Genomic DNA, 71,802 nt, shown 5'->3' with positions numbered 1-71,802 from the left:
TGCAGGCCACGCCCCCACCAGTGCATGAATCCATGCACCGGGCCTCTAGTTAGGAAATAATACTTCTATAGTAAGTGTTAGCAATTATTTGAAGGGATAGTGCATTGAAAAGTCTCTTTGTGATTACTAGGGTTTAAGTTAGCCCTATAATCAATGAAGAAATCTTATTTGTGATGGAATGAATTATTGCTTCCAATACTTCACTCCCCTGAAATAGAGTTATACATCACACTCTCATAATGGCCTGAGGGTGGGCCATGCCCTGCACCTAGGGCTTAGCCATAACATTTGCTGTAGCCAAACGGATGTTAGAAGAGGCTGAATATCTTTGAATGGATTGACTTTTTTCCCCTGAATTCCAATGACCTGCCATTAGGAGAACATGCCCCAGGTAGCTGTTGTCGCCTTCAGCCGTGGCGCCAGAAGAAGACCCAGGAAGACAATCCAACCAAACTCACGGCCTGGAGTCAAACCTAGCTGACCAGCAGACTATCTCAGAGTCATCCAGCTGAGCCCAGCCTAGACTTGCTAAATCATAGTTGATCTTTGGACTCAAAAGCTTGAGAATAAATGTGTCTTATAAGCATTGTTGGAGTGGTTTATTTTTTGTTTTTGTTAATATATTTTTATTGATTTCAGAGAGGAAGGGAGAGGGAGAGATAGAAACATCAACGATGAGAGAGAATCATTGATCGGCTGCCTCCTGCATGCCCCCTACTGGGGATTGAGTCCGCAACCCGGGTATGTGCCCTTGACCAGAATCGAACCTGGGACCCTTCAGTCCACAGGCCGATGCTCTATCCACTGAGCCAAACCAGCCAGGGCTGGAGTGGTTTGTTATACAGCACTATTGTGACAAAAGTTAACTAAGACTTTTATTTCTATTAATTACAAAGACAATTATTTCTATTAATAATAAAACCAGTAAATTTTAATCCTGAATTCCAGGAAACTTTGGTTAATATTTAAATTTCCTTAACAATCATCTGCATCAGTCAATGTCAACTTCACAGGCAAAAACATGGTTCATTCAAAAGGGTTAGACTGAATGGAGTTCAAATAAGGGACTGTTTACAGAGGTAGGGTCAAGGAAATCAACAGGGATCATTAAGTCCTCAGCAGCTGTTACCACCTTTAGGCTGAGGGCAAGGGGTAGGCATATGCTGTCTTCAGTTACTTTCTAGATTAACCCACACATTTTGTACTAAGTTCTCTGTGGTAGGGATATGCCATATATATATATATATATATATATAATTTTTTTTGTGTGTGTGTGTGTGTGTGGCTCCCAGCATTATGCTCTCTCTGTACCAAGTAGGTATTTTGCAAGTAATTATTTATAGCAGTGAAGACTTTGGGAAAGTACATTGAATTTAAAAATTTTTTATCGATTTAATTTTTTTTTTAGAGAGAGATTTGTTGTCCCACTTATTTATGCATTCCTTGGTTGCTTTGCCCTGACCTGGGATCGAACCCAGCAACCTTGCATATCAGGACAATACTCTAACTAACTGAGCTACCCTGCCAGGGGGGATGAGGAATATCTGAATTCAGCAAGAGCTGTAACCTTAGGTGGAGGAACCCCGGCCACTGCCTAGCCACAGAGAGAGTGAGCTGGAGGAATAAATATTCTGATCTCTTTCTTCCTCCACTCTAATTTCTTTCTAATTCCTCCTATTGATGGAACCCAACGGGAAGCAGGAAGACCAGGGACACGAATCATACTGACTATAGATGTCTTCCTGGAGCACAGGATGAGGCAGAGATGGGTGGGGGGTAGGGCTGGAGAAACAGAATAACCAGCACACAGTCTCATTCAAAACTGCATTGGTCAGCATATGATAATGGTTAAGAAACAATCCCCAAATCTTAGTGGCTTATTTCTTGCTCATGTAAAGACCATTATGGATGTTCTTGGTTGGGTGCTTGGTGACTCTCCTTCAAAGGGCGATTCAGGGACTTGGGCTCTTTCCATCTTGTACAGTCTCTGTCATCAGCATGTGACCTCTGAGGTTACCACTAAATAGAAAAAAAGCTCATGGGAAAGGCAAGGCAGATACTTAACCTCCTTGACCCAGAGGGGACACCTAACTTCTACTCCCTTCCACCAATTACAGGTGGTCACCTAACCACCTAACCACAGCGGGGGCCTGGGGTATGTAGTCCCAGGATGGGCAGCCAGTGCTTGGCAACAACCCTAGCAACAAGCTCCAGGGGACTTCCCACTGTGCAAGGGGAGCCAGCCTTTTTGTGTCAGATAGCCTCTTTTCCCTAACAAGCTTAGTTCATTAAATTCCTTATAGGGGTCCTCAAACTACGGCCCGCGGGCCACATGCGGCCCGCCAAGGACATTTATTTGGCCCGCCGGGTGCCGCTGCCTGTCCTGCTTAGCAGCCGACTCGTCCCGGGCCCACAGTGCACATAGGAATTTGTTCATAGTTTTTTTTTAAAACTATAGTCCGGCCCTCCAACGGTCTGAGGGACAGTGAACTGGCCCCGTTTAAAAAGTTTGAGGACCCCCGCAACATTTCTAGTTGCATTCTCAATGGTAATAGATTCATATTTATTTTTTCCTCTTTTTAAAGTACTTCACTTGTCTGATCTGACAAACAAAACTTCCCTAAGTACTTTAATCTCCCAGGAAAACCTAATCAATTAAATTGATAAAACATAGTCAATCTCAAGTACTCTTAAATCATCCCATCACTATTTATAAACTTAACATAGTTTTATACATTACTCTGAAAAATCACAAGGCTGGAGTCAATTCCCCAAATGCTTTCTAACACACAAATTATTCCTGAATGTGACAAAATGTACTCATGCAATGGGTTTTATTTATTTTACCACCTCTACATTTAACTCTGAACTCTCCAGGAGTTAAAATAAACTTCATTGCTAAAAAACACACACAACCATTTCACTCTACTCAACAATAACTAGGGGTGCCAATTCAGGTTAAGCTGTTTATCAGCTGGATTTTTTTTTTTTTTTAAACTGGAGGCAAAACTTGACTCTCCCAGATTTAAATAAACGATTGGCCAGCGAGGACTTGCAAATCTATATCGTATAATTGGGGAATTCTCATAGACTTATCCCTTTGAGTTACATGCTACACCATTATCTAATTCTTTCATTAAATGTGAATATACTGAAGTCTTCACTCTCACCAAGATTGCATCTAATTTCCTCACTTGGATGGGTTTTGCCCTAACCAGTGCCTGCAGCTCCCTCACCATGTCTAGGTCTGTGTTGTGGGACCACACGGTCCTTATGCCATCTTGCCCGTGAATTTCAGTCCCATTGCCTGGGTTTGGAAAACCTGTTCAATACCCACCGATTCATAAATCCTCAGCTCTCCACATACCACTGACTCCCAAGTTCTACTCATGTTCTCAAGACAAGTTATGAAAATCTTTGGTTTCTTAGAGCTGAGATTCAAATGGCTCCAGTCTGCCCAGTGGCATAGGCTCAGACAGAAAGCAAGGGCAGAGATATTTTAGGTATAGTTTTTTTTTTTACCACCTGGACCTGGCACTCTCTCTTTTTTTTTTTTAAATATATTTTATTGATTTTTCACAGAGAGGAAGGGAGAGGGATAGAGAGCTAGAAACATCGATGAGAGAGAAACATCAATCAGCTACCTCCTGCACACCTCCCACTGGGGATGTGCCCGCAACCAAGGTACATGCCCTTGACCGGAATCGAACCTGGGACCCTTCAGTCCGCAGGCCGATGCTCCATCCACTGAGCCAAACCGGTTTCGGCTTGGCACTCTCTTTCCAGAGCAAATACAGGGAACATGGTGCGAGGTGAACAAGTCCAAATTACCACCAAGAGCTGCAGAGGGGGCTTTGTTTGTGCTTGGAACCGTTCACCCGTTGCCCAGGGCACTCCCCCCACTCCTGGCTCCTAACTTGTCTAGAGCTGCTGTGCCCAGGAACAGAATGACTTCACACTCCAGGGGACACCTGGTGGCATTGTTAGCCGATAATCTGACTCCTCTGAGAACACCACCCATTTGCGTTGGTCTTGTAGTCAATTCAGAGGCTCCGTGGAGACCCAGATAGCCAGGTGATTTGTGTGTAGAGCTTGTTTGAAGTTCTTTGTGAGCACTTTACAAAGGTGCTTTATTCAACCAGGTGGCACTGCGTAAGGCTTGGGGTACCTGATACCACAGAGTCTGGCTGGGTACCTGTTGGCAGTGTGGTAAGGTCCCAGGCCTGGGCGTAGCAGAAGGACCACACAGAGGGGGTGAGCTGGAGTGGAGCTTTGCCATGGTGTGTGGGGTGCAGCATAGGAAAAGCTCTGGGAGCTTCTGATATGTTAGCCAACCAGGAGCCAGCTGTCCCCTTATTCGGGTTATATATACCTGGCCTTAGCTTATACTCTGGCAGTCGGGCACTTAGAAGAAAGCTGCTGGAACCCCAACCGAGCTGTCCACAAACCAAGCAGTAGGAAGGAGACATACTAAATATCTGTTAGGCATTGAGATATTCTGCAATTAACAGAGACTCTCAAAAGTGTGGTTTGCCTTGGGTGTTTCTTGTGGGATATTCATTATTATCCTGGATTATGAATATGCCCTATTAGGTTACCTTTAATAGTGCCTTTTTAAAATATATATATATACTTTTATTGATTTCAGAGAGGAAGGGAAAGGGAGAGATGGAAACATCAGTGATGAGAGAGAATCATTGATCAGCTGCCTCCTGCACACTCCACACTGGAGATCGAGTCCGCAACCTGGGCATGTGCCCTGACCGGGAATTGAACTGTGACCTCATGGTTCATGAGTCAACGCTCAACCTCTGAGCCATGCCAGCTGGGCTATAGTTGCCTCTTTTGAAGTCATACAAGATCTACTTGTTCTGAATCAGTTTTTACAGTAGTTTGTCAGCTGGAAGTTTTTGAATTGCAAACTCAGTCTGTGACATCTATAGAGAAAGGGTGAGGCTCAACAAAGGGCTCAAATTCAAGCCCTGCCTCGGGTGTGGCTCCGTGGTTGAGTATCCACCCAAGAACCAGGGCCAAGGCACATGCCTGGTTTGCGGGCTCGATCCCCCCATAGGGGCAGCCGATCGACAATTCTCTCATCATTGATGTTTCTGCCTCTCTCCCTCTCCCTTCCTCTCTCTGAAATCTGAAATAAAAACACATTTGTTTTAAAAAGTGTGGCTTCACCCTAGCTGGTTTTGCTCAGTGAATAGAGTGTCGCCTGCAGACTGAACGGTCCTGGGTTCGATTCTGGTTAAGGGCACATGCCTGGGTTGTGGGCTCGATCCCCAGTAGGGGGCGTGCAGAAGGCAGCCCATCCATGATTCTCTCTCATCATTGATGTTTTTATCTCTCTCTCCCTTCCTCTTTGAAATAAAGGAAGTGTGGCTTGAACAAAAGAGAAGTTTTATGTATCTTACGTAACAAGAAATCCAGAGGAAGGTAACCAAGAGTTGGGAAGGTGGCTTTACAACGCCCGGGACCCAGGTTCCTCCAGCTCCCCACTCCACTCTTCCCAGGGTGAGGCTTCATCCGCATGCTTACACAATGGCTGCTAAGGTCGGAGCACCCAATCCCACATTCCTGGAGGAGGGAAGAAGGACCAAATACAAAAAGCTGAATGTCCCAGTAGAGTCAGCCCCTCATTAATAAGCCTGTGACTTCCACTGACATCTCATTGGTCAGAATTGTATCACATGAACACCCTAGCTTGAAGATGGGCTGTAACTGTGGTGGGGTGGGTTGTTTGTTTTTAGCTGAACTGAATGGCAGCCTGAATAAAACTGAGATCGTGCCATGAAGAAAGCGAGAATGAATATTGGAAGGCACCCCACAGTCCCTGTCACACCCAGAAAAGACTTGGCCACTAGGTCTTCGGGACACATATGATACCTAAGGGGAGAAGTCGGCATTAATTCCCTTTGTGGGAGATGTCTCCTTTGAGCCCCAGGCAGTGGCTTGAATTTGAGCCTTTTGTTGAGCCTCACCCTTTCTCTATAGATGTCACAGACTGAGTTTGCAATGCAAAAACTTCCCGCTGACAAACTACTGTAAAAACTGATTCAGAACAAGTAGATCTTGTATGACTTCAAAAGAGGCAACTATAAAAGGTAACATAATAGAGCATATTCATAATCCAGGATAATAATGAGCAAAGAGGAAACCCAGAGAGAGATTATCCCAAAGATAAACTCATAAATAAAAATTGAAGTGTAGGACACCCAACACCATGAGAAATAGTTAGCAAATGCAACAAATTGTGAACTAGGAATAATAGGACAATTTGAAATAGCCTTTCAAATGAGTGTGTTTGCATTTTTCAAAGGTAATAAAGAAAACATCGAATCCTTAAAGCCAGAACATTATGGAAAAAAACAACAGGTGTATTTGAAAAAGATTCAAATAGAAGGTTTATAAATAGAAAAAAGCATTAAAATAAAAACAAATTGGACAGATAAAAATAATTTAGACTTGTCCTAGCCAGTTTGGCTCAGTGGATAGAGAGTTGGCCCGTGGACTGAAGGGTCCCTGGTTGGATTCCGGTCAAGGGCATGTACCTCCGGTGCAAGCTCCATCCCCAGCTCTGATCAGGACCCATGTGGGAGGCAGCCAATCGATGTCTCTCTCACATTAATGTTTCTCTCTCTGTCTCTGCCCCTTCCTTCCACTCTCTCTAAAAATCAATGGAAATATATCCTCAGGTGAGGATTAACAAATTAATCAATCAATCAATTAATTAATTAAGACTTAGCTAAAAAGAGATTCTCTAAACTGGAAGATAGATCTGAAGAAATCCTCCAGAATGCTATAGAGAGAGTTAAAGAACTTGGGTGGCGGGGGTGGTGGGGGGGAATGAAACATAGATTAAGAGACATGAAAGTTAAGTGACAACCACTTCTGTGTACATGGGCTCAAAAGATCCACCTATGAAGTGACAGCGGTCCATTGTCCAATCTGAGAGTTATTTTCAAATCCAGCCGCAGTATTTTTCCAACCATGCCCATGAGTGCTTCCTGGCACCACAGTGACTTGTCCAAAAGGACTGAAAAGGTTTGGCAACCTTGGCTGCTATCAAGTCTCCTGTATACCTTTTTTAAAAAATATATTTTATTGATTTTTTACAGAGAGGAAGGGAGAGGGATAGAGAGTTAGAAACATCGATGAGAGAGAAACATCAATCAGCTGCCTCCTGCACACCCCCTACTGGGTATGTGCCTGCAACCAAGGTACATGCCCTTGACTGGAATTGAACCCGGGACCCTTGAGTCCGCAGGCGACGCTCTATCCACTGAGCCAAACTGGCTAGGGCTCTCCCTTATACTTTGACAAATGCATATACCCTTCAGCACTCCTTAGGGAAGAAGGGACCTTGGCTTCTGCCCTAGTCCTATTGTTCTCGAAGTGGGTAATGTCTGGGTAGAGAGGTAGTGTGAAGGCATGGAGCCTACACCAGTCTGAACAGCACAGACCTCAGCAGGTGCTCCAAGTCCTCTTGGTCTTCCTGTTTTTGTCTACAGTAAATGCCTAAGCTGGCTGGGCATCTTCAGCTGCTATAGCTCAGATCTTTCAATTCTGTGACCTTCTCATGGCCTAATTGTGAGAATTTCCCTCATGGGCAAACCATCAATCTCCTCTTTGGGGATTTCCTGGTGTAAATGCCAAGCTTATGATGTCCTACAGCCTGGGCATTCAGTTTGTTTCTTTTTACAAAAATATATATTTTTATTCATTTTAGAGGAAGGGAGAGGGAGAGATAGGAACATCAATGATGAGAATCATGGATCAGCTGCCTCCTGCACGCCCCCTACTGAGGATGGAACCTGCAATCCAGGCATGTGCCCTCACCGGGAATCGAACCCTGACTTCCTGGTTCATAGGTCGACACTCAACCACTGAACCACGCTGGCTGGGCTCAGTTTGTTTTTTTCTTCTCTTTAGCTTGAATCACGTTTACCTCGACCTGTGGTCAGGCTTCTGTCTGGGAAGTTGTTTGCCCCATATAAGCCACTCAATCTATGGACTCTGTTAGAGCAGCCCAAGTGGACTAAGATAGCAGGCTTCTGCCCCAAACCACCTTTAATGTCCCTCTTTCCCACTCGTTGTAAGAGACCATCTTAGTCCATTTCTGCCTAACTGATTGCCCTTGACTAGGAGTGTTTTATGTCTGGTTACCCTAATGGGCCAGAGGGTGACCAGTTTTGCTTTCCCAGTGGTACAAAAGGGTAAACAACTATGTTATGTTTTTCTTAGCTTTATGGGGTCCTCTCACCTTTCCTCTAACCCTACCACCACCCCAAACCACTAGAGATCTCAGGGCGATAGTCAAGTACCATTTGTGCTCCTTGTCACCAAATGCTTCAGCAACCACAGGGTTGCTACCATCCAAGCATCCTAATCCACAGTGGGCCTGCAGGGTCTCACCTGTCTTTTTCCAAAGGGCACTGTGATCTTATCAATCTCTAAGGGGAATTAAAAACCCAAGGTAGCCAAATTGTCGGGAGCAGGTGGGCTAAAGCCCCGTAGTATGCCTCTGTAATGGCGTGGCGTCCCCCCAGTAGATATGCCCACCCTGACCTTAGAATGTCACTGTCATTGGAACAAGGGTCTTTTGCAGATGTGTGTCTAAGGATCTCAAGATGAGATCATCCTGAATGAAGCCCTAAATCCAATGACTGTCTATAGGAGACAGAAAAATAGAGACCGGGCCACAGAGAGGAGCATGGATTGCCGTCAACCTCCAGAAGCCATGGGAAGGATGTCCCTGAGAGCCGCAGAGAAGAACCGACCGGCTGAGGCCTTGATTTCAGCCATGTGGCCTCCAGAACTGTTGTTTTAAGCCACCAGCTTTGGGGCAGTTTGTTACAGCAGCCCTAAGAAGTTAATTTTTTTACAGCAAGACGAACAGGCCAACATTGCCAAGAATTAGAAGTTTTGAATGAGGCATCTTTTTCACTTTGTAAAAAAACAAAAACGTAAAAACCAACAGCGGTTATTCCTTGACTGTCAGAGAAATCCATTGTTCTGAGGCACTTACCTTGGCAAGCAGGCCCTGAGTCACGTTGAGGCTTTCGGGTTGTGGTCACCCTGCTGGCAGGCAGCCAAGGCCACTAAGAATGAGATCTTTAACTTGCCGAACAAGACATCATTCTAGCGAAAATTTTGGACACCAGAGGAATTTTCTAATACTTCACACACATTCACAATTCGAACACGTGATGCATTTCAATACCAGTTACAACTTTTGCAACAGTTGATACAATGAATGGGCTGGACCCTTCATTTGCAGTTACTTTATCTTTCTTTTTTTTTTTCCTCCTCTCTCTTCACATCAAGTTTCTTGCCCAAACTCTATTAGGGGCTTTTTTTTTTACAGAAACATAGACAAGAACTTTTAACACAGACACTGTAGGAGTAATGCAGTAGCTGAAAGCTGAGGGAGCAACTTGCCTCAGTAAACTCAGCTTTGCACTGATTTTAGGTTTTAAGTGGCTCTTAACTCAGCCTCAAAATCACTTTTAACACCTGAAGGCACCAATCCTACCTCTAGTCTAGCCACTTGACCTCCAAATGTTTACCAACAGGTACATTAGCTATCAGATCCCAGGAAGTCCTATTCCCTCACCTGGCCTTGATCTGTACAGTCCGTGGATAAAACGCCTCTCCTCTCACCCACCACTTAGGGGAGCGCTGTGCCACCAAGTCCTGGGACATGCATATATCCCCTAACCTGACCCATGCAGCCTCCAGTCTTAGGGGCACTGTAACTTTATGGGTCCCAAGGTTGGACACCAAATTTGTCAATCTCATGCATACGTGACACGGCAAGGCCAAGGCCTAACTGATTTGACCAGCTGAAATGAATTTCCATCGTTTCAAAAAAAAGTTTTTTAAAAATTGATTTCAGAGATGGAAACATCAATCAGTTATCTTTGTGGGCACCCCGACCAGGGATTGAACCCACAACCTGGGCATGTGCTCTGACCATGAACAAAATTAGCTGCCTTTCGGTACACGGGACGACACTCAATCAACCGACCCACAGGCCGGGGCTGAGTTTCCATCTTGAATCACATGCACCAATTAAGATTTCTCTTGCAGAGTTGTTGATTAGCTGTACTGTTAAAGATACAGATTCTAGAATCAAATGTCTATGACTTTAGTAACATGACCTCTCTGATCTTCAATGTCTTCATCTATAAAATGGGAGTCATATTCATTTTAAGATTGTTGTGAGGGTTGAATAACCCATCATGTAAAACCTTTGATACCGTATAGGTGTGTAAGAAGCACAACATTTATAGTACCTCAACTGATATTGGCCATTATTAGCAAAGTTTCCACAGGGTTCCATTCCCATGTTTAAACCTTTAATTAGTTCCGAAACAAGGCAAGGAACAAATAAGTATTCACCTTCTAGACAAAGCTTCCACCAGGACTTAAAAATCACATCCCGACTTTTTTTTTTTTAATACGTTTTTATTGATTTCAGAGAGGAAGGGAGAGATAGAGACAGAAACATCAATGATGAGAATCATCGATTGGCTGCCTCCTGCAGGCCCCACACTGGGGATCGAGCCCCGCAACCCGGGCATGTGCCCTGACCGGGAATCGAACCGTGATCCCCTGGTTCATAGGTCGACACTCAACCACTGAGCCACGCTGGCCGGGGCCATGTCTTGACTTTTATCAAGTTGTTTGGTATGGCAAATGTAACAGCAACACCAATACCAACCTAATAACCTTAACCCACCCTGACTCAATTTAAAAATTTTGCAAACAAGATTGGATTAAGTAGAAAGAAAGAAAAAAGGGATGCAGAGGGAGGGTGGGAAGGAGGAAAGAAAGGCAAAATTCTCCCCACTGTCCCCTGTGGAAGTGAAGATTTCACTGATCTGCTCAGAACGCCTTCACATCCCAGGCACATCTACTCACTCAATGGCCTGGAACATTCCTTTAAGCATGGCATTGGCCAGTCCTCTCCTGCCATCTTTTTAAGACAGGTGATATAGTAGGAAGGTCTGGGCCAAGATCAGGAGTGCCAAGTTGGAGTCCAGGTCATGTCACATGAGGCTGTCCATCAATCCAGCCTTCAAAAAGGAAAAATACAGGAGGGCAGGGTCACAACAAATGGTGACCTAGCTCCCTTTCTTAGGGCAGGTATATTGCCAAGAAGAGCGATACACCCTTACTATTTCCTGACTCAGCAATACACCCTCCTCAAAGCAACTGCAACCCTCTGCACAGTGATCTCAACATGTGTTTGTTTTTTTAAATATATTTTATTGATTTTGGGGGATGTGCCCACAACCAAGGTACATGCCCTTGACCGGAATCGAACCCGGGACCCTTCAGTCCGCAGGCTGACGCTCTATCCACTGAGCCAAACCGGTTTCGGCTCAACATGTTTTTTAAAAAAATATGTTTTTATTGATTTCAGAGAGGAAGAGAGAAACATCAATGTTGAGAGAATCATTGATCGGCTGCCTCCCGCACGCCCCCTATTGGGGATTGAGCCCGCAACCCGGGCATGTGCCCTCGACCGGAATTAAACCAGGGACTCTTCAGTCCGCAGGCCGACGCTCTATCCACTGAGCCAAACCAGCTAGGGCTCAGCATCTTTAATGGAGGCCTTATTCTAACATGCCAAGGGAATTCAGGGCTAGGCACCATGTAAGAGCCACTTCCTGTAAGTGGAAGCAAAATGCCTACTTCATACTTGACTCTTGTCCTTGGAAACCCGGGCTCTCACTCGGAGGTGGCAGCCCAGCTCCCCCACCCAGAAAGCCCTCCTCTGAGACACAGACACACTCAGCTTTCCATAAGTTTCCTTTTATTTTGAAATTGAGATAGTGGAATGAAGTGGTTCGTGGCTGGCACTGGAGTGCTCATCCAGCAAAAGAACTCCAAAAAGTCTGAGCCAGCTGCTCCACCTCCCCCACCCACACACACAAAGTCAAGACCAGATTAAAGGGTGGGAGAAAGGGTACAATCAAAATCCGGGTGGTGACGGCTGGCTCATTTCCAGCAAAGTACAATTTCCAAAGTGGCCACATTTACAGAAGAGGGTCGCATAATCACAAACTCGAGTCCCCGCTCCAGCCCCACAGTGATTCGCACTCATAACAATACATATTCCACTGTCCTGAGTGAGAGACCTCTCCCTTACCCATTCACTCTGCCTCGGCGGAGGGGCAGTTTTGATTTATGTTGGTTCCTGGGACCAAGATCAAGATACTGTATCCAAATGGGGGCAGATATTTATTCATGATGCTCATTATCTGTTGAAATTCATCTTACCTTTCTATTGCAGTGGGTTACATACAACTTACAGAAGTGTTACAAGTGGCCCCCCCGAACCCCCCATGGGAAAATGGTAAATCAAAGACCTAAGCACCCCAACACACACAAAGCCTTAGTTCTTGCAGAGTGACTGGAAGTCACCTGGTGGGGTGGGGTAACAGGTGCGAAGCCTGGGAAGGACTCTGGGGCAGGAATGGGGTGGGGGCGGGGGCAGGCCAGGGGGCCCAATGTGAAAGCTGTACCTGTTAGAGTAGCGTGTCATCTTAAACGAGTGGAGAAATTCGCCAAAGAGTGAAACTTATTTATGGGGGAAAAGAAAGAAAAGTTTGGGGAATTAAAATAATCCAGCAGATACTGGAAAATGTTTCCCTCTTTTTTTTTTTTTTAACCTTTTTTTTTGGTTTTTAAAATTTTTTGGAAAGTGTTTTTAAGGTAATATTTTTAATTTTCCTTTGGAAAAAGAAATCTTTTCCCGCCCCCCTAACCTAAGCAAGTGGAGTTGCCACTACCTAATTTTTCTCTATTGTCTTCCTAAGAGGTAGATAAAACAAAAGTGAAGTTGGGGCTTCTAGGAGGTCCATTCGTTAGAGGGTGGGGAGGGGCTGGGATGGCCCAGTGGAACTCCCCAGACTACAAAGACACCTGAGCGACCAGAGGACCTGGCCCTCGGACTCTCAGGACAAAGGATCCTGCCCCACCTCTTCCCCTTCTACAGCCACTGTCTCCGTGGAGACAGAAGCGGATGCAGTGGAGGTGGAGCATCTCAAAGAAACCCTGTTGAAGAGGCCTTTGCTCTGGCTTCCCAGGCCCCCGGCTTTCCCGCTGAGCGGTGGCTCCTAGGCCACACCCCAGATCTCACCTCCAGCCAGCCCCCCTCCTCTCCTCATCCTCTGCTCCAACAAAGAAATAGCAGGTGAGAGGGACAAGCTGGAGGGAAAGGGGGGGAGGCGAAGGAGGCAGAGAAGGGGGGACCTCGTGGTCAGCCCTCCCAACCCAATTGATAAGAGTGGGGGGTGCTGGCAGGCCTGCCTGCTCCAGGACAAACCGTTTGTGGCACAAGCCTCAGCTCACTCCTCTGGCTGGGATCCCTACCCCACGCATGAGTCCCTGCCCTGGGTTCCAACCTTACTGTAAGGACTGAGGTAGTTAATCCATTTGTACTCCTAGCACAGAATCACCTGTGACGGCTCAAAACACACGCTCCGAGGAGCTTCCTGCTAGTTCATTTAAGAAAAAAAAATGTCTTCCTTCTGTCTTGTCAGTCCGGACTCACCATACTAAGGCACCAATGGTGCCGTCAGACTCTGCCCCCACGGAGGGCCGAGTCAGGGTTGGGGCTGTGGCCCTCACCCTCCACATGCACCTTCGGTCGCGAGGCTTCCTGTCCTGCACCCCATAGAGAAGCCTGATGCATCCAGAGGAAAGAAACTGAAGTTCTCAGCTGGCGTTGCTCTCAGTCTGAATACAACAGAAAACGCTCTGCATCTAAACCGAGTGTCTGGAAGGGAAACGGCTCTATGTCCCCTGGCACTGAGGGTTTTTCTCCCACCTTCCTGCAATGACTGTGTCAGGCTGTGCTGTTCTCCTTCTGCCAGTTTTCAACAAACAGGCCCAACAGTTGCATGGTATGAATGTCAAAGCCACTAGGATCTCCCCATAAACACTTTGGGGTGGGGAGATGGAAGGAGGGTCCCCCACCCCTGGAGGAGGGGCGGGAGGTAGGGGCTCTGTGGCTCTGTGAGGTAGTTACGTAGCACTACTAGTTCCCAGTTTGGCAGAGGGTATGTCTGGAGTGGGAGGAGGGGAAGGCACCCTTGAGAGCTAACTGAGGCCCCTCCTCACTGCCAGTCTGCCAGGCCTGAAGGGAACTCGCGTGCTATCTCTGCAGTGGGGGCAGGGGACAAAGAGCAGTCCCCCGTGGAGGAGCCCCAGACTCCACCTCCATCCCCAAAGTGCAACCAGGAGCCATCGGACCCCTTCCTCAGCTCCCTACCCCTTGGCATGAATGATGGCCCCACACCCCCAGGAGCCTCCGAAAGGAGGGGTCCTGCCTTTAGCTCACAGTGTCCAGGAGCCCTCTCCTTCTCAGACAGCCCAAGTCTGTGTCGAAAGATGGCTGTTGCTTGGATTCAGAAACGGCCTCTCAGCCTCTGTCTGTCTGTCTGTCTTTGGCACAGAGGAAAGTGGACCCAAAGAAGCAATGGGAGTGTCTCATCCAGGGTTCTCTGGGTTTGACACGGGGTCTTTCTGCCAATAGTGAGGCATAACTAAGAGAGTAGCACCCAGCTGCCTCCAGAAGCGGAGAGCTCAGAGTGAGGACTGGGAGGCGGGGAGGCGGGGAGAAAAGGGTCGGAAGTGATAAAACTCCCTGTCCCTGAACATGGCTCCCTACTACCCACACCCCTCCTAGGAGCCGAGCCCACAACCCGAATGGCAAAAGGCAACCAGACCCTCGAGGGGATTAAAGCCATTGGGGTGTAACTGTCAGATGCAGCTTCCAAGTCAGTGAACCAAACCATTTTGGTTCTCCACGTGTTCCACAGAATTAAAAAATAGATCCTAAAGAGATGGTCCTTTCTTAAAAATACATATGTAGCGCACACACACATATATCTCAGAACACAGAAGTCGCTTTTCTCAGGTCATGCAAATCTCCCAAGTGCTTTTCACGTTAGCTTGTCATCTCGCCAAGGATGGGGACATGGAGGTGATGGGCAGGAGGGCGAGGACTCGCCCCAAGACCTGGCCTATGGGTCAAAGACAGACCCATCGAGACAAGCCCTTTATCCCGCTAAACCTTAACTACCAAACCACATTCCCTTTGCTTCCTAGTAGCGTAACTTTCACGATTTTCCTGCTGGGCAAGTATCAGCAATGAGTGGAGCTGTGCCTAATCCTAGTCAGGTTGGACAGTCCCTTCCACACGTCCGGGCCTCTCCTGGGAGCTGAATCAGCCCAAGGAAAAGGACCTGGGCTGGAGGTGAAGGGAGCAGCACCCCAAAGAGACTGCACACTGCAACAATCACATTCTGGGGTGTGGGACTCTTCTTTCGGATGGCAGGTATCAAAGCATGCTTGCTGCTGGAAATTCACCTTAAGTCACTAAGCGGCCGATGTCTGAACGTTGTCTGCTTCATTCCGGGATGAAGCCGGTAGAGCCAGAGATGGACGTTGGAGACCCTTCGCTGTGGTTAGGACAGGTGGGGAGCTTAACTATTACTGTCCTGACATTTCCCCTAAATGCGTTCCTGCTTCCTCCTCTCTGTAGAGCAGGCAGTTCTGGGGGCTAACGGGGAACATCACAGTGAGAAAGTGGTAAGACATGATGAATGAGGCAGGAGTCTGCCCCCAATCACATTCCCATATCCCCTGCCCCTCCCCTTTCCACCCCCCACCCTAAATCAAGAGTTCCCTAAGTTTGGGTCCACCATCAGATCAACCTAAAGTTAGGGGGATGGAGAGCAGCAGCTACCCAAGAACCTGCTTGCCTCTTGGGCCATTGAAACAGACCAAGAAGAGTAACAAGAAGGGATGGAAACGAGACACAGAGATGAAAGCATCGCCATGGCAGACCAGGTGGGCCTTTCGGGGGGTTCGAGGGGCAGCTTTGTCTCTTCCACCAACAGGATCTTGGCTCCCGTATTTTAGACAGAGAAATATACATTTTAAAGGGTATATATTTTTTAGTTTTATTTCACTCCTCGATAAAACGGAGGCAGTATTTTAAAATATCTCGGCAGCACCACTGGTGGGAAAGACCGGCTGGGATGCCCTTTAACCGAAGGGGGAGAGTGGGGACCCACAGCCTGGCGGGCCTCCGACCAGCGCCAGGCAGGATTGCCCAGGAGACCGAGGTCAGAGGTCAGAGGCTCCCCCAGGGGCCTCCGGCGTGGACCTTCCCTGTCAGCCCCAGTCTCCTCCCAGGGCCCAAGGAGCCAGCCCCCGAGGCCGTTCCCACAGGGCCTGTTCCAGAGAGTTCCTAAAGGGCTGCACTGGCTCATGTTGTAAGAAATTAAGAAATTACGAAACATAACTTTCTCATTTTTTCCTTTTCATTAAAAAAATAAAATATTCAAGACTATCAGCTTCTCTTTTGCTTTGCTTTTCTTTTTTATATAAAATATCAGCAAGCCGCAAAGAAAAAAAAAATAGGTGGGGGAACAAAAAGGAAAGTAATTGCTGAGGTAACTCCATACCTTGAGGTAGTTCACTTGCGCACAGCGTTACCTGACTGACTCCGCCCACACGTCATGGTGTCTCCTTACTGTGGTTGCCATGTTGGAAGGAGGGGACTCCACACATGGGCCTCCTCACACGCAGAGGCCGCCCTCCCTGCCCAGCACGCTCGGCAGCACCGTGCGAGGGCGCCGCCTGGCCAGGATGCATCGACGTAAGTATATCAGGAGGAGAGGCCTAACCTCAGGTAACTGATGGCTGCCATCTTCCACGGGCCTGACCTTCAAACGGGATCTTATTGAGGCTGGTAAGTCAATAAATTAAATCTATTTACCCCTTTGTGCAGAATACGTTGCTGGTATTTTGAATTTTGTTTCTTAGGCACACCTTTCATCACGCCAATGATTCGTGGAGGCAGAAGCCATCAGTTAATGATGCCTCTAGGATAAAAACAAAAGCAAATACTCTCCGATTTGCTGAATATTCATAAAATATGCCAGATGATGAACCTTCGCTTTATTGGGAGCTCAGGGTTGGGTTCCACATCCCACCACCACCAAAAGAACAGTGCCGGTGGGGGGGAGTGCCCCGCAACCCCTGCCTCTGGGAGCCAGCCCTCGTGGGAGCACACGGGCTGGGGTGAGGGCACGGTGGCAGCCTTTGGGGCCACTCAAGTCCTCCATGGAACTGAGACTTTCTCAAGGGGAGTAAGTCCCCTGCCCAGTGCTCACATCCAATCATTAAAATAGACTTTAAAAAAATATAATAAAATCTGCCTGAGAATGATGGGAATCAGGGACGTACAGTGGTCAGCCCCTATCCCACTGAGCATTCAGTACCACCATGTGCACCTGGACACGATGCGGGGCCTGTACGGTTCGAGGGGTCTTGGTGGGGAAGCCCCAGCGGAGTGGGGAACTTTTAATTGTGCCTATTTTCCAAGATGGTGATCTGGAACAGATCAGCCACAGGGGCACTCCTTTTAAACGTGGATTACTTGTTTTAATCACCTGTCTCCCCAGGTCTCCTCCAGTCTTTACTCCTTGCTGTTCCTGTTGGTTGGTTTAGGGAGGGATGGAAATTAAACCCCAGATGCTGACGTGTCTTCTCCCTCTGAGTCAATAACGTAAGCTAAGCGATGCACTGGTCCCCACTTTTTCTGGTAGCGGTCAAGATAAAACAATTAGTGAGAATGTAGGAAGAGGCTAGGTCAGGGCATGAGAATGGAGGTATTTTAACCAATAAACCAAGCAGGAGAAGGCTGGAAGGATTTTAGGATCAAGAAGCAAACCATCCTTTGAGGCTGATTAAAACACCCCTCTGCATGTTTTAAAAACCTGAAGGAAATTTTATTTCTCTTCCCACTGGGATCTGGCCCACCCTCTCGGTGGGACCTGAAGAATTTACTTAAAACAATCCACGTTTAAAAGCACCCTGAGCTAGAATTTCCATGGTGACACCCTGAGGGGTGGGCAGTGTTGGGCCAATTGGTTGGGTGTTTGGGGCAGAGAGATCAGGGTTCCTCACTGGAACATCTTTCTCAAACAAGTGGGCAAACCTGATCTACACCCGGCCCACGTGTCCCTGATTCCCACTCATTCTCAGGCCTGCTGGGGAGAACGCGCTCTCGATTTCAGCCCGTCGTCCTCGAGTTGATGTGCCGGGAAGGGGCGGGTCACTTCCTCCGCGCCTGGGCCTGGTTACTCTGTCCCTTTTGGTGCAGCTGTTTAACTTGGGCCAGGATGTCTCGGATCTTCCGCTGAGCCATCTGCAGAAAGAAGAGGGGAGGCGGGAGTGAGCACCTCCAAGGGCGAGGCAGGAGAAAGCCCCACACAGGGGGAAAGGTCACAGGGATTCAGACCCGGACCACAGGGCACTCAGGACTTCAGAAAGATGAGGAAGACTGTTTAGAGTGACCCCAGTTTGCCTGCCTCTGAATGGACTCCGAGCACCTACTGGACAATACAGCAAGGAAAGGGGTGGGAGAGGGGGTAGTATACACTCATTCCGAATTTAAAACTTAACAAAGCTGTCACATTACTGAACCCAAAACAGAGTTGCCAGAGTATGTTCTGGTCAAAGGGTCATCAACTAGGAGACTTTGTCACAATCACAACTCCACTACACATGTAAGTATCCCCGGAGAAGGGCATGAAACGCCTGGAGATGGATTAACCAACAAAAAACATCTGTGAAGTAAGCACCGTGAAAATGGGCAAAATACCAAAGGATCGGTATTTTTTACTCTTCTTAAAGGTTCTTCCCTAAGAACATTTTACAAGGAAAATCCACTGCAGAATGCAATTCACTTGACAGAAATGTACCAAAGAACGTCTCCTTTCCATGAGCAAGACTGACTGGGAGATAAAATACCCATTTCTTTTCTTATCCAGGGCAAAAAATGGTTAGGGAAGGACCAACGTTAAGTAACAGGAAAGATCGTTAATATATAAATTATAAAGTCATCCTATATAATAAAAGGCTAATTTGCAAACTGACCAAATGGCAGAACGACCAGTCGCTATGGTGCACACTGACCACCAGGGGGCAGACGCTCAACACAGGAGCTGACCCCTGGTGGTCAGTGTGCTCCCACAGGGGGAGCATCGATCAGCCAGAAGCTGGGCTCACAGCTGGCGAGCACAGCGGCAGTGGTGGGAGTCTCTCCCACCTCCATGGCAACGCTAGTGTGCCTAAGCCGGCAGTCGGGTCCTGGACTGCGAGAGGATGCAGGCTGGGCTGAGGGCCCAGGCGCGCCCCCTTCCCCCCCCACATCGTAGAGGGAATAAAGCATGTATGCATCACACTTATGCACCTGGAAGAGAACAGGCCAGCCCAGAGGCAGGCAGGGTCCCGGGACTGGTCAGGTCATGCTGACCAACCTCTGGAGTCTTGCTTCTCTGAGCCCTGGGCTCCTGCCACCCGCCTGTGATGAGGAAATGCCATACACACCTGGCTGGCATAGAAATGCCCAATGATCTTAACGATGACCTGGTCATTCTCATCAGGGGTCTGGTCTCTCGGCACCACCACTTCAGCTGCTGTCAAATTCTGCAACTCGTTCACCTGGGGGTAAGTGGGCAGAGAAGAGCTCAAGCTGCCGCCAAGAAACCAAGGATGATGGATGGACTTGGAGAGCATTATGCTAAGCAAAAAAAGCCAGTCAGAGGAAGCTAAGTGTCACATGATCTCACTCATTTGTGGAATAGAATGAACAACATAAACTGATGAACAAAAATGGGTCAAGAGACATAGAGATAGCAACAGACTGTCGAACCTCAGAGGGACAACAGGGGAGGATTTGGGGGGCTGGAGGCTGGGGTAAGAGATCAACCAAAGAACTTGTATGCATGTAAGCATAACCAATGGACACAGACAACAGGGGGGTGAAGGCAGGGGTGGGCTGGGAGAGGACAATGTGGGGGAAGGGGAACATATGTAATACATTCAACAACAAAGAAACAAAAAGCATGGGTGGGCTCAGAGGGAGGGGCAAGAAGCTGGCAACTAGGAGGCGGAATGGGAGTCAGAAGCTAAGCTTGGGGAGCAGAATCAAGGAAATGGGCAAAGTGGGAATCCTGAGATTGGGCAGGGCAGCTGAGCAGGAGGCCACAGCAGAGCTGCTGGGTTTGGAGACTAAGGCCTAGAATTTTCAAAGCGGCCCTCACGGCTCACCGTTTTGCCACCTTTGCCAATAACCCGGCCAGCCGCCGATGCTGGCACCCGGATATGGGTTTCCAGCTTTACTTCCTCCTTGGGACCAAAGAAATTCTCCTCCTTGAGTTTTCCATAAATTCTTCCCTGAGCCTGAGAAGAGGAGGTCATTGTTAATCATCAGGCCATATATATACATGACAAAACATGAAGTGCAGCCCCCAAGCTCCACCTGACCCTCTTCTGGCCCACAAGCTCACCCCACCTAGAGGAGTATCAACCACCTAGGCCAGGTGACATGAAAGATCAACAGCACTGACCCGTCAGGGTCCCTTCCCCTTATCTATATTGGAGAACCTGGGTAGAGTAACTGAATACATTCTTCCTAGAGCAGTGGCCGGCAAGCTCATTAGTCAACAGAGCCAAATATCAACAGTACAACGATTGAAATTTCTTTTGAGAGCCATATTTTTTAAACTTAAACTTCTAACGCCACTTCTTCAAAGTAGACTCGCCCAGGCCGTGGTATTTTGTGGAAGAGCCACACTCAAGGGGCCAAAGAGCAGCATGTGGCTTGCGAGCCGTGGTTTGCCAACCACTGTCCTAGAGGAATGTGTTCAGTTTGGTGAAACCAGACCCGTGAGGGTCTGGGATGAGGGCATTTATTTGGACAACGCAGTGGCTAGCAATTCAGGTCCAAGTAGCAGCTGATCAAGTCACTCAGGGGACAGGCTATCAGACACTCCGCAGCCTGGAGAGCTGTCCCCGTTCTCCGTCCCTGTCAGGCCAAGTTAACAGCCAGCTTTGGCTTCTGACCAGAAGTTCGAGAACCCAGGGATGTAGTAGAGATATAAGGGAGAGAAGGGAATCTGGCGTTGAAGGCCTTCCCTTCCACAGTAACCAAGGCAGAGCGCAGGGAAGAAGCCTCAGATTCCTTCTTTCCCATGACCTCTGAGAAGTAGCAAGAGAAGTTCGATGCCAGTCTGATTTGCACACCCCCTCCCCAGTCAATTCCAGTGTGTCCAGCTTAGGAAAACAATAAAGATCAGAACCTTGAATTGGGCCTCTGGGGGTCCAGTGATGATGACCATACGAACTTTGGAGTCAGGAGTTTCGGGAGGAGCAATCTGCAAAGCAAACAGCTGGTCAAGAGGCACCCTTGCCCTGGCCGGGTACTCGGTTGGAGCATCGTCCCCATATGCCAAGGTTTGTGGGCTCAATCCCTGGTCAGGGCATATACAAGAAGCAACCAATCCTATATAATAAAAGCCTAATATGATAAGTGTCCAGTCAACCAAACAAAGCACAATATGCTAATGTATGCTAAGGCCACTCAACTGCCTGCTATGATGTGCACTGATCACCAGGGGGCAGATGCTCTGACCAGTAGGTTAGCTTGCTGCTGGGGTCCGGCCAATCGGGACTGAGCGAGACTGGCTGGACATGCCCTGGAGCCCTCCTGCGGTCCCTCCCTGGCTGGCTAACCTCCCGCATCCCTCCCTCAGCCCCAATTGTGCATCAGTGGGGTCCCTTGGCCTGGCCTGCACCCTCTCACAATCTAGGACTCCTCAGGGGATGTCGGAGAGCCGGTTTGGGTCTGATTCTGCAGGCCAGACAGAGGGATCCCACTAGTGCACGAATTCATGCACCCGGCCTTTAGTAAATGTATAAATGAGTGGAACAACAAATCAATGTTTCTCTCTCTAAAACAAGTTTAAAACATTTTTTAATTAATAATAAGAGGAGCCCTCCATCTCCACTGTGCCAGTCCCCCTACTCCCACTATCCACTTCTGAGAACATGGGAAGAAAAAAAGACTCCACATCTCAAAGTCATTGCCCCTTGTACCAAAACTGTTTTGAAGGCATGGATGGGCGTGCTTCAGTGCCGTTAGCTAGGCAGGGCCCCCACACTCCTCCCACCACCCAATCTCCTGGGGAGGTTTCAGTGGAGTCTTTTCGGGGGAGGGAGCGTAATGATGAGATGACCAAGAGGGAGGGCAGTGACCGCACTTCCTCAGAGAACAATCACTGCTTTTCACCAAAACTTTAGGAGCACCGAAACCAATGGATTTAGACGTGTGCAATGTAACAAGGCCCTTGTGTCACTGTGACAGGCTCCCTCTCCACGGGACCGCCAGGGAAGGTAAAAAGACAGCTAACATTTACTGAGCACCCACTGCCCACCAGGCACTGACTGAGCCACGGCTCCAGCTGCACTGTTTCCTAGTGCTATGATGACTGCTATACTGATGAGGACACGGAGCCTCCGGTCACACAGCCTAGGAAGGGGAGCTTGAACCCACGTCAGTCTGTGGCAGAACCTAACCTCGTTCTCTAGGCTACAACATCGCCTCCTCCCTCGCCTGGAAATTGGAAGGATTTCTGCGGAGAACGCAGCAAGGCCAAAAGCCACAGGGAAAAGGCCCCCACACCAGCCAGACGGGGCGCCTGGGAACAAAGGCAAGGGGGTGATGGAGCGGAGCAGTTCTATCGGGGACCTGGAGGGAGGCAGAGCAGATCACCTTGATGGAGGCGCTGGCGAAACGGGAGAGCTGTTTGATGTGCTGCCCCTTCTTGCCGATGATGGCGCCCACCGCCTGGGCAGGAATGAAGACCTGCACCATCTCCTGCTCCGGAGCCTGCTGCCAAGACAGGGCGTGTCATCACCACAGGCCAAGAGCCACAGCCCAGAAGCCCCTCCACACCCCTGCTGTGCATCCTCAAGGAGAAAGGGGTGCAGGCACCCAGCCAACCTGGGCAACACCCTCTCTGGCTCTCCCCAAGCCCAGCAGGAATCAAGGGAAGAAGCTGGAGGAAGAGGAGGAGGAGGGAAGAGGAGTGCTGGCAGCATCCCTGGCAGCATCTGAGATTGCCCTCCACGGAGTCAAGGTTCTGACCTGTCGCCAGGGGCTGGGAACAATGGAGAAGCAACCTCAGACCCTCCCACCTCCCTACAAACCCCCAAGGATTGGGCTCCCACAAGGAGTGGGACCGTTTAAGGGACGCCGTTGCAGGGCCCAGGGGTTCTGTAAGAAGGCTTTGCACTTACCATAAAAGAGCTATAGGGAGCAGCTCCTGTGACACTGCTGGGAGGCGGTGGGACTGCACTGGACGAGGCTGGGAAAAGACCCACGGCGGCCAAGTTCAGGCCGGGGATGAGATGAGACTGCAGCTGGGGTGAGAGGTGAGGAGGGGAAGGTCAGCTCAGGCTGACAGGGCCCGGTGGTCGCTTCTGTGTGGCCCTGGCAGAACTAAGAGGGCAAGTACCCCAAGACAGAGTCGGCCAAAAACAGATGAATGACATGCTTTTACCCAAACACCACCTGCCCTTTTAGTTCTCACACATGCTCACATGTGTACTTGTGGAGTTATTGACTGAGAGCTAGCCACTCCAACCAATTTTATTCCGTCAGAAGCCCGTCCTCTCTGGCTCATCCCACCCTGAGCAGGTGACAGACTCACAGCCCTGTACTGCAACACACCGACGTGAGATGTGGCAGGGACAGATCTCCATTTGACTTCTAGGAGTCACCTTTTTTATCACCTTCCCATATCCTTGCCCCCTCCCCCTTGAAAATAAGATAAAAGTGACTCTACCCGCTAAAGTCTACACAAACACAAATTTTACATATAATTATAAAACCCCTATTAATTAAACTTAAAGGCCTTGAGGCCACACAGCACTTGGCACGCCCACCCCATGAGTAAGACCCCCCCCCGTGTAGCTCGGGCTCGGAGAGGGGCAGACAAGTGCCTGGCACTCACACTCATGGCAGCCACGTCATTCTCGTAGGCCTCCCGAACTTTCTTCATGATCTCCTGCTCAGCCCTGCAGCAGTTCTCGATGGCCCCCTTCACAGTGATGGTTCTCTCGGGGTTATAGAGGGTGAGGTCCTGCAGCCTGCGGGGAGAGCAGAGCAGCGTCCCCCTTCCACTCAAGGGACAGGCCCGGGCCGGCCAGGGCCGAGCCCCAGCTCCATTCTTCTGCAAGCTGTTTAACCTTTGCCAAACAGCTCTGTCTCTGGCCTTCGCTTTGTAACCAGGGCAGGGGGACGTGCAGGGAAATGAGAACACCCAACCGAAACCCCTCCATTTGTGAGGAATCCAATCACGGGTTGTCATCATGGGGAAGCAAGAAGGATGCGCCTTTCCCCGGGGGTTCTAGGCCATCCACTTCCTGGGCCTTTCTAGAACAGGGCAGAACTCTGCCCACCAGCAAGTCGCCGATGACATGACACTTGGTGCTCACAGGAGCTAATCCCCCCGGAGAGGCAGGCCACCGCACACGCTCTGTCCTCAGAAAAGGACCCAGATCTGTCCCGTTCTCACAGCCCGACCGTCATGTTTGAAACACAAGCCCTGGCTCCAAGCTGCAGCCTCTCCTGGAGACGCAGAGCACTGGAGGTCTGCCAGGGGGAGCAGGACCGAGGAGGCGGCACCCTAACAGCCCCCAGCCCACACAGCAGTGTGATGGGAGAGCCCCAGTCCTTGTCAAAACAAATACTCTTCACCACCCCCGAGTCTTCTTTAATGGGCAGAAACTCATCCAACTTGAGGGGCAAGAAGTATTAAGGTTCAGTCATGAAGTATGGCGGACCCGGGCCCCCGGTACCCCACTCACAAGGAAGGAAATACAAGAGCGCCTTACGAGGAGATGGTGATTTTCGTCTCCGTGTCCTGCTCCACCTTCTTCAGGTTGCGCCCCTCCTTGCCAATGAGACGCCCCACGAAGTTATTATGGGCCAGGATCTTCAAGGGAACCTCGTCAGCCCTTAAGGAGACAAGGGAAGAAATGAGGGGCATGTGGAGACTCAGCCATCATGCCACCCAAATGAGGTTTTAAGGACAAACCACGGGACAAAACGACATGTTCGAAGAGTACTAAACCCAGATTAGTGGCTGCTTAGGATCGAGAAATGGGGTGGTAGGGATGGACTGCCAAGGGCCACAAAAACGATGCTGCTGATGGACACGTTCATTATCTAAAGTGTGGTGATGGTTTCACAGGCCTCTGCATATTAAAAACCATTCAACTGTACACTTTAAAAGTCAATTAAAAATAACAAAATGAAAATGCCACACTGTAGAAATATCTGCAGCTAGCCCTAGCCGGCTTGGCTCAGTGGATAAAGCATTGGCCTGTGGACTGAAGGGTTCTGGGTTTGATCCTGGTCAAGGGCACATGCCCAGGTTGTGGGCTCAGTCCTCAGTAGGGGATGTGCAGGAGGCAGCCGATCAATGATTCTCTCTCATCATTGATGTTTCTATATTCCCCCTCCCCTTCCTCTCTGAAATCAATAAAAATATACTATAGTGTTTTTTAAAAAGAGAAATATCTGCAGCTATAAAAAATGAGTTGGGTCAGTATGGACTCATATTGGTGCATGAAAATGAAAAAAGCAAGGTATGAAATAGTTTTATAAATATGCACTAAAATGTGCATGATGACCCTCTTTATGCTAACACACGCATGTGCTCGTGTGCATATACGCTTCCGAGTGCACAGAACTTCAAGAGGGTATATGCCAGGTGTTGCTTGTGGGAAAGAAGATTTCCGTTTATAACCTTTGGTACAATCCTGATTGTCCCCTGTATCTCTGTACTCCCGTTAACAAAAAGTGTGTGTGGGACCCAGGAAGGTGGCAGTGTCCACATTCGTAGGAAAGCGGAAGCCTTACGTTTTGGTGTCCTTGGCCTCCTTATGCATAATCTCCAAGATCATCTTACAGGCGGAGGAGCAGCCCTCGGGGGTCGAGTGGACACTGATGGCCTTCTCGGCAGCACCTGCATTCTCCTTCCTGTGCACATCTATCCTGAGGACCACAAGGACGGGATGGCTGGTCAGTCGGCCCTGGGGGAAGTGGGTCTTTTCGGCCCCCCCCCAACCTCTCCTCAACCAAAGGCACAGGAGCAGCTCTACTTGGAACAAAGCCAATCAAAGGCAGAATGGGGGAGGGCCAGGGGCACATGACCAGCCTGTTGCTCTGGATCCTGTCTTAATCACAAGGCGGCGGTTAGAATGATGGCATCTACCATGGGACTGCCAGGTTGGGGATCACACTCTAATTTGTGAATTCTAGATTTCCCCCCGAGACGACTGTAAAGGGGAGGCACATTGTCCCAAATAAGAAGTAAATAATGAAGGATGTATTATGAATAAGGACACCAGGTGACCTGTTCTCTCCCAGAGTACACTGATCAGCTGTAGAGATTAGAGAAGAGTGGTTGTGGCAGAATAGGAGATGGGACGGACTTAGGACCTATGACCAATGGCCCAGACTTGGCAGGCTGACCAGTCCTGTTGACACCAGTGAGTGGTGCTAAAACCACAGAGCACTGAAGACTGACTGATCACCAAGACTAGGTTTGCTCCCTCGTGCACTGCTGGTGGGAATGCAGACTGGTGCAGCCACTGTGGAGAACAGTATGGAGTTTCCTCAAAAAACTGAAAATGGAACTCCCATTTGACCCAGTAATTCCACTCCTAGGAATATATCCTAAGAAACTAGAAACACCAATCAGAAAGGATATATGCACCCCTATGTTCATAGCAGCACAATTTGCAATAGCTAAGATTTGGAAACAGCCTAGGTGCCCGTCAGCAGATGACTGGATCAGAAAACTATGGTACATCTACACAATGGAATACTATGCTGCCATAAAAAAGAAGGAATTATTACCATTTGTAGGCACCCGGATGGAATTAGAGAACATTATGCTAAGTGAAATAAGCCAGTCAATGAAAGAAAAATACCACATGACCTCACTCATTTGGGGATAATGAAAAACAGTATAAACTGATGAACAAAAAGATAGATACAGAGGCAGTAAAGCATCAAACAGACTGTCAAATTACAGCAGGAAGGTTAGGGAGAGGTGGGGAAAATAAGAGATCAACTGAAGGACTTATATGCATGCATATAAGAGTAACCAACGGATGCAAAACATTGGGGGGTGAGGGCATGTATGGGAGTGGTGTGTGTGTGGGGGCAATGGTAAGATATGTACACATATAACACCTTAATAAAAAAATTAAAAAAAAAAAAAAAAAAAGACTAGGTTTGCTTGCTGAGACTTTCTATGGGAAATTTTAGATCCCTTTTTACTAACAACAGGATGAAGTCCAGCAACGGCCACCACCTGGTGCACCACGTGCCCATTCTACCTCCCCACCTGTGCCTGCCTACCGAGGAGGCTGGGGTTGAAGCAGTGGCTCCTGAATGGAGAAGAATAAACATGTTCCAGCAGACATTTCCTACTGATGCCACTCAGTGTGCTTCCAGGAGGCACCCACCTCCCAGGTACGAACCACCACTTCCTGGCACCCATCTCCAACCCCCGGCGGCCAAGACTCACTTGGACTGGGTCTGTTTTGTGATGTTTCGGATGGTGGCGCCCTCCTTGCCAATGATGGCGCCCACATACTGGGTGGGCACCAGGAGCCGCAGGGGGATGTCCACTTGCTGCTGCTTGGCAGGGGCCCCGGCTGCCACAGGTGAGCCCTGTCGAGGCTGACCTCGAGAGCCAAAGCCCCCTCGGCGCCCGTTCTCAGGACCCTGTGCTATCTGCTCATCAGGAATATAGGAGACCTTCAAGGCATGGTTCTCCAGCTGGTGGCCATTCAGCTTCATGATGGCTCTGGGGACAGAGAGAGACCTATTGGTTACTCCAACCCATGCCAATCACACCAAATGCCCTCCATGGGTAAAGCACTTAAGAAAGGGATATGACCACCTGCCCACCACTCCCACCTCCACCTTAGGGACCCTTCCAGTCTACATGGCCTAAGACAGTGGTCGGCAAACTCATTAGTCAACAGAGCCAAATATCAACAGTACAACGATTGAAATTTCTTTCGAGAGCCAAATTTTTTAAACTTAAACTTCTTCTAACGCCACTTCTTCAAAATAGACTCGCCCAGGCCGTGGTATTTTGTGGAAGAGCCACACTTAAGGGGCCAAAGAGCCGCATGTGGCTCGCGAGCCGCAGTTTGCCGACCACGGGCCTAAGACATCCAAGGGAAATGTAAGTTAGTTATTTCCATTTAATGTTGGGATCGGCTTGTCAATTTCAACCAAAACTACCTATTATGAGTCATGTAAGAATCACATGTGATTCATGATAAATGAATAAATACAATAAATAAAGGTATTCACAAGACTTGTTTTTATACCTATCCAGTCTGGTACCTTCTATATTTAAGGAAACTTATGTGAAAAAAAAGTTAAGAGTTGGAGACAGAACGGCTTGCTTATTACCACAGGGAAGCAGGAGTTTAAGTGTATCTGGAATGTCTGCTAACCGGATGAATGACACTGGAGGGAGGGTCAAGCCCCCTCCATTCCCAAACCAGTCGCTGGTTAGAAATGTAAAAGAGGCAACAGCAGGAAGTGGGTAGTGAGCAAGTGCTGCCATGATCTTTAAAGCCAGGCTAAAAAACACAGGTTGGTCACCAGGGGCAGAAAATTGTGAGCCCAGGAGACACCTGGAATAAAGAGATCTGAGAAAGTGCTGGGATTTTACAGTGTAGCCTAAGTTGGAGGAAACAGAGAAGATAGAGGCAGCATGATGAAGCAGCAAGAGAGCCATCAACAGCAAAATGTGGCCTAAGGCCTATGTATTGACAGGGTCCATCTATAATAATAAAAGCGTAATATGCTAATTAGACCGGAGAGCCAGACGACCTTTCCGGACGAAGTGGGGGCGGCGAGGGCCAAGGACAGCCTCTGCGGCTGTGAGGGCCGAGCCCCTTGCACGAATTTTGTGCACTGGGCCTCTAGTATAGATATAAATGGGTAGATGGGTAATGTGTACAGTTGGTCGGTACCAGTGAGTGAGCAGTGTTCATTACTCAACCAAAGGGAGAAGGAGCGGGACCATGTGGGTGTAAGAGGACTGAAGGACCCTAGCAAGCATACACTGGGCCCATGGCAATCACAGCAATAAAATGTCTGCCCCACCACATCCTATCATTAACAAATCCTTTTTGCTTTAAACATAGCAGTTCCTCCTCACTATCGCTAGATGGCGCCACTAACACAGCAAAGCCCTGACATTCTCCTGCAACTAGAGATTTCTCAGAAGCCAACCTTTTCCCCCTACAGATTTCCCATCTTCCCTGGGAGTTCTTTGGGCCCCTCCTTTTCAATCTATTTGCCATCAATCCTATTGAGTTAATGAACCTTTGAGATTCCTGAACCAACTACCCAGCAACACCCCACAAAGACCCTCCCAGCCCCACTCTCCAGCCCACTCACTGCCTGGTCTGTTCCCGGTTGGAATAGGTGACATTCACCACGGCCGTCTCACTTTCCGTGTTCACTGGCGGGGGGGAGCAAAACAGAGGCTAGGGTTAGGGCAGTGAAATCTGGAGAAGCCACTAAAGAATCCTGTGTGTTACAAGCTCATCCTTACACACTGTGAGGTAAAGGCACGTAGCAGAACCTTTGGAGCTCATGAAATACTTGAATGGCAAGGCAAAGCGGTGCCTCTTCAGGCCCTTTTTACCAGAACCCCTAGAAAACTTAAATTTATATTCTTGCGTTTTCCTTTCTACACCTTCCTTTGATTTCCCTTCCCAGCCCCCCAAGAGAGCTGGGCTACATTGTAGTCCATACATCAGCAGTTAGGCAGCAGGTCTGACGCCCACACAACAGCCTGCAAGATACATTTACCCTTGGAAAGTTAAACTAGTTAAAAATCAACACACACTGACGTCAGCAGTTTACAGAAGTAAACATCCCAAAAAATGGCTTTAAGGATATGGCTGAAGGGATCTGGGGAACACCCAAATCCATTTTAGAGGACTAAGCATCCTCAAGAATACGCCAATCAAATGCATGTGTATCAGGAGCTAGCTAATGGGTGGACAGAGGAGTGGCTGCTGTGGTCTAGGGAGTGAGGAATGAGTATGTCTGCATCTTTTCCAGAGGAAAGGATTTCCTGACTGACTACTCTAAACATCTTGACCGTGGAAATGCACACATTCAGGGCACCACAAACTCAGGACAAGCCGTTAATCCCCCCAAACTCTTCCCAAGCAGCCCTTTGATTTTCATTTGATTACCATACACATTCTTTCCCACGGGGAGGAGCATGGCTTGGACATTAGACTCTCAGGCAGTCTAGGCACATACTTCTCCTTTTAAATTAATAAAATTAACCTTCTGTCATATGCATCGTCCTGTGATTTTGGGGTTCCCTGGGCCTGCTCAACCCCAGGGTGGAGGGCATGGACAAAACGCAAGCCTCTGTCCCACAATGCTGAGGAAAGCACACGGCCACCAAACCTCACGCAGACCACTCTGGACCCTTCTGGCCTTCATCAGTAGCGTTCGCCCACCTGGGTGGTGAGGAGGCTTCTGCAAGAATAATCCTCTAGCCCGGCCGGTGTCCCTCAGTGGCTGAGCATCGACCCAGAAACCAAGAGATCACGATTTGATTCCTGGTCAGGGCACATGCCTGGATTTCGGGCTCAATCCCCAGTAGAGGGCAGGCGGGAGGTAGCCAATCGATGTTTCTCTCACTTCGATGTCTCTCTCTCTTTCTCTCTCTCTCTCCCCCCTCCTCCTTTCTCTCTAAAAATGAACAAACATTCTTTTAAAAGAAATAAAAGTAATAAATCCTCTGCTTTTTTTTTTCAATGACCAAAAACCATGTGGCTGACAATCAGAGATTCTAACAAAAAAAAAAAGAGACAACCCGTTGATTATTCCAGCCAAAAAGGGGGAATCGAGATGCTTTTAAAGTAAAAGAGCTGCAGACTTATCCATAAACACTCAATTTCCATTCTTAAACTATCTCTAAAATCTTTTTTCTAAAATAGGCTTTTATTGATTTTTAGAGAAAGAGAAAGAGAGAAGGAGAAGAGAGAGAAACATCGATTGGCTGCCTCCTGCAAGCCACATACATGGGGAGCAAGCCCACCCTGACCAAGAATTGAACCAGCGACCTCTTCCTGTGTGGGAAGATGTTCAATCCACTAAGCCAGTGGTCGGCAAACTCATTAGTCCACAGAGCCAAATATCAACAGTACAACGATTGAAATTTCTTTTGAGAGCCAAATTTTTTAAACTTAAACTTCTTCTAACGCCACTTCTTCAAGACAGACTCGCCCAGGCAGTGGTATTTTGTGGAAGAGCCACACTTAAGGGGCCAAAGAGCCGCATGTGGCTCGCGAGCCACAGTTTGCCGACCACGGCACTAAGCCACACCGGCTAGGGTTATTTCTAAAATCTTAGTTCTACCTTGGTTGACCCCTAGCAGCCTGGGACACAATGTCAAGAATGAGTGATTTTGTTCAAGTCTCACTGAACAGAGGAGGAACCTGTCGCAAGGTTAAGAGCCACACGTCCGGATCCTCAGTCCAGTGTATCTATACCACACGTTGTCCTCTTTTGGCATGCCAGATAGATCTGCCCATGGCAAATGAGGGAAAGCAGACCCCTCAGAGTCCTCCAGCACCCACCACCTCTGCCCACTCTTACCTTGTTCACAGTTCTCTACTGTTCCATACTGAGCAAGCAGGCTGTCCAGGACCTAGGAGCACGAGAAGGGAGGAAGGCTACTCTGAGCATCCCAGGAACTAGCCCAAGGCCAGCCACTAGGCACCCCGCATCCAAAGCACTGGGGCGCAGGCTGAGCCTTGGGTGGGGATTGAGCATCATTACCCGTTCAGTTTGCCTTTCTGGGGTACTAATGCTGGGGGTGACCTGTCGGGGTTTCTTTGCAGACATGTACTGAAGCTCAAAGAGGGATTTAGGGCCTCTTTAGAAGCAGACCTGGGCCACCTGGGGCCCGAAATCAACCTCTGCCATCACTCAGTTTGGGGCTCAGGGAACACCCTTCCCACCTCCTTCACTGTAGGTACAAAAGTTCCAAGGACTAACATTGGTCGTCTTAGGTTAAGGACGAGACCCAGCCAACCTCCACTCAGCATCCCTGGCCTAGCACCAACCACACCACCAAAGGACCTTCCCAGCCAGACTATCTCTGCCAAACTCAGGCTGACCCAGGCTTAATTCCAGTCTCCACTACCCCATGCCACTGAGAATTCCCCCAATCACTTACTTCCCATCGCAGCTGGGGTGGAATATTTCGGATCTGAATTTTCCGACTCCTGAAATTAGAGGGAACAGGATTAGTGACCGTTTGGAATGCTTCCGGGGACTGTGACTTTGCTGTTTTTAATCCCTGTGCCAGGCTATCTCCCTACCTTCTACTCAACACCGAAGTCTTAAGAGTCTAAGGATAATAAGCTTTGGGAAGAGAGATTTGGTGCAGAGATAACAATTATCATTGCTACCAGATAGGAAGATCAAAATCAGATGCCCCTGAGCATTACTAGGGTAACATCATTCCCGAAAAATCGCATCTGCTTTGTCTCTCATCTACTTTCTCTAGTGAGAAACCTGAGTAACCATCCATAACCGCCCCCTACATTTCAGAAATATAAAGCCACATAAGACATTACTCATTAATCTGATACCTATTTACACAAATAGGCAAAGTACCTGGCTTCAAGGTATTCACAGTTTATTAGGGGAGACATATGTGCAAACAAACAATATCAGGGTAATAGTGCAGAAGTTAAGTGCTTTGTGCAGGTATAAATTTAAACCCCGGCTCCACTTCCTAGCACTGATCTTTAAAAGATTAAAAAAAGAAAAAGATTATTTAACTCCTTTGGGGCTTTGTTTCCTCCTTTGTAAAACAGGGATAATACCTATTCAAGGGGTGGTATACAAGGTAATGTTAGACAATATTATAAAGAGCTTAGCAAAGGGCTTAGAGTAAGTTCGCAAAGTATAATAACAGATGCACTTGTGAATACTAAAGTGGGAGAGATTAACACACACATAACCCAGCATTCTGACCACCACCTTCCCTCCCTCTCCCCAGTTAACTACACTGTCTCCTTCCCATCTTTCAAATGCCCCTTAAAAAGGTAATTTTCCCGGAGGAAGGTTTTCAGGTTCAAGGTTGACTCCCAGGGAAATTGGTTACCACCCAAATCGATGCCCTAATCCTCAGGCTTAAAACCTTTTAATTGACTTGTCTGCATTGGTCAATTGTCATTCCAGTCTTTGCCTATCCTTGATCACAAAATCTTAGTCCAGGGACACAGTCCAATAAAAGTCTGGTGGTATGAGGAAAAACTGGACTAGGAAGCAAGAAAGTCCAGTTCTAGCCCTTAAACTGCCTCAGACTGGGTGTTGGTCTGACGGAGCCACTTAAGCTTCAGGCCTCAGTATCCCTAAGCCAGTGGTCCGCAAACTCATTAGTCCACAGAGCCAAATATCATCAGTACAACGATTCAAATTTCTTTTGAGAGCCAAATTTTTTAAACTGAAACTTCTTCTAACGCCACTTCTTCAAAGTAGACTCACCCAGGCCGTGGTATTTTGTGGAAGAGCCACACTCAAGGGGCCAAAGAGCCGCGGTTTGCCGACCTCTGCCCTAAGCAATGGGGATCATGTCGGTTTCCGGCAAACTAGGGAAAGGAGTGTTGAAACACATGGCACCAAGGGAAGGGATGCTAAGCTCTAACTACAGCCGCTTCCAACTTGGCTCTGCCCTGGGCCAGCTCACTCGCTTCCCCCCTGGGGGACCCCAAGTGTCTTCAGCTGTAAAATGGGAACGAAAGGGTCTCCAAGACTCCTCTGGCTCTGCGGCTGAGAGTGGAAAGTCACGGATGACGTAGTAAAGGACACCTCTCCTGGGGATGAAGTAACTTAGGAAGAAATGAGGGTGAGTGTTGAAGAGAATCTGTGCCCGTGGCTGTCTGCTTTGGTTGGTTCATGAGTCTGATCTACGAGGTCAGACTATAGCAGGACAAAAGAATAAAGATCAGACACAAGTCCAGTTCCAGGTCCTCAGTTCCACCCTCTTGTGATAACACGCTGGCCAAGAGGGAGAGACTCTTTTGGTGGCCAAATGGACAGAGAAAATCCAGACCCCTTACAATGGAAGTCAAACTGTTGGAGAATTGCCTAACCGGTTTGGCTCAGTGGATAGAGCATCGGCCTGCGGATTGAAGGGTCCCAGGTTCGATTCCGGTCAAGGGCATGTACCTGGGTTGCGGGCACATCCCCAGTAGGGGGCGTGCAGGAGGCAGCTGATCGGTGTCTCTCTCATCGATGTTTCTACTAACTCTCTATCCCTCTCTCTTCCTCTCTGTAAAAAGTCAATAAAATATATTAAAAAAAAACAAACTGTTGGAGAATTGAGGAAGAAATTATTGCACCTTGGGAGACTGAGAACACTGATCGGGTTCACAGCCATGTCCCCAAGCCCAGGACCTCCCTCAGGGGAACTCTCTGGAAGAAGGCAGGGGGGTGGTGGGTGGCCGCGGTCTGCCTAAAGCAACCCCAGTGCAGCCTAAAGCAACCCCAGTGCGGTAGTTCAGTCTGAATAGCTTTCAAATGGCCTCTTAGTATTATCTCAGGTCAAAGGTCAAAAATACCCTCCTCCTACTTCAAACTCCTAGTTTTAGGGGCTTTCTCTTCAGGGTGGGGAAGGGCTGGAGAGGGGTTGGGGTGGTGAAATCAAATATCTGCTTGGGATGTTAATCCATATCCTGAAAGCAATGGCAGTCTGGAATGTGTGGAATGTTCCAGGAGAAGGGGAGGAGGGGGGCAGGGCCATCCAACCAATGAAGGAAAAGACATCCTGTAGCCCGCCCTCCGTCACCCCTCAGGGCACACACCCAGTCCTAGGAGCCCAACTCCAGGCCCCTGCAGGCCTCCAACCTGCCTTTCAGTCAAGTCCCCAACCCTGATACGAGGAGCCTTTGTCTTTTAAGTCCTTGGCCTCGCCTCTATAAAGTATGATGCTACTGAGGACTTCACCTAACTCAGCAGATACTACAGGCAGGCCTGAAAAGAAAAAAAAAAAAAGTATGGTGCTACCTAGTTTCTTTCAGGCCCAAAGCACTTGGGGCAACGCAGAGAACTGGACTCTCCCTCGGGCCCCTGGGTAACTCATTCCACTTACAAACATTTACAGCTGCAGCCGGGCAAGGGCAGTGTGCTGAGGGTTGGGGGGGTCCCAGTGGAAGCTAAGAGAGCCCTGAATGCTCAGGACCTTAGTTTCCTCCTGCGGAAGATGGATAGATAGGGCTTTTGGAGGACTGAAAGCAGGATGCCTACCATGCCACGGTGCTCAATCCCTGTCCCAGGCCCCAGGAGCCTGCAGGCGTCCAGGTAAGCATGGGAAGAGGCAGGAAGGCAGGGCTGACCATGAGCAGCTCAGACTGATAGTCAAGTAGTTAAGTCTTCTGCACTGGTGGGGAAATAGTGGGAAATAACACAGCCTAGAGTCCCACTTCCCTGTGACAACTAAAGGGACGTGGTCCAGCACCCTAGTGGACCCACTGGAGCTGAGCAGTGCCTTTGCCCTGCAGGTATTAAATAGGCGCTATACGGAGCCCAGCCTGAACCCCAACATCTGCTGCTCAGAAAAGGCAAGAGAACTCCTAACGTTGGGAAACCACCACCCACCCACCCACCCCCGAGCTGATAAACCTGTTGAGTGAAAGAAGCCACTAGCCCCAGGCAAAGCAAATGAGCTGCACCAGCGCAATTATTTCCCTGGTGCCAACACCCTGCATCTTCTTCTGACCTCTGTGCCTGCCCTGACCTGCAGGCAGTTACTGGGCCCTGGGGCTGCTCCCCGGATACAGAGCAGCCATAGGGACCCACCTCTCTAAAACAAGAGACAAGCAGGGGCACGAGGGCCACAGGAACCAAGGAACCATTCTTCTCAAGCCCAGGGCAGGTTCCAGGAGAGGTCAGAGAAGAGCGCATCCATGCCCAGCATAGGGAGGTAAGAGATGCAGGAAGTGCAGGAGCTGGGCACCCGGACGTATGGTTGGCAGTCCTCCCTGGGCAGGAAGCTCTTGTCCGTTTCACCTTTTCAGAAAAGTGTCACTGACAGACTGAATGGGAAGAAAAACGGGTCACCTTGGAGGAGCCTAATGTTTCATACCAGACTCTGAGACTAAGCACCTCCTGTAAACCCCATTCCCGGGTCCGTTTTACACACGGGGGTCCTGAGTATCTTTGCCAAGTCACACAGCTACCAAAAGCCACAGCCAGGATTTGAACCCAAAGCTTGTCTCTTTCCAGGCTCTTTGCACTGTCCACTCCACTGCCTTTTTAAAAAATATATTTTTTTACTGATTTCAGAGAGGAAAAGAGAGATAGAAACATCAATGAGAGAATCATTGATTGCTGCCTCCTGTAGACCCCCTACTGGGTGGGGATCGAGCCCGCAACCCAGGTATGTGCCTTTGACCGGAATCGAACCTGGGACCCTTCAGTCTGCAAGCCAAGGCTCTATCCACTGAGCCAAACCGGCTAGGGCTCCGCTGCCTTTTTGACGGCATTAAGGACACAGGCCTTTGCCAAAATATAGTTGTGTCAGGCTTGAGGAGAAATTCAAAATATTCAGAGTTCGCCGAAACCGGTTTGGCTCAGTGGATAAAGCGTCAGCATGCGGACTGAAAGGTCCCAGGTTCAATTCTGGTCAAGGGCATGTACCTTGGTTGCGGGCACATCCCCAGTAGGGGGTGTGCAGGAGGCAGCTGATCGATGTTTCTCTCTCATCGATGTTTCTAACTCTATCCCTCTCCCTTCCTCTCTGTAAAAAAATCAATAAAATATATTAAAAATAAAATAAAATAAAATATTCAGAGTTCACACAACATGGTGAACAGTGGCCTGCCAGAGTGCTGCTCAAAACAACCCACCTGTTTTCCAGAACATTTTCAGTTAGATAAAAAGTGACTCTATGGCATATTGAACACTGACTAGATATTTGATAATATTGTTAATTTTTTAAAAATCTCAGCGATGGCACCCTGGCTGGTTTGGCTCAGTGGATAGAGCCTTGGCCTATAGGCTGAAGGGGCCTGGGTTCAGTTCCTGTCAAGGGCACATGCCTGGGTTGTGGGCTTGATTCCCAGTAGGAGGCGTGCAGGAGGCACCCAATCAATGATTCTCTCATCATTGATGTTTCTCCCTCTCTCCTCCTTTCCCTTCCTCTCTGAAATAAAAATAAATAAAAAATCAGTGATGGTCCTGGCCAGGTAGCTCAGTTGTTTAGATATGCCAAGGTTTCGAGTTTGATCCTCAACCAATGAGTGCATAAATAAGCCTTTTGCCTCATTGCTACAGAGTGAGCAAGATGGGTCACCAGCAACTCTACTGGAGCCATCCGAGGAAATTCGGCCAGGGTTCTCCTTCCTGCCGCGTCTGCTCAAACCGCCACGGTCTGACCCGGAAGTACGGCCTCAACATGTGCCGCCAGTGTTTCCATCAGTACGCGAACGACATAGGTTTCATTAAGTTGGACTAAGTGAACGTCCGTGAATGGGTCATTCAAGACATCTACCTTATGACACAATGCTATCTCTTTGTACATAAAATAATAATTAAAAAAAACCCTTCAAATAAAAATTAAAAAAAAAATAAGTGGAACAACAAATCAATGTTTCTTTCTTTCTCTCGCTCCCATCTCCTTCTTCTTTCTCTAAAATCAGTGATGCCCCGGCTGGTGTGGCTCGGTTGGCTGGGGCGTCACCCAGTACACCAGAAGGTGGCGGGCTTGCTTCCCGGTCAGGCCACATACCAGGTTTTGGGTTCTGTCCACATGGGGCGGGTGGGGGGAGGGTGTGTCAATAGATGTTTTTCTCTCACATCGATGCTTCTCTTTCTCTCTCTTCCTTCCTCTCTCTAAAATTCAACTTTAAAAAATATGGTTTAAAAAAAAATCAGTGATTTTTAAAGTTCTTACATTTTAGAAATATGTATTGAAATAAGTGCAGATGAAATGGCATAACTAGGATTTGCCCCAAAATAATCAGGGGAACAGAACAAAAGAAAATAGTTTAGATATAAGTTGATAATTTTTAAAGCTAGGTGATGGGTAGTGGGATTTATTACATTATCCTCTCCACATTTTTATGCTGTTTTGTTTTTTGGGTTTTTTTAGTAAAGAGGTTGTTGTTCTTTTAATTATTCTAGCTCACTTGATTTTAAAGTCATTAAAGGTTCCAAATTTTTTTTGTTAATCTTTACCCAAGGATATTTTTTCCATTTTTAGAGAGAGTGGGTAAGAGGGGAGAGGAGATGGAGAGAGAAAATCGATGTGAGAGAAAAACATCTATGGGCTGCCTCCTGAACTCACCTGGACTGGGGACAGAACCCTTGCCCCTTTAGAGCTCGGGTCGATGCTCTAACCACGGAGTCACGCTGGGCAGGAATGAAGGTTCCAAATGGATGAGTCTAGATTTATGAGGCTCTCCTATTGGTTTTATTAACAAGAATCCAGGCCCTGGTTAGACGCCTGCTGGGGGCAGGCAGAGTATGGAGGAGCAGCACATATGGGACCCTTCTCACAATGCACAAAGGAACAGTGACTCTCGTCCCTGGGAGGTGCGGAGGGCTGAAGACTGCCTCAGGGACTGCTCTTTTTCCAATCCCTAGCAAACCTGCTCCTACTTCTTTCCACCCCCAATCCCAGACAGGAAGGAGCCATCTTCAATCCTGAAGATGGCCTCACCCCTCCCTAGAGGGAGGAGTTCCTTTAAGCCAGGGTGGGGCCAGCCAGCAGAAGGGAGGACAGCGGCAGTAGGTTTTGGAAAACTTGTTTAGCTTAAGGCTCCAATCCCCAGAGGCTCCTATTGTGAGTCAAACCTGGACTTTTATCTCCACAGAGAGCTAGGATTAAACCAGGATCTCCAAATTAGATCCTTCACCTCCACCCCTCCCCCAGGCCGATTCCCTCTACCTAGCAGGCTGTGGGGCCTTGGGCAAGTCAAGCCTTCAACTCTCTGGACCTGTTTCTTACATCTGGGAAAAAAAGGATAAGGATTAGTCAATTTTACAGGATCAGGGGTCCCCCTGATCCCTGGTTCACCTACATTCTTAAAGGGATTTTCTAATGGTCTATGTTAATCATTCTAACCTTTCTGCCCTAGCTGGTTTTGCTCAGTGGATAGAGCATCGGCCTGGGAATGAAGGGTCCCAGGTTTGATTCCGGTCAAGGGCACATGCCCAGGTTGCAGGCTCATCCCCAGTACGGAGCGTGCAGGAGGTAGCTGATCAATGATTCTCTCTCATCATTGATGTTTCTATCCCTCTCTCCCTCTCCCTCCCTCTCTGAAATCAATAAAAATATACTTTTAAAAAATAACTCTAACCTTTCTTTTGAGACTTGGTTCCCATTAGAAAATGTGATCACTCTCAACCAGAAAAATGCAAACATTTTTGCACACAATTTCAAAATTTCAGGGGTTAACGAAGACTTTGGAATCCTTTATCATAAAGACACCCTCCCACAGATCTACACATTTCACTCCATCCCCAATGATATCCAAGTCTCCACTCAAACCTGCAGGTCTGTTGGGAAGAAACTAGCCCAAGGCAATTAGAAAACCAAGCTTGACTGAGGTTGGGGGTTATTGCTTAGATACTGAACATGAGGGAGCAACTGAGATGTTTCAAACCTGCAGAAACACACCATGGTCATTTAATTCTAATCACTGGTCAAAAAGCTCCATTCCAGGACTTTTCCCAAGGTTTCTGGAGGCCGCTGCTGGAGTCATTCATTCCACAGATTTCCTTGGCACCTACTATGCCCGGGGCCTGTGCTGTCCACACTGCAGTAGCCAACTAGTCACATGTCACTACTGAGCACTTGAAATGTGGCTACTGCAACTGAGCAACTGAACTTTAATTCCATTTAACTGTTTATATAATTTAGACTTTTCATCTTTAAAGTTTATGAAATCTAAATACAGAACAAATGTTTCCATTGAAAACTTAGCATATGAATCGAGATGGGCTTTCAATGTGAAAACAGACACACTGGAATTCCTAAGACTTAAGATTTAGTGCCCATCCCCAAGTAAAATATCTCTCATTGTTCATATTGATTCCATGTTGAACAAATCTTTTTAATTTTTAAATTAATCTCTGAATTAATCTTTTCATGAATTTCCCCTTTTTTCTTTTTTAACGTAGCTATTAGAAAATGTACACTTACAAGTGTCCCCCATTGCATTTTTGTTTTGGATATTTTCTCCACTAATTTTTTTTTTTTTTACAGAGAATGGAAGGGTGAGGAAGAGACATCTTGATTGGTTGCCTCCCACATGCCCCCAATCAGGGCCGGGAGCCTGCAATCAAGGCACATGCCCTTGACTGGAATCAAATCCGGGACCCTTCAGTCTGCAGGCCGAAGCTCTACCCAACTGAGCAAAAGCAGCTAGGGCTGCATTTCTCCTGGATGGGGGGCTGGGCACTGTGCTACAGGGCAGAGCCTAGTGTCGATGACAGGCGTGCCTCCTGTTCTCATGGAGTTTACGGTCTAGCAGGGGACCCCACTTTGGTTTGGAATGGGAGAAGGAAACGGACAAAGTTAACTGAGGCGTGGAGGTGGGCTGTCCAGTGGATCCCTTCAGAAGTGGGTGATCTGACTGAACAAGAGTCCTGGGCGGCTGACTCGGGAGTAGAAGCACTCTCCCAAAGCTGGGCTCCCTTCCCAGTTGTTTTTCCCAGCTGGAAGTCACACATAAAAGATGTCCCTAAGGTGCCAACCTGTGCCTTTTCCATAAGATCACCATTGACCTAGTCCTTCCTCCCCGCCCTGCCTCCTCCCTACAGTGGTGGAGAGGTGGAGAAAAAAAATAATTGTCCAAAGCTTCTGAAGGGGGCGGACCTGGCACGCTCCAGGCATGGCAATAGCTGAGAAAGGAGGCGGGGCTGGGGAGGGGAGGAGGAGCTGGCCTCATGCCCAGGGCTCCGTGCCAGGCTGATCCAGAGGCAGGGCAGCCAGACAGGCAGGCAGGCAGTAAGGCGGGCAGGCAGGTGGGTTGATGAGCAGGGTTGGGGCTGGAAAAGAAAACACTGACCTACTGGAAGGTGTGGAACCAGGCAGAGCAGTGCCACCACCAAGGAGAAAGCCAGAGTATAGGAAGGGACTTAAAGGCAGGGACACTACTAGAATGCATCGGTAGTCCCGTCAACACGTTCCCTGTAATGTACGTGGCACACGTGCACTATCCCCCAGGTGCGCCAACTCTGGCACTAATGTTGGGGACCAGCAGGGGGGAAAAAGCAAGCCCACAGAAGACTCTGGGGCTGAACCCTATTCCCTCCCATTTGGAAGGCTCTTGTACCTTATTATTTACTTTTTTATTTAATAGAGGAAGGGAGGGAGAAACATCCATTTGTTGTTCCACTTATTTATGCATTAATTTGTTGATTCTTTTTTAAAAATATATTTTTATTGATTTCAGAGAGGAAGGAAGAGGGAGAGACAGATATAAACATCCATGATGAGAGAGAATCATGGACCGGCTGCCTCCTGCCAGACCCGGGCATGTGCCTTTGACTGAAATTGAACCTGGGACCTTCCAGTTCACAGGCCGATGCTCTATCCACTGAGCCAAACCGGCTAGGGCCATTGGTTGATTCTTGCATGTGTCCTGACCAAGGGATTGAACCTGCAACCTTGGCGTATCAGGATGACGCTCTAACCAACTGAGCTACCTGGCCAGGGCATCTTGTACCATATTGAATACGTTCCTGGTCTACCTGGAGTCAGGACAGAGGATGTTATCACTGGGCTCCTACATGACCAAGGATGCACACACCCCACACCAGGTTCAGTTGAAGGAAGTAAGATTCATACAACGAGGCAGGAGCGCTATAAGCCCCAAGCCTGAGAGGGTCCTACACAGTCACTCTGATTTTGCAGGTGGAGAAACTGAGGCTCAAGGGAAGAACGCGGCATCGCTGAGGAAGGACTAGAACTCAGCTCCCTCTCCCCCCCCCCCAGATTAGTGGTTTATGCTCATCTCACCAAACCCCGCTTTCTCTCTGACATGAAGTGTTAACACAGCAGAGTCTGCACAGCCCCGATGTCAGCAGCAGGAAAAGTGCCCACATTCTGTATGGCTAAGTGCGTGCCAACTGGCTTTTACTGCATGCGGCTCTAATTTGGGCACAGGGTTTAACTTGCACAAGATCTAACTACACTATAATACGGCTGGATGGCTGTCAGATTTGTTAGCAGGGTAAAAGGGTAAACATTCGATCTCGCAGAATTTCCTCTAGGTTTGGCACCGGCAAGGAAACAACGGTGTGACACGGAGTGAGAAGGTGCTCCCTGGTGTTAGCGAGCAAGCAGACCTCAAGAATGAATACTCTGCTCGATTCTCTCATCTCGGAAATACACAGTTTGACAAAGAGAACCCATATTTTTTTTCTTGCCCATCTGGGCAGCGCCAGAGGAAGCCAAAACAGAAGCTCTGAGTCAGTGGAGCTCTTTCCAGACAAATTCCAAATCTGCCTGGGCCAAATGTCACTCCCTCCTCCCTCCCCTGTTCTCTCTCTGCCTAGAATCTTACTCTTCACCTGAGCGGGAGCCGGCCTTGTGAGCTCTACAATGGGAAGTGGGAGGAAAGAGAATGTGGGGGTGGGGAGGCGTGGAGAAGAAACCATCAGAATAAACCTAACACGTGGGGACAAAAAGAGAGATGACCAAATATGAGCAGTGCAGCCTTCCTGGTTGAGGCAAGCAATGGTGTGGGGAAGGGATTAACCGTTGGGTTACCAGCAGTTGCCACTGCTCACCATCCTTCTCAAGCTGGCAGCGGGAAGTTTCTGGGGTCTTCCCTGGGGGTGAGGGGGGTTCATCAGCTCTGACTGAAGGAAAGGTGAAAGGGGGCTAGAAAGACCATTTCCTGTGCCAGCCTCACAGGACATGTTGGTTTAGCTCTCACCCCTGCTTCGTGAAGATGTCAGCATCTCTCCAGAAAGCTCAAGAATTCTGGCACTCTTGAGGCCCAGAGACCTCGCTAAGGATGGAGCTGGCCCTCCGTGGAAATGCCCACAAAATGGAGAAAGGTTCAGTGTCTCCTAGGGAGGAACGGCCAGCTTGGAGAGCCCAGCTCAAGACAAGGATTTTGAGGTGAAGCTCTCAGAAGCAAGAGAAATCGTTCCCTGCAATTCACAGTTGTGCAGAGAAAGACTGAGATTTAGTTATTCTTGGAATCTAATGTTCCCTGGGAAAGGATGAGGCTGTATCCCAGTATTCGCGTAAAAATAATCACGTATTCTATTAATGGAAAGGAGCTGTCCCTCCAACACGAGGCCAGCCACCTCAAGAGATTCATCATCTCCACTTCGGCTGCCAAAGACCTGTTGGTGGTCAGAAACTTCAGGAAGCTGGCGTTGGCTTCTCCCTAGTGAGGTAGTTCCTCATGGGAACAACGCTCCCGACAGGGCTGCCCATCCCATCCCAGTCCTGGCCTGGCCTGGGGCAGCAGCATCATGTCCTCTCTGTAGAGGTCTTTCTCTCCCGGTGCGGGGATCCCTCTGGGACCACCAATGGTGCCTTCCAGCTTGGTCTCAGCCATCCTTGGCCAGGAGCAGGGGGCAAGGTCCCTAACCAGCCACGGGGACCCAAAGCGCGGAGCACAGCTTCCCCGGTGGAAAGTGGGCGCAGGCAGGGCAACTGAGGAGAAAGAGAGGTGCCTGGGAAGGGCGGCAGCAGCTGAGGGTGGGGGAGGGCTGCGGCAGCTGGGGGGGAGGAGGGGAGCCCTCATGAACGGGCAATTGAGAAGGTCTGAGCAGCTGAGCGGCCGGGCTGGCGTCGGCCTGTGCCCCACGTGGGCGGCCCCTTCCCCCAGCCCCTCTCTCACCTACCCCGGGAAAGCTGAGCGCTCACCCTCCCACCCCAGCCGCTGGGTGGGCCCGGCTCAGCAGGGAGGGGGACAGAGGATGCCCCCGGGACCCCCCACCAGTCTAGAATGTTCTGCCACCAGAATCCCCCTGGTACCCCGACTCTCCCGGAGCCGGTCCCACCCAGCCCAGGGGGCCCTCGGCTACCCGCACAGGGCCTGGAGGGGGAGGGGACAGGCGCTGGGGGCTGCCGGGTGGGGGTGGGGACCAGGACTTTGCCCTTTGTCTCTCTCTCCAGAGCCACCAGCCGAAACCCGACCCCATCAGCGAGCCAGGCAGCCAGCAAGGGGCAGGCTCCCCCTCCGGGGTCCTTTAGTAAATCCAGACCCGACCTCCCTGTGGTCAGGGCTGTGACTGAGGTGGTCCTGTGGGGGAGGGGGCTTCCCGCTGCAAACAGGCCTGCAAGCATTTAAGTGGGAACCGGTTGGGGGTAGGGGGCTGGAAGTGGGGCCGCAGAAGCTTGGAGGGGAGAAAATGGCCCGGGAGGCGGCATTCCTTAGAGACCTCGGCGGGGCTGCGGGAGGAGGCCTCCCACTGAGAAGGCAGGAACGGGGGGCCTGGGAGTGCGGTGGGCTGGGCTGGGGGCAAGAACTGAGGGGCCATCCGCCCCTCCGGGCCTGCAGATAAAAGGGCCTCCTCCCAGAGCGTCCTGGGAGCCTCTACAGCTCCATCACCCCCCAGAAGAGAAGGGCGTTTGTCTGAGGGTGAGAATCACGTTCTTTTGTCTGCCCTTTTGGGGTGTCATCCATTAGTGATAATCTTATTACTACCTCACATTTGCAAAGAACTTCAGAGTTTACAAAGAACTTCTTTACACCACATTTTCCCTATGAACCTAGAACAACGACAAGAGGTTGATCTGAGCCTCTAACCCAGCGATTTTTCAACTGGTGCGCCCCAAGAATTTTTAAAATATGCAGTATCTGACTACTCAGGGGCTCTGATCTCTTTTCCCTTCAACTGTCAAATTAAAAAAAAAAAAAAAGACAACAGCCAACGAAACAAAAGCCATCCCGTGTGAATGAATAAAAATTATACCTACTTTTTTGTCAGATGGGCAAAAAATACCAATTTTTGGTGTGCCGCAGAATTTTAGTCATTAGTTTGTGTGCCATGAGATAAAATTTTTTAAAAGGTTGAACATCGCTGCTCTAAACAACTACAGAAGATCAAGAATATTCTTACTTCCTTTCTGCAGATAAAGTAACAGGCTCAGAGGGGTTAAGGAACTGGTCCAAGGTGACACCAGTCAACAAGTGTCATTGTACCGTGAAGCCTGCTCCTGCTTGTCAAGAAAAAAGGTAAATGGGTCTTGCTCCTCAAAAACATGTATGAACTATTCAAATAAATAAAAACATGCATGAACTATGAATTAGGATTCTGCAGGAATGTAACAAAGGAATGTCCCTCCCTGACCTCCCCCCACCCCACCAACCTCCTATTTTCTCCAAGGTTGAACCCAAACAAAAGCAAGGGGGGGTTGGGGAGGGGGGATGAGCCCAGGTTCCTAACAGAAGTGCTAAAGGATGGAGGCTCCTACAACTCATAACACTTAGGCAGCTTATTTTATGGCGTTTCTGGAGAACTGAGATGAGGAAAGGAGATCCAGGAAAAGATACTGATCCTAGATTCCCACGGTCTGCACATGTGAGGAGAGAAGGGCTGAGACTGATACCCGAAGTCTAACCCCACTCAAGTCCTTCTCCATGAGTGATTTCTTTCCAAAAAGCAAAATATTCCCAATGCCCATCTTAGCTACCCAGACAAAGGAAGAATTACCTAGATTTCTTCAATCACTCAAGATTGCCTGAAAATCCCAACAGTGGGAGAGAAATACAATGCAAAGCAGGTATGAAACGGCTGGGGAGTAAGAAGATTCGGAGCATGGAGAAGTCAATGTTGGGCGTGTTTTTATTTGCTAACCTTATGCTCCCGATGAAAAAAGCTCAAGATAAGAATCAACTTCTCAGGGCATTAGAGCTGTTCCCACCTTGTAAGAGAGAGCTCAGCCTTGGAGGCAGGAAGGCCTGGGTTTAAACCTAACACTACTACTTACTCAGGTATTACTTTCACCCCGCAGAGTTTCCGTTAGTTCCTCCTCTACAGCATGAAGATGAATACCTTATGAGGAGTCCCTGAACTAACTGACCAGCTCTGAGCAGACACTCAATGAACGCTCCCTGTGCTTGTAGAAGATGCTCATATCTTTTGACCACATCACCTGGCACAGTGCTCAGGAGCAAAGAAAATGCTCAAGAAAGGAAATAAACAGAAACATCTGCCCCACTGACCTGAGCCCCTCTCCCCACTGGCATGCCAGCCCTCTCGACAATGCTCTCTCCTTAATCCAAGCCTCTATTTTTTCTGCCTATCCTCCAAAACACAGCTTAGCTCAAAGCTTCCCTTACCTCTCTACTTTAGTTCCCGAGGTTGTGTGCCTCTCTCATTTTACTACAGTCTCCTGGCCTCTGCTGTCCCACAGCTTTTCCTGGATCTAAAGTGAAAGTACTTGCTGGAGGGCAGGGATTTTGGCTTTTACCTCTTTGGTGCAGCTTCCCCTCTCAACCTGAGTCCCTTCTCCACCCTGAAAAAGACTCAATAATGCTAAATAAAAACCCAGAAAGTAATTAATATTTAATACAGAAGAGGGATTAGGCAAAGATTCCCATTTCATGGAGGATGAAAAGGTGATCACTATGTAGGAAACAGCAGAACTGGCAATAGTTTAAATATAGCCCGGGAGAGGCAGATGGGAGGTATTCTTTAATGGGTACAGAGTTGCAGTCTTGCAAGATGAAGAGTTCTGGAGATGAAAGGAGGTGATGGTTGCACAACAATGTGAATGTTTTTAAGACCACTGAACTGTACATTTAAAATTATTAGGACAGTAAATTTTATATATACTTTTTACCACATTGAAAGTTATTTTTAAGCCCTAACCGGTTTGGCTCAGTGGATAGAGCGTCGGCCTGCGGACTGAAGGGTCCCAGGTTCGATTCCGGTCAAGGGCATGTACCTGGGTTGCGGGCACATCCCCAGTAGAGGGCGTGCAGGAGGCAGCTGATCGATGTCTCTCATTGATGTTTCTAACTCTCTCTCTCTTCCTCTCTGTAAAAAAAATCAATAAAATATGTATATATAAAAGAAGTTATTTTTAAAATACCCAGGATAAAGTGAAAAATCTGAAAGCCTCTGGAGAAAAATTATTTGATAAATTGTATTTCTTTTTTATCTCCACCCTAAGACCAAGGTCTTTCCCTTGTTACTCGTTGTATTTGTAGTATCTGGCAGAGGGCATGTCATGCAATAGTAGACCCTGAATATAAAAATAAGTGGATGAATGCATGCATACATGCATGAAAGAGTACACAATTAAAGGTACCAATCTTTGCAGCAATATGCAAACTATCATAGAAGTCCATACCATCTTACTAAATATTTCCTGACATGGAATTTAGTTGTAGACATTATTTTTTTAAATCCCAATGGCTAATGACTGACCAGCACAGACGCCCCCCCCCACACACACACACACAGGCTAAAGTTGCTGGTGATGGGATGTTTTGAAGAGGGCAAAGGAAACTATTCATTCAAGATAGTCAGTGAGGAGCAAGAGTAGCAAAGTGAAAGATACATGAGGTTTGTGAAGATCATTTTATTCCACTTCCTGCCCACCCCCAGCCTCTTCTGGACAGGTATCATTCTACCCTATTCTTTCCTCTTCTTCTCTCCTTCTCTTCTCTAAAAAGCCAGCAGCAGCAGCAGCTTTGAACTAAACAGTAATAAACACGGGAGGAAAACCCTCTAGATAAAATAACTTCCTCAGCTAGGTTTTCCCTTCTTTGAAATGAAATAAAAGTTGCTGGAGTGGACACTTCAACAGGAGTAAAGGAAATATTCTGAACCCTGCTGCCTCCACAGCCAACATCCTATTATATCTAGTCCTTGCTCGGAACACGCTAACGAGATGCAGCCACCAAGAAGCCATGTATGTCTGTGAAGCATCATCTTCACCCTCTAATTTAGGGTTCTGTCTCCAAATCCCGCCAAAGCAACTGCTCTCTATTACAGTTGGACCTCTCCTCCCAAGCAACTTACAGACCTGGAGGAGGAAGTAGAATAAATATTTGTAACTCTGAATAGACATCCTCAACAAGTCTACTCCACCCAACAGCGCCCACTTTAGTTCCTGTCTCCCCTCATTTTCTCCTCCTCAGAGTACCTAACGGAAAGCTGAGCCCCAAGCAATTCCAAATGTCAACCCAGAAAAACACGAATCATTCCGCATGAACTAATTGTAAAACCCTTTATAGTAACTGATTAAAGTCACAAGCCTTTTAAATGGCCAAAACCCACATCCGATTAGAGCCCATCCCCTCCCCACCCCACTAACAGAAGGTCCAATCCTCCTTCCCTGGACGGAGATGTCGGAAGGGGTTGTGGGAACGTGCATGTGTGTGTGCACCCTTTGAGCAGCGAGGGCTGAAGAGAAGAAGTGGACATGAAGGTGACTTCTGAGCACATCTTTGGGGACTGTTTCTAGTCCAGGGGGCCAACGGGAGAATGTGAGGATACTGTGGCTTTACCCCCAGCACCCCACCAGGGAATAGGGAATGATGCATGCATTCACTTCCTGGGCATCCAGGGATCCCCAACTCCCGAATGCCTATTTTGTTAGTTTACCAAGAGCAGAACATTAAGGCAACATCTCCCACCAAGTGGGGAAACTGCTCTCATTTCTTCTTCCCTCAGACCCTCTTCATCCTGAATTCTTACAACACCTACATAACTTGCAGAATTAGGGTGGTTCGTCTCTCACCAATGTCGCCTACCATACATGCACCTTAGACAGTAGCCCCAAACTGTGACATTTCAGCTAGGAACCTGGCCTGGGATCAAGGCATCAACAATAAATAGAATATATAGCCCATTTCCCTAAGGAACAATCAGTAGCATTCCCACAATGCTTACCCCATCTCTCCCAGCCCTTTGTTTGAGAGAATGGGTAAGAGACATAGCATACAGTTAGTTATCAAAACAACCTACACACAAATCCCCTGCACTATGTCTATCCCTCGTTGCCCCCCATACAAAATACATGCCAAACCCACCTAAGTTATACGTAAGCAGCCTTAGATATTTTCCCCAAGCTGCAACACACAGTCCAAAAACAGGCAGAGAGGTCCCTATCTAAAACAAATAATAATAGCTCATGTGTAATAGTGCCGTTTACAGCACAGAAATTGAGACTAAAGGAGGTTAAGTAACTTTCCCAGTTTCCCAATCATTGCCTGACTCCAAAGCTCTTGTTTTTAAACACTTAACTCTCCTGGGAGAGACCTTTCCTGCACTGCCCTGTAGAGGACTGAGTGAGGGACCTGGGGTAGTTTATGAGACTCTGACCTCATACAGCTTCCTCCCATCTTGAGCCTCCAGAATTCTGAATGAGTCCTCAAGAATTCTGAATGAGTCTTCCCTGCTCCTGTTGCCAAAGAACTCAGCAGACCCCACAAACAACCTTAACACATAACAGTTTTTTTTTAATTTCTGAATTTTCTGATTTCTCTTCTTAAAGATTCTGTCTATTCCCAATCAACTAAACTAAATTACCCAACCAAATTTCACCTTTCAAGTGGTCAAAACATCTGGATAAAGGACTACATTTTTTTTTTTGACGGAAACTAACTCAAGATGAATAAAAATGGAAGTTTTCCTTAGTCCTCTTTTCCTAAGGAAATGTTCAGAGGATTGACAAGAATCCACGGAACAGAGTAGAGAGGAAAACAGAAAATGAAGAGAGATCCTCAATTGCCCTGCCTCCTCTCTAAAAGCAATTTTCTCCACAATTCTCCCCTGAACTATGAGCAAAATTCCCACCCATTCTGACAGGTCTCTTGTATGCCTTTAGCCACCAAAATGCCACTTATCTAATAATCAGACTTGTCCTGCGGGGTCTGGAAACCCAGTCAAGAATCTTCTCATCATCCAGCTCTTGGCTCTCTGTTTCATTCAAAAGCAGTCTCCTGATGGTTAGCCATGCTCTACGCTCTGTCACACGACCAGAAATCAAATCCCGGAAGGCTGGACTCTGCGGTCAGACTGCATTTCTGATGTTGTTCGCTGTGCGTACAGTTACATTTCAGTGTTTTGCAATCAGGTTTTCTCCAACTCTGTGATTTATCCATAATCCACACACATTTTATTTCAGCAGTCTTTGTTTAGGGTGACGCTTGTTTAAGCCTGTTCCTTCAGTATTCACTATTCATTGCCAACGTACTGTGCTGCAAAGGTAAGAAGCAGGTCTTACCAACAGCTGGTTGGCACTGCTTTTTCAATGCTAGGATGACCCACCCCTTCCACACACTAAGAAGTAGTCTCTGCCCTGGCCGGTTTGGCTCAGTGGTGAGAGTGTGGCCCATGAACCAAAGGATCTTGGGTTCAGATTCCCAGTCAAGGGCACTACACCCCGATTGCAGGTTCATTCCCTGCTCAGTTGGAGGCATGTGGGGGAGGCAACCAAGCTATGTGTCATCTCCTCTCCCCCCACACCCCTTTCTAAAAATTAATGGGGGGAAATATCCTTGGGTGAGGATTTTTTCTTTTATAAAAATTTTTTCCTTGATTTCAGAGAGGAAGGGAGAGGGAGAGAGAAACATCAATGATGAGAATCATTGATCGGCTGCCTCCTGCATGCCCCCCTACTGCGGATGGAGCCTGCAACCCAGGCCTGTGCCCTTGACCGGAATCGAACTTGGGACCCTTCAGTCCACAGGCTGGCACTCTATCCATTGAGCCAAACCGGCTAGGGCTTGAAAAGTAGTCTCCTTTGAACAAAATCTGAGGGAACATGCAAGTTCTAGTAGAATGGAGTCAGCCTACTGGGGACTGACCCTGTTGGCATTATCTCCTTATCACCGGCACTCTCCTGTATGATCATTTTCTAACCAAATCAAACTTTTATCAATAACCAAATAAGCATCCTTTCTTGAGTCCATGCTTTTTGAGGCGAGATCTTTTCTTACTTTGTTTGACAAGCATTTTAAAAGGTGTGAGCAGGGAGAGGAAATGCGCTCAGCACAGGTGGAAATGGCGTGCAAATTTCATATTAACATGGAGCCAATCGCTGGCTGAGACCCTGAGAAAGATCTTCCGAAGCCTAGCATGTGGCCAACTGGAGGACCCGTTGCCTGTCTTTTACAACAGGAACAAAATCCCCCATAGAACCTCAGGTTACTCTTACTTCTTTTGTTATTATTTCAGTCAGCCTCAGTTACATGGAGACAGTCCAGGGGCTAAAGATTACAGATTTGACAGTTAACTCTTCAATGTTCTATGCCCCATGGCGAAGGTACCTCCATTTTCTCTCCACCTCTCTCATCCTCTTCTTTTCCCTTAATCCATTCCCTCCCTCTTCATTTCATATTCACCCACCGGCCTCTTGCTTTTTTGCCTTAGAATGGAAAGTTCCTGAGACAGCAGGGCCCTGGAAAGGTCTAGCCCTGAGGCCAGGGAACACTCCACCACGTGGGCGAGGTTGGGGATGTGGGGGCTGCTGGCAGGCTGGGGTCTCGGGGACCCTGGGAAAGGAAGCCGTCCTCGGAGACCCAGGCCTGCGGATGTTCCAGGCAGGGACTTATTCAAAGGAGGAAGGCGGCCCCAGCCAGAGCCGGCAGAGATTGCGAGGCTGGGGCTGGGGCTGGGACTGGGGCTAGGCGGGCGGAGAAGCGTTAGGGCGGCCCGGGTGGCGCGGGCTCTCCAGGAAGAGGCGCCGCGACTTTCTCTGCTTTTTGAAAAGGGGAAGGGAAGGCAGGCAAAGTCCGAAAGCAAAAATAGCCTTGCCCTGGGCTGAATCTACCGCGCGCTGGTCTTCTAAACCTGGTGCCCGCGACCCCTTCTCCAGCCGCTTCTCTTTTAAAAGGGAAGCGGGAAATCCTCCTCAACCTACCCCCCTCCCCTCTCTCTTTTTCCCCGTCTGGAATTTCCAACCCAGGACTAGCTCCTCTGATTCCTTCAGTCTCCCCTGCTGCTTTTTTTTCCCTCCCCTTTCCTCTCCCTAACACTCCCATCCCCAAATCTGAGCTGCACTTTCTGGAAGACATTAGCCACATTTTAAGGATCCTTTAAGAGGATGGAGGGAGAACAAGACTAAATGTAAATTCTAAAAGCTTGAAAAATACCATGTTTTTCAAATGCCTTTGGTTCATACATTAATTCTAATGACAACATCACCACGATTACTGGCCCCACACACAAAAATTAACGGAGGTATAACCAATACATAATATGTCTTCAACACAAATCCCTAAACTTCAACAAATAACACTCGCTGGTCTTCCTTTTCACTCAACTAAACAGATCTGGAATTTTTTTTAACGTTTCAAAATTGTATACTCCCTAGCCTGTCTTTGTCAACTAGCTATTACACATTCAAGTCTAGAATAAATGAATTCAAAAATAAGCCTTAAAAGTACCCAAACACATAAAATAGATTCAAATGACATCTATTAAGGTAATTTTAAAAGATTAGAGGCTCAGACCTTTGAATCAAAATTCTTCCAATGGCTAATGGCATGTATTTCATCTCTAAAACATAATTATGAGAATGTTTTGCTCTTTTTCCACCAAAAGCTGTGCCATTAAAACTTTACATTTGGAAGAGCTAACTATACTTTGAATAAATTAGTGATGTGAATTACAATTCTTCCTCTCCTTTACTCAAAGGTTCTCCCATCTGGGAAACCACTGGAATAAAATTTCATCTTTCTCCTTTGAATTAGAAAATAAAGGGTTCTGGAGACGTATAACTCTTTCAAAGGATAGTCAAATACCACAGTCCTTAGGAAAGTCATCTTGAAATACTGAGAACTTAAATAACAAGTTAAGGATTTCTCTAGCCGTGAAGAAAACTTAATTTTTATGAATTTGTTAAGTTTACTTTCTAGGTGAAAATAAAAATGGGGAGGGTAAATTGTTTTCCACCTTTCCTCCAAATAATGCAGAAAAAAATTTTAAATCAACCATTTTAAAACTTACTTAAAGCCCCCAAAAAGTTAACATTCATAAGAAAACCTCTTTACTGAAAGTGTCATAAACTGTTTCTACTTTAAACATCCTTCTTGAATACATATTTGTTGAAAGATACATTGACAACTACAATCACTACAGCAAAAGTGCCTGAAAATCCTCCCACTCTAGTACTTTTTACCCCTTTTTGGCTTTTTAAAAATACACTGTTTCTTAACCCTCTTTATAATTCATTTTCAGCCCCTAAAGACAATTTTCTCTAAAGGCATACCCATTTCTGAAGGCAAAAATTTTTGCCTGCTTTGAAAACATTTAGTGACCCAATTATTTCTTCAGAAGTTTCACAAATCACTTAAGATTAAAAATAATATTTTTGCCATTTATAAGACATCCTTTTGCAAGATTTTTAAAGCTGCTGACTTTATAAGATGAAACTGTAAAATCAGAATTAAATTTGAACACCTTCTCTTCTAAGAGTTCTCACTTACAAGGCTTAGACCAACCCCTGTATGTTTTTTTAAAAATAGTTGGAAATTTAAGGCAAAGTGTTAAGCCCACCTCATTTTAAGACAACTTAAAGAACCACCATTAACCTGCCTAAGGAAACCAAGTCTTAAACTAAAACACAACACTGAGAAAAATGCAGTACATCTCTCATTTTTTTTAACAGCAACACCTTTTATTTTGATGACACCAGTTGACAGTAGGTAAGCTATCTTTGGGCCACATTCCCCTAGGAAGAGGCTCACACAGTGGCAAATGAAACAAAGTTTAATTCCCTTAAAAAGGAAGCCATTTCTCAAAATAAACAAGACTCACTAAGATGTACCCCTTTACCTTAACTACTCTTAGGTCTCAAAATAAAACACATATACAAACCCTCTCCCACAGCTGTTTTTAAAATGCTTTTGGTTTTACTCCTTTGTCCTAATATTTGAGAGTGAATATATACAAATTCTCAACAAAAAGCCAAAACTGTTGGCCAAAATTCCAACACTAAGAGGGTGTTTCAAGCATTCAGCTTTTCAGTTCAAATGTCCACAATCTTCAATAAATCTACTGTATCTCAGAGAAATTGGTCACCCATTTAAAAATCTCAACTTCATGTTTTCAGTTTAAATGTATAATGTTCAGTCTCTGGGGTTCTTAAAAAGATACAAATTATACTTATCAGATAAAATTAGAATAAAATATATTAATACTTCAAAATCAGGGTTGTTCAGAGGTTAACTGCTATATCATCTTGTTTGACTTCCCCCTCTAAAAAAAAACAACAAAAACCAGGACCATTTATAGTTTGCTAGGTTTTTATGAAAACCTTAGAAATGTTTAAAGTCATAATTCATTTGGAACTTAGCACATCAAGAATTCTCTTCTATTTTAAACAGCAAAAACACTAGAGTATATATACACATGTATATGCACAGTTGTTCATTTTGCTTAAAATATTAGTCAGTTAATTAAGTAGCTCCTTTTATATATATCCATGAGTGAAAAAGCCAGTTAACAATCCAACTGAAAAAATACTTTTCAGACTAAAACACATTACCACAACATGCTTCCCTTCCCCAAAGAACACAAAATGATAGAGCATTCTGACTTCATGAAAACAAACTTTCCTTTTTCAAACCCTAAAACTTCCAAAATGGATTCATTCTACAAAAATGAAGTGCCTTTTCACCACCACCCAAAAAATAAAATAATACACAACTGACTCAATGTTTGTGCTCACAAATTATTTCAGGAAGAGAACACACAAAAGATCAAATTTAATATGGGTGTGGAAAGGCAGATTTTGTACCCACTCTTCTCACAAACCCCACCCCTTCCCAACTCAAAAGAGCCCTCAGCAATGCATTTTGGAGGGAACAAGGAGCCTAAAAATGGCTTGAAAGCAAGCAGATGGCTTAGGGAAAAAGATCCATAAATACAGAGCACCATGAAAATTAAAATATAAATGTTTTGGGTTCCATTTCATCACATTTTGCTATTTCTCTTGCTTTTCAGTTCATTCCCTTTAAAATTTAAGCCATGCTGAAGAGCAGAAGAAAAAAATTCCCATTTGGCATTCCAGTTATTCTGGAAATTTTTCATCAACGTGTTTCAAACATTCAGCTTTCGATTCAAATGTCCACAATCTCCTCACTAAATCTACTGGTGTCAGTGTATGGTTTTTCTATTATTCCCCATCTCCAAGAAATGTTTCAAAATGATTAAGACTTTTTTCTTCCATCCTCCCCATTTGATGACCTCTTTATCCTAACTCTAGTTGCCTTTCCAACAACAGAGTATTTCAAGCACTGGAGGTTAAATCACAAACTCTGTAAACATAGTTACAAGTCATATTGATCCTCCATTGATACAATGGTTCCAAGTTATTTAAATATCTCAAGCTAAATCACTGAACAGCTTGTTCCAGGTGTTAAAACTTTCTAGCTCCTCTTAACCTCCTCCAAAAAAGCATAGCCACCCACCTCTACCTTCCCACCCAGAAAAGGCCAGGGACTATTCTGAAATGCAGCAAGTTTCCAGTTGAAATGCGGGGAGAGGAGCAGTGAAAGAATGAAAGGTTTACTGGAGGCTCCAGCGTGACAGAAGTGCACTGTCAACATGTTTCAAGTCAGATTTCACAAAGCAGAAAGCCTCTGCCCTTACACTTCCCAGCCAGAGTTCAATGAAAAATGTGAAATCCACCATGAATTAGATTTGGGGGTAACACACAGAACTAACCCACTTTGCTGAAGTGAGGACAGAATGGTATTGGGACAGGGACACAGGGACACACACACACACACACACACACACACACACACACACACACACACACACACAATCCATTCATCCAGGGAGTTCTAGACCCTCCAAAGAGCCCCAGCTCACAGCCTGAACACAAAGCTCTCACCCCAGATGGTCCCCTTGTAACAATGGGCTGAAGGGGGGGTTGGGGGGGGGGGTCCGCGCTCGGAAAGGATTGTTCAGCCAAAAGTATATTCTTTGCAAAATCCACTTGAGATGGGAGGACGTGTGATGTGAGGGACTAGGATAGGAGGTCTGTGGAAAAATCTAATGCCCTTGCCTGTTGCAGAAATATAAATATAGCACAAGGCTAAAGAAAATTATTGGAGGGGAGGGCCGCAACTCCTTCCACTCCCCCTAGGGAATCGAAGGGGACGTGCCCCCCCAAAACCACTTAAGAATTAAGGTGAGGGAAGGGGGGGGGTGTTGAGGCCTGCTAGGAAGCTGCAGAAATGCCCATGAGTCTATAAACTCTTCAAGGGTTTTAGCTTCCCCACAAAAAATGGCCTCACACACCTTGAACAAACTCAAGGTTTCTCCCCTATCGATTTTTCCCCTTTTACTTCTCCAAGAAACATCTCCTGGCCCACCCTAGCCCCAGCTTATTTTTTTTACAAGCTGTAAACCACCCATTACAAGATCTTAGTCAATCTTCTCTCCCTGCCCCCAACATCCGGAGTTGGGGGTGGAAAGGCCAGTAATGGGTTTCTTCCACTGGAGACACCATGGACCCCCTGAACACAGCTTCTCAGAGCCCTTAGGCCGCCCCCCTCCCCAGAGAAGAGCGCTTTCCTACCTTTGTTTTTTGGGGACCGAGTGTTCAATCTCTAGGCGTTTTCCTTGCAGTTCTACTTTCCCTAAAGATTTAAAAAAAATAAAAAAATATATATGAGAGCTTGAAGGGGGGGGGGGGAGGCACCAGGGGAACTCAGGAGTTATTGGGATTTGAGACCTTCCTAGGAATCCAGGCAGTGGGTTCTGCAGCCGGATGCGAAAGGTCGCTCTGAGAATGGTGGCGTCTGTAAATTTCATTATTGCTTTCTTAATTTTTGTTTTGTTCTGTTTTCTCACCCAGGCTGGTTGAGTCGTGGGACGCTCTGGGAGCTCGGGTTTGGGAGAGCGAGGGCGTCGGTGTGGGCGGGCTGCCTACAAGGCTTCCAGACGTGGGAAGAAGGGGCCGAGAAAGGACGCCCGTTTCTCCCCAAGTGTGTTTTGGGGAAAGGGGGGGGGGGTGCAGAATGAAACTTTATTTCTCCGTCGAGTCCAGGAGGAGGGCTTCTGGCGGCGGAACGGTCACCTGTCGAGCCGGTCGGGGGGAGAGGCCCTGGGGGAGCGCAGCGGGGCCCGCAGGGAGGGTCCCTGGCGGCGGCGGCGCGCGTCTCCCGGCCCAGCCTCGCGTCTCGGGAAGCAGCATGGCGACCCGCCGCCGCCGCGCCACCGCTCACGCCCCACGTTCAAATCAAAATGGCTCAAGCCCCAAGGCCCTGGGCGGGAGGCAGGATCCCGGTTCTCGGATCCTGCTCGAAGGCTCCAGTCCCCAAAGACACCGGGGAGATCGAAAACGGGAGCAGGGGCCCCCTTCCCCGCCAGGAAAGGCCTAGGGCGGAGGAAGGGGAGCTGGAGCGCCGGGGGTGGGGGGAGCGCGCCAGGCGCGGATAGGGAGGGGCCGACGGAGAAATAACGCCCAGACTGGGTGGCCTCAGTGGCGCCCCCCCACTACTGCCACGGGAGGCTCCCGCCCCGTCGGCGGGGGATGTGGGGACCACCTTACCAAACCCTCCCGGGGCTGGAAGGGGTGAGGAAACCCCGAGTATTTCCACACGAGGGTGGAGACGGGGGGGGGGGTGGAGACGGAGGGGCGTCGAAGGTGGAGGGTGGGTCCTGAGGCCAAGGGCGCAGGCCGTGGGGAGAGCGGAGTTGGCGGGCAAGGAAAAAAGAGGCGCGGGTCTCCGTTGTTCCGGGATCTTGTCGCGGTTTCTCGGGGAGATGGGCGCACTCTTACCGGAGAAAGTTTCGATGGCCTTCATCGCCCAGTGCTCGTCGGGGCAGTCCACGAAGGCATAGCCGGATTTGACCAAGAACTGGCCGCTGTAGGAGATCTTGTGCTCCGCAAACACTTTCTCCAAGTCGGCGGGAGTCACGCTCTCGTTGAGGTTGCCGATGTACAGCTTGTTCATGGTGGCAGGCTCCGGGCGGGACGCGGTCCCCAGCAAGGCCGAGCGGGCGGGCGGGCGGGCGGGCGCGGGCGGCGAGCCTCCTAGGCCGAGAGGCGGGCGGGCGGCCGGCGGCGGCAGCCGCAAACTTTCTTTGCACCCACCCCGAAAGTTGTCCGGAGCCCGGGGCGCGGAGGGCGGCCAGAGGACGCGCAGAGGTCGCGGGGAGTTCGGAGAGGCTCGGGAGAAGTGCCCGCGGCGCGCTGGGAGGCGGACGACGCGGCGCTACTCCTTCCCTTCTGTCCGAATCCCCTCCGAGCGGGCTGGTGTGTCACGTTTCTCCGCGGCCGCCCTGGCGCCGCCTCTAAATAAAATCGACTAGGAAAAAAAAAAAAAAAATGGAGCGAGGAGGGAAAAAAAAAAAAAAAAAAAGAGGCGAAGCCACGTGGTGAAAGCCCCCACCCACCCGCAGGGGAAGACCCCTGACGCCTCTGGGCCCTTCCACCCTCCAGCCCAATCCAGCCCACCAATCTCCCGCCCGGGAAGATCGGGGCGGAGGGAGGGGGCCCTCCACTCACCCCCGAGTCAAGGGGGCGGGTGGGGTAGCGTTCCCGAAGCTCCACGAGCCCCCTCCTCCTTGGCAAGAATCTGGCCCCTAGGGAGGCGCCCCGCCCCCACCCATCCCCCTACCCGGGCCCTGGCTGGGGGAGGGTGGTGGGCCCAGCATCTCCCACCTCTTTATATGTAAAATGTGCGTTTATTTTTTATTCGTGGGGGGGCGGAGGGGGGAGTCTGCCCACCCTACCTAGGTTAGCTGCTACCGACTGACAGGCGGGGGACGGCGGAGACAAAGAGAAGCCGAGGACTCTGGGGTCTTCAGGAGGGGGTCGCGCGAGCTGGCGATTTAGAAAAGAAAGGCTCCTTTCCCAGGATTTTTAAGTGGGAGGGGGTCCTCGGCCTTGCCTGCCCCAGTCCTAGGAGACGCCCTCGCCTCCGGCGATCCAGGACCGAGGGGGCCTGCGAGCGCGGGACCAGGAGACTGGGAACGGGGGATCGCGGTTGGGAACGAGGGATCCTTAGGAAATCAGGTTTCAGGATTCCCACGGGAGAAAGGGTGGCTCACTCCCGGGGTTCGGCTGTTGAACGCGAAGGTCTTGGGGTCCTGGGAGAACGCGCGGCTCCGGCCCAAGATGACCCCACGAAAGAGGGAGGGGTGAAGAGGAGGACGGGGAGTGGTAGCCTGAGCAGACCCGGGCGAACCGAAGGGGGAGGTCTCAGGGAGGGAGTGACCGGGTGCAGATCCGAATCGTCCCCCTTCTCCCGCCCTGACGCGGGGACCGACAGGTGGAGTCCCCTCCGCCGGCTCCACCCAGAACAGCGACAGCGGCTTTCCCCGCTCAGAGTTGGGGTCTCGGAACTTTGTTTGGGGTGCAGGATTGGGATCCGGGCGGGAAGGCGGGAGAGGGGCCGAGCTCAAAGCCCCGCCCCCGTCCCCAGGTCAGACCCGCGGGGGGAGGGGGTAATTTCCGCTCGGCGATGGGGAAGCTAGGGGCGGGAGCTTAGAGGAGGGGGCGGCGGCCCGTCCCCCGCCCGTTTCTTGGGAGGGGAAGCGGATCCGCCCTGGTCCCTTTCCTCGCCTTTGACCAACTCGTTCCGGATCCTCCGGCCCCGAATCCGAGGGACGGACCCGACTGGGCAAGGGGCGACACGTGGGCGGTCGCACCCCGTTTCGGCGTTGGGGGAGGGGGCAATGCGCCGCGCCTTTCGGAGTCTCGGATGTGTGGTGGCGAGCGGGACGCGCGGTCCACGCGCCACCGGGATCCCGGGCAGGCGGCCAGCCCGGCCGACGAGTTTCCAGCGGCGGGGGCTGGGACGGCGCCAGGGGGTGGCGGAGAGCGCGGCTCGGGGGCCCTGTGGAGCCCCCTGGACCAGGAAAGCGGGGAGTGAACCCCCAGTAGTGCCTGAAGCCCGTTGAACGGAGCGGAAGCTCGGTTTTTGCGGGAGGGACAAATCATTCTGTCGGGGGCACGCGTGCTGTGAGGGCAGGTGAGGAAGGGGGTCATTCTCCCTTTCCCGGTCCCCGACCCCATTGTCTCAGTCGCCTGCGGCCCAGGCCGACTCCGCAACACGTGTTGGCTGCACCGATATGAATGCCTTGGGGTTTTTTCTTATTATTTTTTGTTTGCAGAGTCAGTGAGCTGACTCCGACTTGTGCGCACAGCTCTTCTGCCAGGCGGTTTTATACCTTTCGGGAGTCGGGAGTTAAAGACACGCCGCACCTTGCCCCCCCACCCCCGGGTTTTCCTCGCGCCCTGAAAATAAATGGGGCTTGGCGTGGGGGCGGGGAGGGCTTCCAACTCGGTTTCTCTGTCTCCACCTTCAAAACCCACCGTCCAAATTCGCGTTTTGTTCTAGCTAGCCACGTGTTTGTCGCGTATTTGTCTTTGCGATTTTTTTTTTTCCTTTCCATGGGGCAACAGAAATTAAAATACTACAAGCTAGTAGTCGCCGAGTGGAAAAAGACTTCTATCCAAGGAGTTGGGCGACATGTGTATCCCACCCCCCACCCCTCCTCCCACCCTTCCCCCTGTTTCTGACTATTTAACTCTTGACCATAAACATAATTTTAAAAAAGAGCTGGAATCGGTGCCTGCCACATAGTAGGTATGCAATAAACATTTTTTAATGAAAAACGAACTAATACAAACTGCAGAGCAAAGAGAATCCAAAGGATAAAGAATCCAGGAGAAAACAAATTATCTCGGCCAGAATTTGTGGGTCTGTCGCCTGGGGACTTGCCTTGGTGTGGTGGGTGCACTTTTGAAAGGGCTGAAAGATAGTCTCAGAAAGGCTGTTGTGTTCCTTGGCCTTTCCCTAAACAGGAGCCCCTTCCAACTTTTGTGTTATAATGGGGAACAAGAAAGAGGGTAGTAGACAGGGCATTCCACTTCCCAGAATGTGCTATTTTCCTTCATTTAATTTAAATCTTAAGGCATTAACAGACGCACCTCTCAGGTTTTCTCCCTGGGGGACATAGCCACTACTCAACTTCTTTATACCTAAAACCAAAGCAAGTGACACCCCACAAAAATCTCCCTCCAGACCTCAAAACGCCTGTAAAATGCAGTCCACCCTTTCCCATCCTAACTTAAAAGGAAAACAAAATTTTTTAAAGTGATAATTCCGTTCACTTTTAGGTGGGTGTTTTTTTTTTTCCATTTGAAAAAAATATATTACAAGTCTAAATGGTAGCTGAAAATAACTTTTAACATGACAGTAGAGGAGAAAATATGAGTTCTTAACATTTTACCAACCATTGCTAAATTGAAACTGATTCTTTTTTTTTTTTTTTTAAATCAGCTGTTTCACTGAATTCTAATCCTCCTACCCCACCCCCTTCACCAAGATCTTCTGTGTGTAGTCAGAGTCAGCAAGAACAGAGAGGAGACAGCTGGGGCTGGAGGCAGACCTTTTTAGCCCCCAAATCAGTTTTGCCTCAGTGACCTGGCTATTTTAGGCTGAGGTTGGGGATACTGAGTGATGTTGATTGGCGCTTCATCTCCCCCTCTGAGTGAGCCCAGCACTAAAATTAACCTGAGAGAAGGGTTATTTCTTGTCAAACTCACATTCCCAGGTTAGGGATAAAAATGGGCAGACGTAGGACTCCATAATTTATCATCCTCCTTTTCTTTGGCTTGATTTTAATATTAAAGACAAGTAATAAACATTGTGTTTATTTTCTTTTTCTTTTTTTCTACACAGCTTCTTTGGACAAGATTAATATGCAGTTCAGAGTTAAATTTAGTTTGTGAGAGTTAGCTGCAGGATAAATTATTTTCTTGAATAATAATTTATACAATTTAATAGCATTCTTATCAATTTTTAAATTATTATTATTATATTTGTTCTCTTTCATTTTTCCCAGAGAAATGTTTGGTCCACTTACAGAATTCAATTTTCCTCTGAATTCAGAAACACTGAAACTTGACTCCATTTTAAAGATGGGATTCTGATCCATTTTCCTCCAGTGTGAACATAAATATTCATGCAGAGAGAGAAAAAAATTAAGAGAATTAAACAACTCTTTAAACATTGGAAATATAAAGAGAAAAAAACAATTATACCATTGTCATACAAAATTAATTTTGTTTCTAAATTGTTTCCAGCATTTGTTCATTTGTAATAGTTTTGTATTTTGTCATCTTATTTTTATATTTTAATTTTTCACTTGCTATTGTACCATAAGCATTTTTTCTCATGCTGCCTCAAAATTTTCGTCATTATTATTTCCAGTGAACATGTAGCATTTAGCACAGTAGATGGAAGTTAACCATTAATTGTTATTTTTAGCTATATAAAGTTACATCAAAAAGTTTTACTTTTGTAACTAGTGCCAAATAGATTTTGAGGAGCATATAACTTTTTCCTCTTAGGTTAGCTCCTTTGGATAAATCCCAAAGAATATTTATTGCATTTCAAATCTAACATTTATCAATGACTTTCTATTTTTAAAGTTTAACCTGTTTTACAAAAGAAAGGACAAAGAAGTGGAAAGCTGTTCTAGGGAAATACATTAAAGGAGAATTTTTTTCTGTTTATTTTCTAATGAATCCATCGATTTTGAAATGAAATTATGGTTTCTATAAAGTATAGAAAAAGAAAAAAAATCACATTTCCTGACATGATTGCTTTGACTTCAGAGTTTGGGGAGGAATTTGGTTTTTGTTTGCTTGGTTTTCATTTATTTTGTTGTTGTTTGCTTGGGGTTTTTTTTCATTGTTACTGCCTGGGGTTATTTTGTTTCTTCCTGCAACTTGAAGTTTTAGTGTAGTTCTTTTAAATGACTATAAACTTGGAAAAACTGTAAAATAGTCCCAGTTAAAAGTACATGCAGCATTTTCTCCTGTCAAATAAATAAGGATAATTATGTACTTAAGATAACTCATAAAATGTAAGAAAATTGTAAGCAGAAAAGGAAAATGTCCTCCTTCAAAGTATCATTCAAGTGTTCAGTGTTTAAAATCTTAAAAAGAAATGAGTTTATTCCAGAAATAAAAAAAAGACTCAAAGAAAAAAGAATTTTAAAAACAATCATTTGTTTTTCTATGGGTCACACAGAGTAGGTGACAAAACTCAATTTTTTTGTTTTGTTTTGTTTTGGCTTAGATTAGCAATTTAGGAACTTTTAAATAAGTAAGGAAGTAGTTTATTTTATTAACTTTGAAAAAATGGATATTTTCAAATTCATTTTGTTAGTAAATTAAACTGCATCACACTAGCCTCTATTGACACATGTAAAATAAATGGTCAATAACATTCCTCACATTACTCTTTTATTGCCTTTTGCATTTTTTCACTCCAAAATTATTTGGTTAAAAGATAATGAACAACTGGGAACATTTGATATCTTGCTCCCCAGCACATATCCTCAGTTTGGCTCAAAAAGATCCATAAAAATACAATAAAAAGATAATGAACAATTTTGCTTAATCCCAATTTTGCACAAAATGCAAAATAGATCACTGGTTCATTTGGGGGAGGAATTGTACAATTCAAGAAAAGAAAAGGAAATAAATGTTATTTTTCAAAATAAAACAAATTGCAAAAAGCAACAAAAGAGAATCCATACCTAAACAGTGTTTCAGTGAAAAAAATATAATGTTGTTCTTGAAATCTACATATCTTCAAAGTATTTAAATGAATTTAATTCAAAATGAATCAATTACAAACTTCATGGAGGTAACTTGATTTTTACTACATTATATCTATGCTTTTTAAGACAATTTTTTTAGCTGGAAAGCAAATTATTATTTTTTTGCATGTTTAAAGTTTTACTCCTGACTATAAGTTTAATTGGTTTTACTCCTGTTTCTAGTTAGGATTTTTTTTTTTTTTTTTCAGGAGCTGTCTCAAATATTTCAAAGTGCCTAAAAGGAGATGCTGCTATGGTTTTTTAAGTTTAAAAAATAAATACATACAATATTTTACTAAGATTTTATCACCAAACTATTCATTAGAAACAGTTTAATCTCTTTGTAAAACAAACCACTTTTATAAAGAAAAGGGACCTAGACTAATAGTGTTATTTTTTTAAAAAAACTGGTTGTTTGACTAAACAAAATACAGTTCTAAAAGTGATTTCTAATTTTCATGGGTTGATAATTAAGAAAGAGTTTTGGTCCACCCACCTCTCCCATAAAGACCCTTACATTTTTAAGAATTATTAGCACAACTTTCATGCTGTAACCTGAAAGTATTTGGTCAGCAGTCATATGATAAATTAGTGAATACGTTCTTATGGTTTTCATTTTTAAAATGTGTTTATAAACTGTGTAGGAAACAAATATTAGAGTTATTTCTGAACTGCATTGAAATGAGGTTCATGATCTCCCTATCTTCCTCTTCCTCCCTGCCCCTCCTCCTGCCCCTCCCCTTTCTCTCCCTCCCCTCTCCTTTTGTTCCTCCATTTTTCTTCCTACTCCCGACACTGTCAATTCCTTTCCTCCCCCCCTTTACCTTTACCCTCTTTTCAATTTTTCTTTTTTCTTTGTCACTTCTCTTCCCCCTTTTATTATCCTTGGGCTCCTCTGCCCCTCAACCCATTTCTTCCCTGTTTTTAATCAATATACCTATCCAAGCTTTCTATCTTTTTCTTCACTCCTTTCCTTTTCCTTCTACCTCTCCCTCTACCACAACTTGTTATCATTCAAACTTATTTCTGGCGAAGTGGAAGGACTCAGAGATGCTTGGATTATTTTATACACCAAAATGTTCTCATTTTGCATTTTTTGAGAGCCCCAGGTTGATTCAGACCCCAGAGCTCCTCCACCCTGTGTTTATTGGCTGAATATTTACAGACAATTTTACTTCCGTGTGTTATTTTTCTGTATCATATGTTGCTTATAACTAATTTTGTTCTCAGCATTTTATGTATCAAATCCTCAAGGTCAAATCACTATTTAATATAAATAATTATTTAATGTAAATAATTATTTATATTAAATAATTGTCTTGGTACTATCTGAGAAGACATGGTCATTGTGATCAGATAAAATGATGTGTTTAGCCTATTGAGTGCTTTTTCTTTCCTTGCTTCCTTTTTTTTTTTCCTTTCCTTTCTTTTTATATACACTTTTATAAATACAATACTCCACAGTCATCAGATAGAATACAGGTAAATTCGATAATTCAAAAGGTTGACTTGTCTACATCAAGAATAGCAACCAACAAACAAGTGCTGGTGAGGCTGTGGAGAAGAGGGGACCCTTGTGCACCGATTGTGGGATTGCAAATTGGTGCTGCCACTATGGAAAACAGTGTAGAGGTTCCTCAAAAGTTATGAATAGCCCTAGCTGGTTTGGCTCAGTGGCTAGAGTGTTGGCCTGCGGACTGAGGGGTCCCAGGTTCGATTCCTGCCAAGGGCACATGCCTGGGCTGCGGGCTCCATCCCCAGTGGGGGACCTGCTGGAGGCAGCTGATCAATGGTTCTCATCATTGATGTTTCTCTCTCTCTCTCCCTCTCTCCCTTTCTCTCTGAAATCAATAAAGAAATATATTTTTTTAAAAGTTATGAATAGAGCTATCATGTGACCAGCAACTTCACTTGTATCCATCTGAAGAAAACAAAAACACTAATTTGAAAAGATATATGCAGCCCCATATTAACTGCAGCATGATTTACAACAGCCAAGATAGTAAAGCAATCTAAGTGTCCATCAATAGATGAATGCATAAGGAAAAGGTGGTACGTATACAATGGAATATTACTAGCAAGAGAGAATGAAATTTTGCCATTTATGATGCTTCCACCAACTGAGCTACCCAGCCAGGCTATAAGACATTTTATTCAGCCTTAAAAAGGAACGAAATTCTGATACTTGCTAGGATGTAGATGGATTTTGAAAACATTATGCAAGTAAAATAAGCCAGGCACAAAAGGACAAATATATAATTCCACTTACATGAGATACTAGAATAGTCAAATTCGTCAGGACAGAGAGTAGAATAGAGGTTACAAGGGGTTGGCAGGAGGAGATGGGGTGGGGAGTTAGTGTTTCAACTTGGCAGGATGAGAAAGTTCTTCAGATGGATAGTGTCACAACAGTGTAAATATACTTACTGCCGCTAAATTTTACACTTAAAAACTGTTAACATTGTAAATTTTATGTTAGGCATATTTTACCATGATTTAAAAAAGTAAAAAAAAAACAACCTTTCAATATCTCAAAATAAACACATGTTAATTATCACTGTCAAGAAATACAACCATGTAAATGCTTAAAAACAGAGGACTCTTCCAGTAACTTTTAACATAGGCGCTTGGTAAAATATGATGTAGCTATGAAAATTGTATTCAAAAGGGTTTAGAAAAACTTGAGAGTTTTTTTGTTTTTTGTTTTTTTAAAAAAAGACAAAAGAACTTGGAGGAAATTTACAAAAAAGACACATCACAAAATTGAGTGTTTGTGCACATATAGTTCATATGATTGGAACTATCTTTTAAAAAGAACTACATGTGCATAAAAGATTAGAAATGACCTTACAGAAACTCCTATACATGAATACCCAGAAAGATGTACAAGCATATTCAAAGCAGCACTGTTTATAATACAAAACCTATAGCCCTGGCCAGGTAGCTCAGTTGGTTAAAGCATTGTCCCAAATACCAAGCTTGAGGGTTCGATCTCTAATCAGGGCACATATAAGAATCAACCAATGAATGCATAAATAAGTGGAACAACACATTGATGCTTCTCTTTCTCTAAAATCAATACATTTTTTAAAAATTTTTCAGTCCTCACCCAGTAATACGTTTTTACTGATTTTTAGAGAGAGAGGAAGGGAGAGAGAGAAACATCAATGTGAAAAACATTGATCAGCTGCGTCCCTCACATGCCCTAATCGAACCTGCAACCTGGCTATGTGCCTTGCCTGGGAATTGAATCAGCCACCTTTTGGTGTATGGGACGACACTCCAAACAACCAAGCCACACCAGCCAGGGCTTTTTAATCTTTAAAAAAATAAAGAAAATGATAAATAAAATTTCAGAATGTGGCTAATTCTGGGAAGTAGCACAGGGCACTTCGAAGGTATTGGGGGTGGATATTCTAGTTCTGAATCTGAGTGGTGGATACACAAGTATTTGTTGTATTATTCTTGAAACTTTACATGTACAACTTAATTATCTTTGTTAAGTATGAGTATTTTATAATAAAATTAGTTGAATTAAAAGTCTGGGAAAAACTGTTAACATTAACTCTTTGTTTTGAGACTAAAGGTACATTTCTGTTTCTTTCTCCTTCCTCTCTATTTTCTCTATTTTTCCCTCTCCTTATCTATATTTGCCAAGATTTCTAGATTGTCTATTATATTTTTATAACAAATGAATCATCACAGGATACCTTCACGAGCTAATGGGGAATAGCTCTGGATCATCCGCTGTCCCAAGATTTGATGCAGCCAGAAATTCTTCCATTAGTAACCAGGGTTGAGGGTTAACTGCAACACACCCTGATCAATCACGGATGTGGCTTGACTTTGGCTAAAGGACTGATTAATTATACATGTGTTCCTAACACACTGGGATGGGATGTGCTGAAACTGGGGACCAGCATGGCAAACAGCAGAAAGCAAGTGCTTAGGTTCACACCTTCCCAGGTTGTCCGGGATCTGGCAGACACATTCCTCCTTTGAACTCCCATGTTTGAGTCATTTTCGTTTTCTTTTGCACTCACGGGTACCCTCTAAGAATGAAGCCCATTTCTTCTTCATCAGTCTGGGAGTCTCTAGCTAGCTGTGGAATCATGTCTTCCACACACTGGAAAACACAGGGCAGGACCCATGTTGCTTTCTGGATCCTGCCCTGTGAGTGGTTTCCATTATTTATTTATTTTTATCACCGAAGATTTCCTTTATTATTTCTCCATGAGGCCAATGTTTTGAAAAATGTTGTCTAACAAAAAATTCCGTTGTCAAGTAATAACAAATTGTTCTCCTATTGAGTAGCTAAGCAGAGCTCCTGCTCTGAACAAGTGGCAAGAAGTTATACTAGTCCCACCCACCAAAAGCAAAGGGACTCGGGATCGGAATTTGCCCAAGCAGCCTTGCCTAGAGAAAAAGGTCTGATTTGTGTTAGATGTTCTAACTGGTTGAAAATAGCTCATGGCTGCCCTAGCTGGTTTGGCTCAGTGGATAGAGCATCGGCCTGTGGACTGAAGAGTCCCGGGTTCAATTCTGGCCAAAGGCATATGCCCCGGTTGTGGGCTCAATCCCCAGTAGGGCGAGGGTGCAGGGAGCAGCAGATCAATGATTCTCGCTCATCATTGATGTTTCTATCTCTCTCTCCCTCTCCCTTCCTCTCTGAAATAAATAAAAATATATTTTTTTAAAAAAGAGAAGAAAATAGCTCATGGATACCATGGAACCCTTGGCCTTCCTGCCTTCCTTCTTAGAGCTCTGGGAGTCTAAGAGTTTGAAAAACATTATGCTCATTTTGGCAGCACATATACTAAAATTGGAATGATACAGAGAAGATTAGCATGACCTCTGCACAAGGATGACATACTAATTCGAGAAGCATTCCATATTTACAGGGATGTAATGTACAATATAGGAAATATAGACAATAATATTGTGCCCTGGTCAGGTAGCCCAGTTGGTTAGAGCATCATCTGGATACACCAAGGTTGTGGGTTCCATCCCTGGTCAGGAGCACATACAAGAATCAAGCAATTGCCGAAACCGGTTTGGCTCAGTGGATAGAGCGTCGGCCTGTGGACTGAAAGGTCCCGGGTACGATTCCGGTCAAGGGCATGTACCTTGGTTGCGGGCACATCCCCAGTGGGAGGTGTGCAGGAGGCAGCTGATCGATGTTTCTAGCTCTCTATCCCTCTCCCTTCCTCTCTGTGAAATATCAATAAAATATATTAAAAAAAAAAAAGAAAAAAGAATCAAGCAATGAATGCATAAATAAGTGGAACAACAAATCAATGTTTCTTTCTCTCATTCTCCCTCTCTCTGTCTAAAATCAATACATTAATTTTTTTAAAAATAATATTGTAATAACTATGTATGGTGACAGTTGGGTACTGGAAATATCAGGGCAAACACTTTGTAAAGTATATAATTGTCTAACCAGTATGCTATACACCTGAAACTAATAAAACATGATATTTAATGTAAACTGTAATTGAAAAAAATATTTTTTTCAATATATTTTTATTGATTTCAGAGAGGAAGGGAGAGGGAGAGAGAGATAGAAACATCAATGATGAGAATCATTGATTGGCTGCCTCCTGCACGCCCCCCTCTGGGGATCGAGCCCGCAACCTGGGCATATGCCCTGACCAGGAATCAAACTGGTGACCTCTTGGTTCCTGGGTTGACGCTCAACCACTGAGCTACACCCAGCTGGGCGAAAAAAATATTTATTTATTGATTTAAGAAAAAGAGAGAGAGAAAGCGAGAAACATCGATTTGCTGTTCCAATTATTTATGCATTCATTGATTGATTCTTGTATGTTCCCTGACCGGGGTTGAACCCACAACCTTGGCTTATCCAAACAACACTCTAACAACTGAGCTACCCAGCCAGGGTGAAAAAAAATTTTTTTAATCTAAAAAGAAAAAAACATTACTCAAGACCAGCTTTCCCAGCCTGGCCGGTTTGGCTCAGTGGATAGAGCGTCGGCCTGCAGACTCAAGGGTCCCAGGTTCAATTCTGGTCAAGGGCACATGCCCAGGGTTGCGGGCTCGATCCCCAGTGGGGGGCGTGCAGGAGGCAGCCGATCAATGATTCCCTCTCATCATTGATGTTTCTATCTCTCTCTTCTGTTCCCTTCCTCTCTGAAATCAATAAAAATATATTAAATAATAAAAAAAAAAAAGACCAGCTTTCCCAGTTCTAGTGTGCTGCATGGAAGGAGAGCAGAAGATACAGAGAAAAACCATTGTAAATTGTAGAAAACACGCTGAGGTGGGTAGTATCATTATTTCTACTTTATAGGTCACCTGTGCCTAGATAGGTGACAAGACCAGGATTCCAACCCAAAGGTGCCTAGATCCCAAACCCGTGCTCTTCCTACATTTAAAAATGGAGCATTTAGCCCTAACCAGTTTGGCTTGGTGGTTAGAGCGTCGGACTGAAAGGTCCCAGGTTCGATTCCGGTCAAGGGCATGTACCTTGGTTGCAGGCACGTCCCCAGTAGGAGGTGTGCAGGAGGCAACTGATCGATGTTTCTCTCTCATCGATGTTTCTAACTCTATCCCTCTCCCTCTCTGTAAAAATGCAATAAAACATATATTTTTTAAAATGGAGCATTTAAAAATCGAATCCAACCCACACATATGTATCGTAATTTATACAAAGGTGTAAAGACAACTCGATGGAAAAAGGATAATCTTTTTAACAAATGGTGCTAAAACAATTAGATATTCGTATGCAAAAAAAATTTTTCCTTCCATACTCCATTCTATCTACAAAAATTAACTCAATCATATACCTAAATGTAACCATTTAGGTCATATAACTAACTATAAAACCAAAGCTTATAAGACTTCTAGGATAAAACCTTTGTGACCTTGGATTAGGCAAAGATATCTTAGATATGACATCCCCCAAAAAATACTTCATAAAAAGCTGAATTCATACATTGAACTTCATAAAAAAATGTCTCATCCTCACCCAAGGATATGTTTTTATTAAATTTTTGGAGACGGAGAGAGAGAAACATCTATGTGAGAGAGAAATATCAATCTGTTGCCAACTAGGGATGGAACTCAAATCCGAACCTGAAACCTGGGTATGTGCCCTGACCAGGAATCCAATCCAAGACCGTTTCGTGTAGAGGATGACGCTCCAACCAACCAAGCCACACCAGTCAGGGAAAACGTCATCAAAACTTTAAAAACTTCTTTTCCTCAAAAGATATTGTTAGGGAATAAAACATCAAGTCACAGACCGGGAGAAAATATTTGTAAATCATGTATCTGATGAAGGACTTGTATTCAAAATCTCAAAACTCAATAACAAGAAAACAAATACCACACACACACACACACACACACACACACACACAAAGAGCAAAATATTTAAACAGATATTTAAAAAAAGAGGCTATACAGATGGCAAATAAGCCCATGAAACAATATTTGATATCATCAGTTATCAGATAAATGCAAATTAAAATCACAATGAGATACCACTATGTACCTATTAGAATGGTTAAAATTGAAAAAGACTGACCATACCCAGTTTGGGCAAGACTGTGGAGGAAGTAGAACTTTTATACAGCCGGTGGGGATGTAAAATATTACCACCACTTCAGAAAAACAATTTGGCAGTTTCTTAAAAAGTTAAACATATTCCAATCCTAAGTATTACCCAAGAAAAAGAAAAGCTTATGTCCATATATAAAGATGTGTCCACAAATGTTCATTGCGGCTTAATTTGTAATGCCCCCAAACTGGAAACTATCTAAATCTATCAACAGGTGAATGGATAAACAAACTGTAATGTATCCAGATGATGGAAGAATACTACTCAGCAATAAAAGTGAATGCACTGTTGATCATGCTACAAATAAAACTGGATATCAAAATAAGTATACTGAATGAAAAAAGCCAGACCCTCCCCCCACCAAAAAAAAAAAAAAGAGTACATACTGTATGATTTCATTTATATGAAATTCTAGAAAATGCAAACTAAGCTACAGTGACAGAAAGCAGATCAGATCAGTGGTTGGAAGGGGAGTAAGAGGTAGGAGATAGGAGCTCTAGGAAACTTTTTTTTTTTTTAATATTTTATTGATTTTCTTACAAAGCGGAAGGGAGAGGGTTAGAGAGTTTGAAACATCAATGAGAGAGAAACATTGATCAGCTGCCTCCAAGGCACACACCCCTGGCCGGAATCGAACCCGGGACCCCTGAGTCTGCAGGCTGACGCTCTA

At 46.6% G+C, this 71,802-nt stretch overlaps 2 protein-coding genes across 5 annotated transcripts; one reads left to right on the top strand and one right to left on the bottom strand.

Moving 5' to 3' along the window:
* Window positions 1-18,148: 18,148 nt before the first annotated feature.
* On the bottom strand, window positions 18,149-57,879 carry IGF2BP1 (insulin like growth factor 2 mRNA binding protein 1; the record flags this gene model as incomplete). 4 transcript variants are annotated; one of them, XM_080680152.1, is made up of 15 exons in its annotated part: window positions 18,149-18,241; window positions 19,426-19,539; window positions 20,149-20,280; window positions 21,180-21,254; window positions 22,652-22,771; window positions 23,179-23,301; window positions 23,895-24,030; window positions 24,778-24,900; window positions 25,808-25,942; window positions 27,486-27,767; window positions 29,387-29,450; window positions 31,616-31,667; window positions 32,199-32,247; window positions 56,499-56,559; window positions 57,705-57,879. In XM_080680152.1, 15 exons carry the CDS (start codon window positions 57,877-57,879, stop codon window positions 18,149-18,151), a joined length of 1,734 nt encoding a protein of 577 aa, XP_080536278.1. The 4 variants fall into 4 exon arrangements, with proteins under 4 accessions (XP_080536278.1, XP_080536279.1, XP_080536280.1 ...); XM_080680153.1 differs by having other exon boundaries at window positions 22,652-22,768; XM_080680154.1 differs by lacking the exon at window positions 21,180-21,254 and having other exon boundaries at window positions 22,652-22,768.
* Window positions 37,317-37,487, top strand: LOC308254229 (small ribosomal subunit protein uS14-like; the record flags this gene model as incomplete). Its single annotated transcript, XM_080680156.1, has 1 exon — window positions 37,317-37,487. The coding sequence occupies one exon, from the start codon at window positions 37,317-37,319 to the stop codon at window positions 37,485-37,487; it is 171 nt and encodes a 56-aa protein (XP_080536282.1).
* Window positions 57,880-71,802: the final 13,923 nt, after the last annotated feature.

Source organism: Plecotus auritus (assembly GCF_963455305.1).
Source record: "Plecotus auritus genome assembly, chromosome: 7".
Classification (NCBI taxonomy): Eukaryota; Metazoa; Chordata; class Mammalia; order Chiroptera; family Vespertilionidae; genus Plecotus; species Plecotus auritus.
The sequence above is the reverse complement of the archived record's forward strand: the minus strand, read 5'-3'. Positions and strand labels throughout refer to the sequence as shown.